Here is a 72089-nt window from a genome sequence, read left to right on the forward strand (position 1 = left end):
CTGACTCCTCAGAGGATTTAGCATTTATTAGCACTACCAGGTACCAGGCAAGGAATTCCTACAGCAGTTCTCCTGGTGCCCATTGTATAATTATCTTCATCTTACAGATGGTCTATTGAGTCTGGGAATGGCTAAGTAGTGTGCCCACTTTCCCAAAGCCAGGAAGTGGCAGGAGGTTTTGAAAATAAACTGCAAATGTAAATGGGAAATATAAAATGTAACATATCATTAGTACATTGCATGGAAATAATCTAGGTTGTATCTATCTGTCTATATGTTGGTGTTCAGTCATTAAGTCATGTCTGACACTCTGTGACCCCAAGGACTGCAGCACGCCAGGGTTCCATGGCCTTCAGTAACTCTTGGATTTTGCTCAAACTCATGTCCACTGAGTTGGTGATGCCATTCATCCATCTCATCCTCTGTTGCCCCTCTTCACGTCTTGCCCTCGGTCTTTCCTGGCTTCAGGTCATTTTTATGAGTCGGCTCTTCTCATCACATAGCCAAAGTATTGGAGCTTCAGCATGAGTCCTTCCAATGAATATTCAGGGTTGATTTCCTTTAGGATTGAATGGTTTGATCTCCTTGCCATCCAAGGGACTCTCAAGAGTCTTCTCCAACACCACAACTCAAATGCGTCGATTCTTCTGCACTCAGCCAAGAAATAACATGAATCCTCACAAACCTATTAACCTGAGAATGCCATCATTGCCATTAAATTTCCCAGTGTATCCTTATAGTCCTGCCTCGCTGCCCTTAGATAATGACATTTTCTTTCTTTCGTTTGGACACACTGCCTGACCATGGATTGAACCTGCACCCTCCGCAGTGAAAGTACAAAATCCTAACCACTGGACTGCCAAGGAATTCCTGATCCTGACTTTTAGAACATTACTTTGGTTTTCAATGATGCTTTATCCCAGAAGTATGTGTCATTAGTTTTGCTTAATTTTAAAGTTTATAAAAATGGGAAAATATTTTACATTTCTTGTAGTTTGCTTTACTCAACTCATAATTGCTTGTGACTTCCATCCATGTTCCTGTGTGCCAAGTTGCAGTTCTTTTCCCCACTAATGTGTAGGACTCTATTATATGACTATACCAGAATGGTCTCATTCCCTTCTCCTGGTAACGGACACTTTACTTGTTTCTAGCTTTCCACTATTATATCCAGTGCTGCTGTAAATCCAAGTACCTGCCTCTTGATGAATAGGTTTGAGAGTTTGTCTTGAGAACATACCTTGAAGTGAGTGGCTGCATTATAGGGGATGTAGATGTTCAACTTTTGCATGATAATCTAATATTCTTCCCCAATATATTTGGATCAACTTATAGTCCCACCAGAGTGTGTGAGAGTTGCCATTGGCACAAATTCTTGCTATCATTTGAATTTTCCAGAACTTTACATTTTGGCCAAATTAGTGAGTGTAAAAAAAAAAGTGGTATGTAGCTGTGATTACTAGGAGTTTGTCAAATTTGTTTTCAGATTCAATGTCCTTAAGCCGAGTTACTGAATGGGGCAAAGGGATAGTATTCCATTTGGATGAACCACTTAAAAAAGTTTCTTTGTCCATTTGGGCAACTATAACAAAATACCACAGACCGAGTAATTTACAAACAACAACAAAAAAATCTCTTCTTCACAATTCTGGATGCTGAAGTCCAAAATTGGAGTGCCAGCCTGATTATGTGAGTGCCCTCTTCCAGGTCACAGACTTCTCCTTTTATCCTCACAGGATGAAATGGACTAGGGCTCCCGGGGGCTTTCTTCTTATAAGGGCACTGATCCCGTTCATGAGAGCTCCACCCATATGACCTGGTCATCTCCTAAAGGTCCCATCTTCCATCATATTGGATATTAGGATTTCAACATATGGATTTTGAGGGGACACAAACAGTCAGATCATAGCAGAAAGAGTTCTGAGTCAGGTCAGAAGTTAGTACATTTAAAGAAGGGAAAAAAGTCACCACAGGTGTAATGCAATGAGTTCACTGCTGCCCAGTTAGCTAACCTCTCAGTACCTCATATCTTACCTGACTTGACCTGTGAAACCTGCCAGATTCCACCTGCCAGTGCTGGTCTCTGACCGGCTCTCAATGTTTGCATCATATAATATGGTGAAGTTGTGTTTCAAGTTTAACCAAGTTGATTCACATTGGGTCTTCTGCTTCTTATCTTTTATCAGTTTAACATTTGGATGAACTTCTAGAAGATTATTTCAAAATATCTTTCTTATCATCCCTTCACTGGTTTCTTGTCAATTCCTCTTTGATCATCAAACTTTAAAATTGATTTTTGAAGCACATGTGGACTCTCATATGGAGTTCTGAAAGAAGAGTGAGAATGATTTTGCAGGAATTTGTTTTAGAGGTTTCTTTGGCCAGAAAGGGTATAGACCCTGTTAACTCAGTATCTGAGAATTATGGTTATGTTTATTCTTTGGAAAATGTAACTGCTGGTTGACTGAGTATGATTCTACATGAGATTTTGCCCCTCCCACCATCTTCTTGGGCTTTTCCTTCACCCTTGGATGTGGGGTATCATTTTTTGTTGTGACCCAACATTCTCCTACTATGGTTGTTCAGCAGTGGGTTGCAGTTTTGGAGTTCTCACAGGAGAAGATGAGTGCTCATCCTTTTACTCAGCCATCTTATTTTCTTTTGTATAGTTCTTATGCATATTCTCACCACTTCTTCTTAATGTCCCCTGCTTAAGTTAGGTCCATACCGTTTCTGTCCTTCATTGTGCTCATTTGTGCATGAAACGTTCAATTGGTGTCACTAATTTTCTTGAAGAGATCTCTGCTCTTTCCCTTTCTATTGTTTTCCTCTATTTCTTTTCATTGATCACTTAGGAAGGCTTTCTTATCTCTCCTTGGTATTCTTTGGAACTCTGCACTCAGATGGGTATATCTTTCCTTTCTTCCTTTGCTTTTCTGATTCTGATGATTGCCCTCAATGAACCACATCAAGTGTTATTTGTGCCCTTGTACAATCCCTGCCATGTGAGCTTCTGGCTGGCATGAAACAATAGGATGCTATGTAAGGGATACTGTGTCAGTTACAGACCCAGTCTTTGTTTGTTTGTTTGTTTTTAATATTCAGCCTTTATTTTTCCCCGACTATATTGCTATGTTATTGATATATAACACTTTGTAAGTTTAAGGTGTACAATGTGATGGTTTAATATATGCATATATTGTGAAATGATTACCACGAAATAAGGCTAGTTAACACAGCTATCACCTCACATAGCTACCTTTTTGTGTGTGGTGAGGACTTTCCAGATTTAATCTTTAGCAAGTTTCAAGTATTGTATGCAGTATTGTTAACTATAGTCATCATGCTACAATTAGATAGGCAAGAAATCGTTCATCTTATAACTGGAAGTTTGTACCCTTTGACCACCTTTACTCATTTCGTCCTCCTGGTCTCTCCAAAAACCACGAATCTACCCTCTGTTTCTATGAGTTTGGGTTTTACTTTTCTTTCAGATTCCACATATAAATGAGATCATAGAATATTTGTCTTTTTCCGTGTGACTTCATTAAGCATAATGTCCTCCAAGTTCATTCATATTATCACTGCTACTGCTGCTAAGTCACTTCAGTCGTGTCTGACTCTGTGTGACCCCATAGATGGCAGCCCACCACGCTCTGCCGTCCCTGGGATTCTCCAGGCAAGAACACTGGAGTGGGTTGCCATTTCCTTCTCCAGTGCATGAAAGTGAAAAGTGAAAGTGAAGTCGCTCAGTCATGTCCGACTGTCAGCGCAGGATTGCCTTGATTTCATTGCTTAATAATATTCCATTTTGTGTGTATATGCACACATGTGTACACTCACAACCATACATGCACACTACAGTTTCTTTACCATCCGTCAATGGACACTAAAATTGTTTTCATGTCTTGGCTATTGTGAATATTGTTGCAGTGAATATGGAGGTACAGCCATCTCTTCAAGATAGTAATTTCGTTTCCTTCAGATATATACAGAGAAGTGGGATGGCTGGATTATATGGTAGTTCTAGTGTTAATTTTTTGAGAAACCTCCACACTGTTTTCCAAAGGGTTGTACTAATTTACATTTCCATCAGCAGTGTGCAAAGATTCCCTTTTCTCCACATCTTTGCCAGCATTTGTTATGACTTGTCTTTTTATAATAGACAGTCTTTCCAACAGATTTGAGAGGATATCTTATTGTGGATTTGACTTGCATTTCCCTGATTATTAGTGATGTTGAGCACCTTTTCATGTATTGGTTGGCCATTTGTATATATTCTTTGGAAAAATGGCTATTCAGATTCTTTGCCCACTTTAAATCTGATAATTTGTTTTTTCTGTTAAGTTTTATGAGTTCCTTATATATTTTGGATATTAACCCCTTATCAGATAGTTGGTTTGCAAATATTTTTTCCCATTCTGTAGGTTGTCTTTTCATTTTGTTCATTATTTCTTTTGTTGGGCAATGGCTTTTATTTTTGATGTAGTCCTACATGGTGCGTTTTGCTTTTGTTGCAAGCAAAAGGTAAAATGGCCTAGTATTCATGAAGGCTGAGGAAACATTCATTTTTGGGATTTCTTAGCCATGTAGTAAAAAGGCTAATGAGGGAGTGGCCAAGATGGTGGAGTAGGAAGACCCTTAGCTCACCTCCTTCCATGAAATTTATACTACTTACAGAGCAACCATTGAAGAGGAAGACCTGCAGACTAACAGAAAGTTCTACAATGAAATTTACAAAGAACGAACCACAAAGAATTGGGTAGGAGGGCCAGATATGTGATATAGTTAAGACCAATAACTCCCTGAGCAGGAAACCCACAAAGGGGAGAATAATTACAACTGCAGAGGTTCTCCCAAAGGAGGAAGGTGTCTAAGCTCTACATCAGGTTTCCCAGCCTGGGGGTTCTGTGCCAAGAAGACAAGCCTCTAAAACATTTGGCTTTGAAGGCCAGAGGGCTTAGTTTCAGGAGAGCCAGAGGCCTGGGGGAAATAGAGACTCCTCCCTTAAAAGGTGCACAGAAAATCTCACATGTTTCAGGACCCAGGGAAGAAGGAATAATTTGGGATGAGCTTGGGTCAAATCTACCTGTTGACCTTGGGAAAGCCTCCCAGGGAGGCAGGAGGCAACTGGAGCTCACCCAGGGGATTCAGACATTCTGGCAGCCATTTTTGGGAGCTTGTTCTACCACAAAGACACTGGTACTGGCAAATATAATTTTGAAATCCTTCTAGCTTATTTGCACTGGGACCTACCAGCCTGTTGGCACCAGTACTCAGACAACTCAGGACAGGCAGCAGGCCAGGTGGTGACACAGCCTTACCCACCAACAGGTGGGCTGCCTTAAGACCCTTGAACCTCCAGCCACACCAGGACTAGGCCCCCTACACCAGGGAGCCTTGGAACCTCCACCACACCTTCAGGGCCCTGCAGCCAGCCTTTGATATCCTGCCCTGCCTAGTAGCATTGTTACCTGGAGCATTCTATGGAGTGAGGAGCCATGGTGTTGCAACAATGACTGAACACACACACACACCTCTGCCTATGAGCAGTTCAGTTCAGTTGCTCAGTCGTGTCCAACTCTTTGCAACCCCATGAATCGCAGCACGCCAGGCCTCCCTGTTCATCACCAACTCCCGTCCATTGAGTTGGTGATGCCATCCAGCCATCTCATCCTCAGTCGTCCCCTTCTCCTCCTGCCCCCAATCCCTCCTAGTATCAGAGCCTTTTCTAATGTGTCAACTCTACACATGAGGTAGCCAAAGCATTGGAGTTTCAGCCTCAGCATCAGTCCTTCCAATGAACACCCAGGACTGATCTCCTTTAGGATGGACTGATTGTATCTCCTTGCAGTCCAAGGGACTCTCAAGAGTCTTCTACAGCACTACAGTTCAAAAACATCAATTCTTCAGTGCTCAGTTTTCTTCACAGTCCAACTCTCACATTCATACATGACCACTGGAAAAACCATAGCCTTGACTAGATGGAACTTTGTTGGCAAAGTAATATCTCTGCTTTTTAATATGCTATCTAGGTTGACCATAACTTTTCTTCCAAGGAGTAAGTGTCTTTTAATCTCATGGCTGCAATCACCATTTGCAGTGATTTTAGAGCCCCCCAAAATAAAGTCTGACACTGTTTCCACTGTTTCCCCATCTATGGCCTATGAGCAGGCCAGCACCAACTCCAAAACTCTACAGTTCTAGAGCCAGAGACGACAGAATTCTATACATAGAAGAGCTTAAAGACACCACCCAAAAGTCTACCTGACCTCATCAATAAATTAGGATACAAAATCAGTAGGCAGCAATCTGGTGTGTTTCTACATACTAACAGTGAACTATGAGAAAGGGAAATTTACCAGTACAGGAAAACGAGTAAAATATCTAAGAGTAAATGTAACCAAGGAGGTAAAAGACCAGTGTTGACTAAAAAAAGATGTACAACTTGAGAGTTGTGCTGCTGCTGCTGCTGCTAAGTTGCTTCAGTCGTGTCCGACTCTGTGCGACCCCATAGACAGCAGCCCACCAGGCTCCCCCGTCCCTGGGATTCTCCAGGCAAGAACACTGGAGTGGGTTGCCATTTCCTTCTCCAATGGATGAAAGTGAGAAGTGAAAGTGAACTCGCTCAGTAGTGTCCTACCCTTAGCGCCCCCATGGACTGCAGTGTACCAGGCTCCTCTGTCCATGGGATTTTCCAGGCAAGAGTACTGGAGTGGGTTGCCATTGCCTTCTCCTGAGAGTTGTGAGTTAAGTTTTATGAGTTAAGTTTTATTTGGGGTGAAATTAGGACTGCAGCCCAGGAGGCAGCATATCAGATAGCTCTGAGAGCCTGCTCCAAAGCAGCAGTGGGCGAAAGACAATATATAATGTTTTGGTGAAGGGGGAGTTCAATACCATGAAGCACTCATTTTACAAAAGGTTTTTCGTTAGTCACGAGGATCTGATGTCACCATGAAGGGATTTAGTGCTTCTGTAGATATGAGGAGATGCAAGGATTGAGAGCATAAAATCTCTTCCTAAAACATCTAACTATCTAAAGACCTGTCCCACCAGATTCCTTGGAGCACAGAGTGCCTCACTCCACCCTGAACTCCCTCAGGGATTGTTGAAGGTCAACAGCTATAGAGGCATATGGCAAAGGCCTTTGTTGTTCAGTCCTTGGCAATGCTCTTGGTAAGTGCCAAATTGTAGTTCACATGGCCCACTTGTGGTCATAAATCTGACCATACTTTGGGGGGCATTTCATGACCATTTTGTCCTGCATTGCTGGGAAGGCTCATTCCCAGTTCTGAAGAAGGTTGTTTTTTTTTTTTTTTTTAATAAGAAACTCAATGTGCTATTACTGGACTAGGTCTTAATAGTCAAAGATTTCTAGACACCTGTGTTCTAGTTATGGTCCAGAAGAGTACTCCGTCTTGTTGCATCTTTTCATACCTCAGTTCAGTTCAGTTCAGTTGCTCAGTCGTGTCCAACTCTTTGCCACCCCATGAATTGCAGCACTCTAGGCTTCCCTGTCCATCACCAACTCCCAGATTTCAGCCAAATTCATCGAATTTGGGTGCATCGAGTCAATGATGCCATCCAGCTATCTCATCCTCCATTGTCCCCTTCTCCTACTGCCTCGAATCCCTCTCAGCATCAGGGTCTTTTCCAATGAGTCAACTCTTCACATCAGGTGGCAAAAGTATTGGCGTTTCAGCCTCAGCATCAGCCCTTCCAATGAACACCCAGGACTGGTCTCCTTTAGGATGGAGTGGTTGGATCTCCTTGCAGTCCAAGGGACTCTCAAGAGTCTTCTCCAACACCACAGTTCAAAAGCATCAATTCTTCAGCACTCAGGTTTCTTCACAGTCCAACTCTCACATCCATACATGACCACTGGAAAAACCATAGCCTGGACTAGACACATCTTTGTTGGCAAAGTAATATCTCTGCTTTTCAATATGCTGTCTAGGTTGGTCATAACTTTCCTTCCAAGGAGTAAGCGTCTTTTAATCTCATGGCTGCAATCACCATCTGCAGTGATTTTGGAGCCCCCCAAAATAAAGTCTGGCACTGTTTCCACTGTTTCCCCATCTATTTCCCACGGAGTGATGGAACCAGATGCCATGATCTTAATTTTCTGAAAGTTGAGCTTTAAGCCAACTTTTCCACTCTTGTCTTTCACTTTCATCAAGAGGCTTTTTAGCTCCTCTTCACTTTCTGCCATAAGGGTGGTGTTATCTGCATATCTGAGGTTGTTGATAGTTCTCCCGGCAATCTTGATTCCAGCTTGTGCTTCTTCCAGCCCAGCGTTTCTCATGATGTACGCATAGAAGTTAAATAAGCAGGGTGACAATATACAGCCTTGACATACTCCTTTTCCTATTTGGAACCAGTCTGTTGTTCCATGTGCAGTTTTAACTGTTGCTTCCTGACCTGCATATAGGTTTCTCAAGAGGCAGGTCAGGTGGTCTGGTATTCCCATCTCTTGAAGAATTTTCCACAGTTTATTGTGATCCACACAGTCAAAGGCTTTGGCATAGTTAATAAAGCAGAAATAGATGTTTTTTTTTATGGAACTCTCTTCCTTTTTTGATGATCCATCAGATGTTGGGAATTTGATCTCTGGTTCCTCTGCCTTATCTGTTAAGGCTTAAATATGGTCAATTACATTCTCCACCCCATTGAAAGCACACACACACACACACACACACACACACACACACACACACACACACAAGCTGCTAAATGGTCATACCAGTAGAATACAGATTTTTGACCCATTGAGATCATACCAGTGCTAGATTGGTTAGGGTTACCTCTAACTTGTTAACATGTATGACCTTAAGTGCATGGGAATCCCAGGCTACACCTTCGTATCCATCCCTGTAGATGTGAAGGCCATAAATTAGAGCCACAAATCCACTGAGTTCCATACCAACCACTCTCTCTAAGGGTAATAATAGACATAGCTCATAAAGCACCAAGCCTTAATTATCAGGTTGATCTTAATTACCAGATTGATCATTTTTAGTATGATTTAACCCTTCCCAACATAGAAGAGCTTTTAAACTTAAATGACCATAGCCTGCTGTTAGCCATGTAGATCCACCCCATAACTGTGGGACTTTTCCTTTTCATAGATGAGAGGTTAATTTTTTTTTTATTGAGACTTAGCTCATCACTACAATTGAGTTTAAGTAGTCATGTATGGATGTGAGAGTTGGACTGTGAAGAAAGCTGAGTGCTGAAGAATTGATGCTTTTGAACTGTGGTGTTGGAGAAGACTCTTGAGAGTCCCTTGGACTGCAAGGAGATCCACCAGTCCATTCTAAAGGAGATCAGTCCTGGGTGTTCTTTGGAAGGACTGATGCTAAAGCTGAAACTCCAGTACTTTGGCCACCTCATGCGAAGAGTTGACTCATTGGAAAAGACTCTGACACTGGGAGGGATTGCGGGCAGGAGGAGAAGGGGATGACAGAGGATGAGATGGCTGGCTGGCATCACCGACTTGATGGACGTGAGTTTGAGTGAACTCCAGAAGTTGGTGATGGACAGGGAGGCCTGGCGTGCTGCAATTCATGGGGTCACAAAGAGTTGGACACGACTGAGCGACTGAACTGAACTGAAGAGAAAACTTAAATCTATGGCCAGAATCAGGGCGTGTATTATTAATTGGCCAGGTGAGAGAATCCCAACTAGTAATATCATGAAGATAGAACAGGACGGCACACTCATCTAAAATAAATTTCGTAGTGGGTATCCCTAGAGAACTGAAATCCACCAAGGTAGCCCAGAAGTACTAGACACAGGTAATTGGCCTCAACCTAACAATTGGATTGCGTTTTAAGCTAGCATAGAATCATGTCCATGATAGAAAACTTTTGATTGATAGGCATAGGTCTAAGGAATCAAGAAAACATTATAAATGATCATAAAAGTCAGATCAGCATCTTGGGCAAGCTGTCTGCTTCTGATGTCTTCTTCTTCTCGTCCTAGTGTAGTGTAGTTTCCTCTGTTTGAGCATTGTTTTAAGGTGAGTTTGAGGTCAGCAGGCCTCTCTATAAACCAGTCCAGCTTAGGGGCCTTTTGGAAGTGGGAGTTAACCCATGAGTCAATTTCCCTTCAATTTCACTGGGCATGAGCTAGTTAAGAGTTCCTGATAGAAAGGTCCTTCCATCTAGGTTGGAAACAGTTCCTTGAATTATGTCGTCTTCCAGTCTTGACTGCAGGTCATGCGTGACGCATCTGATCTTCATCCAAAGATAGATTACTGAGATAAGCTTCAGAAACAACCCTAGAGTGTCCTTTAATAATGCAATTAAATTTTACACTAATATACCCTAACAACAAAGAACTATTCAGGAAATGAGTCTTAGTAGATACAGACCTCCATCAACAAACTGGGATTTCACATTCATTAAAACATTTTTTTCTACCTAAAATCACTGTCATTTTTACCAAATATAACCAAATTAAGACCTGTTTGTAATATAGATCTGGTCACAATAAACTTGGCCTGATGATTTATATAACCATAATTGATCATAGATATTTTTGCTTTGTTGAGAGTATAAAAGTCTCAGACTGAACTTTTAAAATAAAAAATTTCAGGGCTAGGAAAGTCCTGCCAAAGGTTTATCACAGATTTTGCCTAACAGATCTAAGTGAATTCCTCCCTTCTCAAGGTCTCAGATTTCTTCAAGTTCCTTCAGACTTCTGTACCTGTTAGTGAGATATCCTTCCTAACTTGTATGATTATGTTACTGGAAACTAAGAGTTTCCAATCTCTGGAGGGTTCAGATAGAGAGAAAAGATCAATGGTTCAATTTGTTAATAAAATATAATTTTATGAAAGTACCATTAGTTAGTCTGAGGGGAAGGTTTTTCTTACACCTGGAAAACACAGATTTAACCCAGTAATTTTTCAGATAAAAACCATAAAAGTTATAAGCATACTCACCAGTTCATTAGGTCCTTTTGTTAACCTTTGTGAAGTCATCAGGTTTTTCAATAAAATTTTTTTGAATATAAATTTATTTATTTTAATAGGAGGTTAATTACTTTACAATATTGTATTGGTTTTGCCATACATCCATATGAATCCGCCACAGGTATACATCTTTATCCAGTTCAGAAACTGGTGTTTATCCCAAAGTCCTTTTTATAAATCTTGAAGAGGAAGTATTTTTGTGAAACTTGGTTAGTGCATGACAATATTTTGAGATAGTAACTAGAATTATGCCTGATAACATATTACCCAAACATATCAAAATTTTAGGAACTCCATACAGTTTTTCTAGGATATCTTTATTAGTAACGTTTACCATACAATATAACCAGAGACTTATTACTTACTTAACAATATTCCCCATGTAATTCTGTATACAAAATGAACCTAATCAGTGTAGTATCTCTTTGGAATGTTTCAGGGGCCCTCTGAAGCATCCCAAAGTTAGCTAGAAATCTTCATTAGAATGATTTAGGAAGCTTTGTCAACAAATATCAAAAAGGTTTAGAACACTCAGTCAGATAGGGCTATAGGTCATTGTGAAACAATAGCTGTTCACCAGGCCAAAGTCACAATAAAGAATTTCATAACAGATCATTTAACAGATAAATAAATTTAAATCTATTATCAAACACAGTTCAATATCTGAAGACAAGGTGTCCTCTTAACAGAGAGAAAAGCTAAATTCAAGTTTTTGCACTAGGTTACTTTACTTAAAAGGTAAACTTAATTGACATTATTTTAAACGTAGTCCTAACAATATACAAAACTCTCTCCTCGTGGTTCACTTTTAATAAACCTTATCCCTTTCTGTACCCATTACTGTGTTCTTCTATCCTAAAAAGCCACCTGTAAGTCACGCTTGCTTCCTTTTCCCTTCACAAAATTTAATTCCATTCCTCATACCTTCTTTACTGAAAACACACTTCCTGCTTCCTTTAACCAACCAAGAACTGACTTTTATTTTAGCATTTTATATATTGGTGAGCATAAATACCAGTGATAATTTCTAAAACATTTGTTTTCTTAGAACATTTTAGGATGGCACCAAACATCATTTCTTTTTAATCCCAAACTTCTTTAGTTTCTCTGTAAGAGTTAATTAGTGTTTAGTAGTAAATGTTTCAAAATCTTTTTATTTATTTTATTTGGAAATGACTTAGCTATTCAACAGACTTCCAACACTTAGTTGAGCACAACCCTTAAAAGTTTAAGTTACCCCAATCTGGATAGACTATTTTAGACGGACATTCCTAAAGCATAATTATTCTTAATAGAGTTTGTCTAAGGCTCATATCTCATTTACATTTTTTAGAAGCTTCTTCACTCAGCAAGGTAATTTCTTTGTTGACAAACTTGTAACAGATATAATAATATTTAACTTATGTTAAACCTAGGTACAATGAAAATATTCTGCTTAATGATAAGTATTCTTAGAGATGTCTACATTATTTAGATCAACAAATAAACAGTAATGTCAGGTATTTCACACTGAATATGTCCCATTTCACATGAACCTGAAATTCATTTAGGTTAATTTCTCTTGTATTTAGAATTATTTTATTTGTAAGCACTTACTCTTTTTTTTTTTAAGGCCAATTAGATTAGATTAGATTAGAGCTCATTTACAAACTGATCTCAGCAATCAGCAATATTATCAAAAAAGAAAAAAAAAAAAGAAACACACTGAGACATACATAAATCCAAAAAGATACAAGAGATCGTATACCTTTGTTTTCAAAACTTCAGTTCAGTTCAGTTCAGTCGTTCAGTCGTGTCCGACTCTTTGCGACCCCATGAATCACAGCACGCCAGGCCTCCCTGTCCATCACCATCTCCCAGAATTCACTCAAACTCATGTCCATCGAGTCGGTGATGCCATCCAGCCATCTCATTCTCTGTCGTCCCCTTCTCCTCCTGTCCCCAATCCCTCTCAGCATCAGAGTCTTTTCCAATGAGTCAACTCTTTGCATGAGTTGGCCAAAGTACTGGAGTTTCAGCTTTAGCATCAGTCCTTCCAAAGAACACCCAGGACTGATCTCCTTTAGAATGGACTGGTTGGATCTCCTTGCAGTCCAAGGGAATCTCAAGAGTCTTCTCCAACACCACAGTTCAAAAGCATCAATTCTTCAGCACTCAGCTTTCTTCACAGTCCAACTCTCACATCCATACATGACCACAGGAAAAACAACAGCCTTGACGAGACAGATCTTAGTCAGCAAAGTAATGTCTCTGCTTTTGAACATGCTATCTAAGTTGGCCATAACTTTCCTTCCAAAGAGTAAGCATCTTTTAATTTCATGGCTGCAATCACCATCTGCAGTGATTTTGGAGCCCCCAAAATAAAGTCTGACACTGTTTCAACTGTTTCCCCATCTATTTCCCATGAAGTCATGGGACCAGATGCCATGATCTTCGTTTTCTGAATGTTGAGTTTTAAGCCAACTTTCCCACTCTCCTCTTTCACTTTCATCAAGAGGATTTTTAGTTCCTCTTCACTTTCTGGCATGAGGGTGTTGTCATCTGCATATCTGAGGTTATTGATATTTCTCGTGGCAATCTTGATTCCAGCTTGTGCTTCTTCCAGCCCAGCATTTCTCATGATGTACTCTGCATAGAAGTTAAATAATCAGGGTGACAATATACAGCCTTGACACACTCCTTTTCCTATTTGGAACCAGTCTGTTGTTCCATGTGCAGTTCTAACTGTTGCTTCCTGACCTGCATATAGGTTTCTCAAGAGGCAGGTCAGGTGGTCTGATATTCCCATCTCTTGAAGAATTTTCTACAGTTTATTGTGATCCACAGTCAAAGGCTTCGGCATAGTCAATAAAGCAGAAATAGATGTTTTTCTGGAACTCTCTTGCTTTTTCCATGATCCATTGGATGTTGGCAATTTGATCTCTGGTTGCTCTGCCTTTTTTAAACCAGCTTGAAAATGTGGAAGTTCACGGTTCATGTACTGCTGAAGCCTGGGTTGGAGAGTTTTGAGCATTACTTTACTAGCGTATGAGATGAGTTTAATTATGTGGTAGTTTGAGCATTCTTTGGCATTGCCTTTCTTTGGATTGGAATGAAAATGACCTTTTCCAGTCCTATGGCCACTGCTGAGTTTTCCAAATTTGCTGGCATATTGAGTGCAGCACTTTCACAGCATCATCGTTCAGGATTTGAAATGGCTCCACTGGAATTCCATCACCTCCACTAGCTTTGTTCATAGTGATGCTTTCTAAGGCCCACTTGACTTCACATTCCAGGATGTCTGGCTCTAGGTGAGTGATCACACCATCGTGATTATCTGGGTCGTGAAGCTCTTTTTTGTACAGTTCTTCTGTGTATTCTTGCCACCTCTTCTTAATATCTTCTGCTTCTGTTAGGTTCATACTATTTCTGAACTTTATCGAGCCCATCTTTGTGCGAACTGTTCCCTTGGTATCTCTAATATTCTTAAATAGATCTCTAGTCTTTCCCATTCTGATGTTTTCCTCTGTTTCTTTGCATTGATCACTGAGGAAGGCTTTCTTACCTCTCCTTGCTATTCTTTGGAACTCCGAATTCAGATGCTTATATCTTTCCTTTTCTCCTTTGATTTTCTCTTCACTTCTTTTTACAGCTATTTGTAAGGCCTACTCAGACTGCCATTTTGCTTTTTTGCATTTCTTTTCCATGGGGATGGTCTTGATCCCCGTCTCCTGTACAATGTCACGAACCTGCATCCATAGTTCAACAGGCACTCTATCTATCAAATTTAGTCCCTTAAATCTATTTCTCACTTTCAGTGTATAATCATAAGGGATTTGATTTAGGTCATACTTGAATGGTCTAGTGGTTTTCCCACTTTCTTCAATTTAAGTCTGAATTTGGCCATAAGGAGTTCATGATCTGAGCCACAGTCAGCTCCTGGTCTTGTTTTTGCTGACTGTATAGAGCTTCTCCATCCTTGGCTGAAAAGAATATAATCAATCTGATTCTGGCGTTGACCATCTGGTGATGTCCATGTGTAGAGTCTTCTCTTGTGTTGTTGGAAGAGAGTGTTTGCTATGACTAGTGCCTTCTCTTGGCAAAACTCTATTAGCCTTTGACCTGCTTCATTCTGTACTCCGAGGCCAAATTTGCCTGTTACCCCAGGTGTTTCTTGACTTCCTACTTTTTCATTCCAGTCCCCTATAATGAAAAGGACATCTTTTTGGGGTGTTAGTTCTTAAAGGTCTTGTAGGTCTTCATAGAACCGTTCAATTTCAGCTTTTTCAGCGTTACTGCTTGGGGCATAAACTTGGATTACTGTGATATTGAATAAAAAATGGTTGGAGTAAGATTTTAAAAGGCTTTGTTCCCCTTTTTGTTCCTTCAGCACCCAGGAATTAGATATGGTCTAGATAGGTGATTCAAAGAGCTTTGGTCGAAAGGTGTCAGTTCAGTTCAGTCGCTCAGTCATGTCCGACTATTTGTGACCCCATGAACCTCAGCATGCCAGGCCTCCCTGTCCATCACCATCTCCTGGAGTTACCCAAACTCATGTCCATTGAGTCAGTGATACAATCCGACCATCTCATCCTCTGTCATCCCCTTCTCCTCCTGCCCTCAATCTTTCCCAGCATCAGCATCTTTTCCAATGAGTCAGCTCTTCACATCAGGTGGCCAAAATATTGGAGCTTCAGCTTCAGCATTAGTCCTTCCAGTTGACACCCAGGACTGATCTCCTTTAAAATGGACTGTTTGGATCTCCTAGCAGTCCAAGGGACTCTAAAGAGTCTTCTCCAACACCACAGTTCAAAAGCATCAGGTCTTCACCACTCAGCTTTCTTTGAAGTCCAACTTTCACATCCATACATGACTACTGGAAAAACAAGAGCTTTGACTAGACAGACATTTGTTGACAAAGTAATGTCTCTACTTTTTAATATGCTGTCTAGGTTGGTCATAACTTTCCTTCCAAGGAGTAAGCGTCTTTTAATTTTATGGCTGCAGTCACCATCTGCAGTGATTTTGGACCCCCCCAAAATAAATTCAGCCACTGTTTCCACTGTTTTCCCATCTATTTGCCATGAAGTGATGGGACTGGATGCCATGATCTTAGTTTTCTGACTGTTGAGCTTTAAACCAACTTTTTCACTCTCCTCTTTCACTTTCATTAAGATGCTCTTTAGTTCCTCTTCACTTTCTCCCATAAGGGTGGTGTCATCTGCATATCTGAGGTTATTGATATTTCTCCCGTCAATCTTGATTCCAGCTTGTGCTTCTTCCAGCCCAGCGTTTCTCATGATGTATTCTGCATATAAATTAAATAAGCAGGATGAGAATATACAGTGAAAATATACAATATACCTCCCAAACTTATAGGAGGAGTTATTTCCTCAGGGCAAGAATTCTTAAAGAGATAATTTTTTCTTCAAGTTTCCTCTGGAGTCTAAAGAATATTGTGACCACATTGTCAAAAATCGTACCTTTTATTTTGTGACCATAGTTTTATAGCCAAGATTTAAATGAACTAGACCAAAATTTAGTACTCAACTTGGCACTGAAAACAAGGGCAGATTGGTTCCGGCATGGATTGTCCCTCTGGGAAGTAGGGGCCTTAGTTTGATCAGCCCCAGGCTGTTGATTACAGGAGGAAGTCCTGGACATTAGAGAACTTCAGTTCATTTTCCTATCCTATGTCAATAAAGTTATAATATTTTTAGACCACTTTTCTCATCATTGGATGATAGCTATAGATTGACCAGTTATTTAAAAAAATTTTCCAAGGGATTCCCAGGTGGAGTATGGAATCTTAGAGTAAGCAATTCACATATTAGCTTGAACAGTTTGTACCAGATGTCTGTGCACTGTAACCAAACCAACAAATTAAACCAAACCAGAACTTCACCAGCCAGGAGTCACATTCCAAATGAAACAAAAGAAAAAGAGATGCCTAGAAATCAAAAGCCAAGTGGCAAGAGTGCCCCCAAAAGGTGGTAAAGTGATGCTCAGAAATAAAAAACCAAATGGCATAAATGTCAAACGTGACGTCCCAGTTCGACTAGACCTGTGACCTGGCAAAGTCAGTCCTAGCAGCCTTTTTAGTTCTGATAGAGTCAAGCAATTTTTTGTTGATTTTCTGCGAAGTTACTCTATCATTTCCTGTTTTAGAAGCTTCTAGATACCAGTCAAAGTAAGCACACTGATCTTTTCAAATTGTGCACACAAAAAAATATATCAATTTTGGATTATCAAAAGAACCCCAATTTGGCCATTTTAGGTTGAGATCTCCTTCAGTATAATTTCTCCAATTAACTAGGCACTTGCAAGTATGAGCTCCATATGTATTGTACATGAATCTGGCTAGAGTGTTAGTCAGAAGCTGGTCTTTCTGGCATCCCTTTGTTTCTGTTTTGAGAGATTCTGTTTCCCATTTTAAGCTGAATTTTTCAGGGATAAAACTCAATAGTGAACTTGTGTAGTGGGCCCATGTGCTGCTTGTGAGCTTAACTTCTCCAGGAGTCGCCCCAGACTCGTTTCAGCTTGTTTTACATGTCTTGGATTCTGCCTCCAGCAATCTAAGACCACCATGGCTGCTCAGGTCGCTGAATGGCCAGTTCTCATGTGCAACCCCTGGATGAGCAAGTGCTTTAATTAATGTGTGGGTTTCCCTATGGGTCCACTACATGGTATGAGGAGTAGGCCTGAACCACTCCCATAAATTTCTCAGTCACCCAAGAAAACCAAAACGGCCAGGAGGAGTCTTGTCCCTTTTCTTTAGAGCAAAGCTCTCATGTATTTTCCTCACTTTTATCCTGACAAATTCTATAAAGGCAATCAGATTGAGGGAAAATGTCAAATCAGCCTTTTACTTAACCACTTAGCCAAGACCATTCAGTCCCCTACAATGGAGCGACCTCAGCATCTTTCAGCCGAGACCCGGGTATTCCTCGATTTTTTTCCAGTTGAGCCCCCCTACCCAGTACCTTTCCACTGGGTGAGCAATTCTCCTGGCATCTTTCAGCTGCACCGCCCCCCCCCCCCAATCCAGTATCTTTTGACTGTGTGGGAATTCCTCAGTATCTTTTATCCTAGTCCCACTCAGCGTCTAGACCATGAGTGGCTATGCCCAAGATTTTTCACCCGGGCCCACCCCACCCCAGTATCTTTCCTACTAGGAGGGGGCAGGTAACCTGCTCCACCACCAAATAAAACTCAGAATCTCAACCAACAGGGGAGATTCAAGAACAAGGAGAGACTTACCCAAATTCATCTGCACTCCCTGAGGATCCAGATGGGTGCAAGGGGACACTGCTGGTACCAAAGCTCTGGTTCCTCGTGGAGTCCAGTCAAAGAAAGGAAGTCCACTCAGGGTTGCTTCACTGGTCATCATAACTATTGACTGAAAAAAGATGAACAACTTGAGAGTTGCGAGTTAAGTTTTATTTGGGGCAAAATGAGGACTGCAGCCTGGTGGGGCTGTACATCTTTTTTTTAGTCGACACTTGTACTTGGGAAATTAGAGTAACAGGCAAGTTTGCTTTAGAGTACAAAATGAAGCAGGGTAAAACCTAACAGAGTTATGCCAAGAGAATGCACTGGTCATAGCAAACACTCTCTTCCAACAACATAAGACTCTACACATGGACATCAGCAGATGGTCAATACTGTTATGCACCGAGCCCGTATCTCCGAACCGACTGAGAGAGTGAACAAGTCCACCACAGTAATGCAAAGGCAAGAAGGGAATTTTATTTCTTGCGCTAGGGCTCAAGTCTCATCCGACACGGCAGAATCTGACGAGAGCCCCGAACAAAGGAGTATGGCGGCTTATATACAGGCAGTTCTTTGTCTCAGTTACAGGAGTAGCTGGCGTTACATGATTGGCTAGGCAGGATGAGCGCATGTCCTGTCTCTTTCTGGTTGGTGTGTATGGGAAGTCTTCCTAATTTGGTCAAGGAATGCTGTTTTTTTTTTTTTTCCCAGCTAACAGGAAACATGACTCAGGTCCCTGGTGCTATGCGCCTCACTGAGCCGTCCAGCCTGCCTGACATTCCCCGCTGTTCTTAGATCATACAGAGGAATCTTCCTCTGGTTCCTGAGACACAGTCTGATATTGTTGCTGAAGCACGAACAGCTGTACTGTATTTATGTGTTCCTTTACAAAGGCTACAAGTTTATTGATAATGCATGGGCCAAAGGTAAGCATTAATAGAAGTACTAATAGGGGTCCCAGCAATGTGGAGATTACGGTGGTCAACCAAGGGGACTGTTGAAACCAAGACTCAAACCACCCTTGTTGAGCCTCACGTTCTCTTTTACGTTGGGCTAATCCTTCTCTCACTTTGGCCATAGATTCCCTGACTATTCCGGTGTGATCAGCATAAAAACAGCACTCTTCTCCTAGGGCTGCACAAAGTCCTCCTTGTTGCAGAAAAAGCAGATCTAAACCTCTCCTGTTTTGCATGACCGCTTCAGATAGTGAAGTTAAAGATGATTCTAAATGACTAATAGATTGTTCTATATGGGTAATGTCTTCATCTATGGCTGCTCTTAAAGAGTTAAATCCTTGACTTTGCATGGACAGAGCTGCTATTCCAGTTCTGGCCCCGGCTATTCCCAGACCAAACATAGTTGCAATGGTTATGGCAGTAATGGGCTCTCTCTTAACTTTATAAGCTCTTTCTTGTTGATTAAGAGTCAATTTGTGGGCCCAATAATCATATACAGCTTCTTCTGGTTAATACAGTATCTTTGGTATCACAGCCACCATAACACAGAATTCTTTTTTAGGGTCAAAGATTGAGCTGTGTAAGCATGGAGTCAACCCCGTGTGTGAACAGACCCACCATCCTCCCATCCGTGGTATTAGCCACCTGGCTATGGGCAAGTCCATAGGCTCAACGACATGCGCACACAGTGGAGACCTCTCTGATAATATCTTGCCCATACATAACCCTTTTCCCCATACCTCTCTCATTGTAAGGCCTACTTTTCATTCTCCCCATCGACATTGGGGAGGATCGGTGCCATTGGCCAGGTCGTAAGAGGCGTTGAGGCCTACTGCCTCGTAATAAGGGGGAATTAAGTTGTAACATAACCAACAGGATTTAGTTGCCTCAGGATGGGTTTGATTTAAGGTAGCATAAGCTGCCTTTACTAATTTCCATAGTGGATCTGTTTGTCCAAGTTTAGCAAGGGGGCCCACCTCTGGGTCTTTTGTTTGTCCCTGGGATGTAGGTAGGGAGGTTGTCGGGTAGAGAGTTGCATGGACCTGTTCAATGGGGTTTGGACCAATACTATACATTTGTACTGGTTCTAAAACTTGACTCACAACAATGATCCCATTATAAGTAGTCAGGTTATTTCTGGTCTGAAGTCCCCATGATATCCCGTTGACCCAGGCCTTCTCTTTTTTTGCTTTGTCAATGTTAAACCTTATTTTTACCTGGGCAAAGTTATGATCCTTTTCCCAATCGGAGTACGGAGGTACGGGTCCTACAAATGAGAAGTTAAGCAAGTCCCGATTTCCTACATCCCACTGTCTATACCCTGGAGTCTCCGACCCATCATTAGAAGTTACACAGTCCCAAGATTTACAATAAGAGTCCTGTATCCCCCCACAGATCTTCCAGTTGTGCCTGGGTGCACCTGGACATGCCCAGAATGCATGATTCTGGAGGTAGCCCCTCTTCCAAGGTACATTTACCACCGGCTTAAGGTCAAAGTATAAGTCTGGCCACCAAGTATTTGGTGGATGTATTGTGGTGGTGGAGTTAAGCATCTCACATGTTAGTCCATTTTGCAGTTTCCAGGTGATTTTGATGGGTCGGTGCAGGTTCACGCTGGCAGCTTTGGAGCAGAGTAACATGGTCATCCATAAGATGGTCCAGACGAGTTGCCTTGGTCCTGTTGACGACACCGGAGCTTCAGCCTCAGGGGGTTGGACGGGTGCAGAGACGCTTCCCATTTTTTTTTTAGCGTCTTCCTGCTCTGCTGAAGTAGCTGGGCGTACGTGGTTACAATGCACCCAAGGCCTGATACCGTCGACCTTTAGGGCAGTTGGGGTGGTAAGAAGAACAACATAAGGACCCTTCCATTTAGGTTCTAGTGCCTTGGTGTGGTGCCTTTTGACCCACACCCAATCTCTGGGGCTGATGTTATGTGAGGGGATAGTCCCCTTGTTTTGACCCTCATGTATTTTCCAGAGCAGTTTCCAGACACGAGAATGCACTTTGCCCAAAGCCATCAAAGCCTCCTGGAATTGTCCCAAAGTAGGAGGTGGAAGTTTCTTTCCTTCAAATATTGGACATACAGGGGGAGGTCGCCCATACAGAATTTCAAATGGGGTCAGATTAAGCTGATAAGGAGTATTACATGCGCGAAAGAGGGCGAAGGGAAGGAGAGTCACCCAGTCCCCGCCAGTCTCTATAGCCAATTTAGTTAAAGTTTCCTTTAGGGTCCGATTCATTCTTTCAACTTGCCCCGAGCTCTGTGGGCTGTATTCACAATGTAATTTCCATTTGGTCCCCAGAGCTAGGGCAAGGCTCTGAACTATTTGGCTCACAAAAGCAGGTCCATTATCAGAGCCAACAGTCACCGGCAGGCCAAACCTGGGAACTATTTCTTCTAAAATCTTTTTAGCCACTACCATTGCAGTTTCTCCCTTAGTAGGAAAAGCTTCTACCCACCCTGAGAAGGTATCTACCAACACTAACAAGTACCGGTAACCATACTTGCCTGGCCTTACCTCGGTGAAATCTATTTCCCAGTGCTGCCCTGGCCCTTCTCCCCGATACCTCAGTCCTGCGTGTTGCCTCTTTCCTGGCCTCATCTGTTGACATGCCTTACAAGCATGTACTATGTTCTTCACAGTTGTTTGGTGCTGGGGGAATCACAGGCATGCAGTTTGAAAAAGCATCAGAGTCTTTTTCTCTCCCAGATGAGTAGACGAGTGTAGATGCTCACACAGTTGCCGTCCCAACTGAGCAGGGAGTATCAAGTAACCATCGGAGTCTCGGTACCATCCATCCTCTCCTTTTTGGAGGTTGGGACATTCCTGGATCCAGGCAAGGTCTGTGGATGAATACTCAGGGGTTGGGGGCAAAGTTCCCATACCTGGGAGTGGAAGTCCGATCACCAACACTGGAGCGATAAAATCTTCATCAGCCGCTTTTCGAGCTGCCAGATCTGTGGCAAGATTTCCTCGTGCCGTGGGGCTGTCCCCTTTTTGATGTCCAGGTACAAGTACTTTTGACACAGCCCGAGGCAACTGCACAGCCTCCAGAAGTCGATGGATCTCTGGCAAGTTTTTAATCTCTTTTCCTTCAGCTGTCAAAAACCCCCGTTCCCAATATATCGGGCCCTGGATGTGTACTGTGCCAAAAGCATAGCGACTGTCAGTAAAAATAGTTATTCTTTTTTCTTTAGCTCTCTCTAATGCTTGAATCAGGGCAATTAACTCTGCTCTTTGTGCTGAGGTGTCTGGAGAAAGAGTCTCCGCCCATATCGTCCGTCCAGAATCATCTACCACTGTGGCCCCCGCCCGTCTCTGTCTATCTTTTACATAACTGCTTCCATCTGTAAACCATATTAGCTCACTGTTATCCAGTGGCGTATCTGTTAAGTCCTTCCGTATTGCCGTTACTCCGGCCAGTATCTCATCGCAATCATGGAGGGGGCTATCCCCCTCTGGATTGGGCAAAAGAGTAGCCGGGTTTAGAGTGCCAGGCATTTGAAAATGAATCCGTGAGGTGTCAAGTAGCAGGGCCTGGTAGTGTGTCAAGCGGGCATTGGAAATCCATTTACCCGGGGGTTGTTTCAGAACTCTCTCTATAGCATGAGGAGTGTAGACCAAGAGTCTCTGTCCATAAGTCAGTTTATCAGCATCATGGACTAGGAGCACGGTGGCTGCGATGATTCGGAGGCAAAGTGGCCATCTGGCTGCCACTGGGTCCAATTTCTTGGAAAGGTAAGCTATGGGACGCTTCCAAGGTCCCCACTTCTGTGTTAGTACCCCTTTTCCTATCCCTCACCTTTCATCTATAAATAATTGGAAAGGCTTAGATGGGTCAGGAAGGGCAAGGGCAGGAGCTTCCAGCAAGGCACGCCTGAGCTCCTGAAAGGCCGTTTTCATTGACTCAGTCCATTTCCAGTCTTTGTTTTCTTTGGTCCCTTCATACAGGGGCCTGGCCTTTTCTGCAAACCCCAAGATCCATAATTGGCAATATCCCACAGTTCCCAGAAATTCTCTCACTTGTCTAGGGTTGGCCGGCTCAGGGATCTGGAGGATGGTTTCTTTCATAGCCTGTGTTAGCCACCTCTGGCCCTGTTTTATCTTATAACCGAGGTATGTAACCTCTTGCTTGGCAATCTGGGCCTTTTTGGCACTGGCCCTGTAACCTAAAGTCCCCAAGGTTTGGAGAAGGTCACCTGTTGCCTCTTGGCACTCTTTTTCCGTAGTCGCTGCCAGCATAAGGTCATCAACATATTGTAATAAAACAATGGTAGGGTGTTCAACCCGATACTCATGGAGGTCTTCATCCAAGGCCTCGTTAAACAATGTGGGTGAGTTTTTGAAACCCTGTGGTAAGCGAGTCCACGTCAGCTGCACAGGAGTCTGACCACCGTCTTCCTGCCATTCGAAGGCAAAGATCTCTTGGCTTGCAAGGGCAAGAGGCAGACTGAAAAAGGCATCTTTTAAATCTAAAACAGTATACCAAATGTAGCTTGGTGGCAAGCTGCTTAGCAATGTATAAGGGTTAGGAACCGTAGGATGAATATCACTCACCCGTTTGTTGACTTCTCGCAGGTCTTGAACTGGTCTAAAATCAGTTCCCCCAGGCTTCTTTACAGGAAGCAAGGGAGTGTTCCATGGGGACCGGCAGTTTCTCAAGACCCCAGCGTCTATGAGGCATTGTATGTGAGGAGTAATTCCTTGCCGAGCCTCTTGACTCATGTGATACTGCCGCACTCTCACCGGTGTGGCACTGGCTTTCAGTTCCACAATAATAGGGGGCCTCTGTTTGGCCAGTCCCATTCCTGCTGTTTCAGCCCAGGCCTGAGGGTATCTCTGAACCTATGGCTGTACTTCGGGACTTATTGTCGCTGGGGCCTCTGGCAAGTACAGTCTGTATTCATCCTTTAATGCCAGAGACAAGACCTGAAGAGGATGCCCGGTTCCATCTAAAACTGACACTTGCCCGTGGTCGAAATGAATTTGGGCATTTACTTTAGACAGTAAATCTCTTCCCAGCAAGGGGGCTGGACACTCAGGTATCACCAGAAAGGAATGGGTCACTTGGTGGGCCCCCAAGTTCACATGCCGTTTTGTAGTCCATCCATATCTCTTAGTCCCGGTTGCTCCCTGCACCCAGCTACTTTTCTTAGACATGGGTCCATCTCTTTGGTTTAAGACTGAGTATTGAGCTCCCGTATCCACCATGAAGCCAACTGGTTTCCCCTCCACATTTATAGTTACCCAGGACTCGGGGAGGGGCGTCGAGCCCTGACCCCCCTACTCACTATCCTCACCCGCGTAGAGGATATGACTGTCTGGAGAGGGAGTCTCATTTTGGGGCCCCTCTTTTAGGTTTTTCTTGGGACATTTATCTTTCCAATGTCCAATCTCCTTACAAAATGCACATTGGTTTTTTTCAAGCTTATGCCTTGCAGGTTTTTCCTCAGTCTTTGAGTCTAGCTTTTTCCCTTTTTGGAACCTATTTTTGTTTTCAACTCCGGCGAAAAATATCTGAGCCAGCTCTTTTTGGTTCTTACGGTTTTCTTCAGCTCGAAATTCTCTTTCTTCCCTTCTAATGCAGTCCTCTCTCTCCTCTGGGGTCTCCCTATGATTGAAAACTCTCTCTGCTGCCCTCACTAGATCTTGCAGGGACTGTTCACCCAGCCTCTCTATCTTTTGTAACTTTCTCCTAATATTGGGGGCTGCCTGATTCACAAATGCTAGCATTACTGCTGCTTGAGACTCATCTGCCTGTGGGTCCATAGGAGTATACTGTCTAAAAGCTTCCATTATCCTTTCAAGGAAGGCTGCCAGGCTCTCATTTGGCTCTTGCCTCACTGAATTTACCTTGGCCAAATTAGTTGGCTTTCTGGCGGCCGCTCTAAGGCCTGCCATAAGGTTCTGGCGGTACACTCGGAGACGCTCCCTACCTTCAGCGCGTTCGAAGTCCCAGTTGGGTCGCACCAAGGGGAACCCCTCCTCAATGAGGTTAGGCTGTATTGTGGGCCTCCCATCTACCCCCGGCACGTTCTTCCAAGCTTCTAACAGGATTCACTCGTGCTCCTCTGTAGTGAAAAGCACCTATAACAGTTGCTGACAATCATCCCAAGTGGGGTTGTGAGTAAAGAGGATAGATTCTAAAAGATCAATAAGACCCTGCAGTTTTTCAGAGAAAGAGGGAGTCTGAGTTTTCCAATTGTACAAATCACTAGTGGAAAAGGGCCAATACTGATATGTCCGTTCCCCGCCCTCTCTGGCTGGCCCCGCCCAGACCAGAAATGCGTGAACAGTGGAGGAGGGAATTTCTGGGCCTTCTTCTTCTGCTGCTGCACTGGCCATTTCCCTTGCTCTTCCCCGAGTTCCCTGGGCGGGGCCCCCTTCCCTAGGAGGAGCCGAGGTCTCCGCCCTCCTCCGGGCTTCTCCCGATGAAACTTGTGGAACCTGTGGAAGCAAGGGCGGATGTGGATCCGCATACGGGGGTGGGAACAACTCAGTTTCCAGGTCAATCAGATTAGGATACAGAGAAGAAGATTCCTGGAACACTGGCTTAGGTCGTTTTTCATCCTGTTTTTCTTCTTTTTCTTCAGAAGCTTTCATGACTAGCAGCTGTGGGTTTAGCGAGGTTGGAGTCGGGGAAGAGGGACGGGGAGGTTTAGGAGGTTTAGAAGGAGCGAGAACAAAGGGTTTAAGCCATTCCAGTGGGTTTCTCACTAGATCCTGCCAGACCAGAATGTAGGGAGTCTGATCTGGGTGCCTGGCAGGACTAGGGGTAAGCACCCTCTCTTTAACTGCCTGGATAATTTGGGGATTGAAGGTTCCCTCTTGTGGCCATCTGACGTCAAAGGTGGGCCACTCGGTGGAACAGAAAGTCACCAGTAATGAAAGATTCTGAGCTCTAGACTTAAAATCAGAAAAATGGTCAGTCATCAGAGACAGTGGAGTAGAAGTAGATTGCCCCATGGGTACAGAGAACATGAACAATGACAACAAGACTCACACGGACAGTGCCGGCACACAGAGTCACAAAAACGACACAACAAACAGATTCCAACTCTCAATATTACTTTCAGTCTCCTTTATAGCACTAGAGACCCCTTCTTTACTTGCAAGTGTCTTACCATCAGGACGTCCTCAGTGCCAGCTGCCCTCCCAGTTCACTACCAGGGACCCAGCCTTACGCTGGACTTGCCTCTTCACTTTACACCTAGATGCCTCCCCAGTACGATACTGGGCCCCGGACTTAATCTAGGCCTCTGCACTGCTAGCACTGGTGCTCAGAGCTCTCAACTCCTAACGAGATTATTCCCTTCTACCAGGAGAGTTGTCCTCCCCGGTAGGCCAGAGATCCCGGACAAGCGCCCAAATGTTATCCACCGAGCCCGTATCTCTGAACCGACCAAGAGAGCGAACAAGTCCACCACAGTAATGCAAAGGCAAGAAGGGAATTTTATTTCTAGCGCGCTAGGGCTCAAGTCTCATCCGACACGGCAGAATCTGACGAGAGCCCCGAACAAAGGAGTATGGCGGCTTATATACAGGCAGTTCTTTGTCTCAGTTACAGGAGTAGCTGGCGTTACATGATTGACTAGGCAGGATGAGCGCATGTCCTGTCTCTTTCTGGTTGGTGTGTACGGGAAGTCTTCCTAATTTGGTCAAGGAATGCTGCTTTTTTTTTTTTTTTTTTTTCCCAGCTAACAGGAAACATGACTCAGGTCCCTGGTGCTATGCACCTCACTGAGCCATCCAGCCTGCCGGACAAATACCAAAATCAGATTGATTATATTCTTTGCAGCCAAATATCGAGAAGCTCTCTACAGTGAGCAGAATCAAGACCAGGAGCTGACTGTGTCTCAGATGATGAAGTTCTTATTCCAAAATTCAGACTTAAATTGAAGAAAGTGGGGAAAACCACTAGACCATTCAGGTATGACCTAAAGAAAATCCCTTTCAATTGTACAGTGGAAGTGACAAATAGATTCAAGGGATCAGATCTGATAGACAGAGTGCCTGAAGAACTATGGATGGAGGTACATAACATTGCACAGGAGGCTGTGATCAAAACCATCTGCAAGGATAAGAAATGCAAAAAGGCAAAATGGTTGTCTGAGGAGGCCTTAGAAATAGCTGATAAAAGAAGAGAAGTATCAGGCTAAGGAGAAAGGAAAGATATATCCCTCTGAATGCAGAGTCACAAAGAAGAGCAAGGAGAGATAAGAAAGCCTTTCTGAGTGATCAAGGTAAAGAAAGAGAGGAAAACAATAGAATGGGAAAGATTAGAAATCTCTTCAAGAAAATCAGAGATACCAATAGAACATTTCATGCAAAGATGGGCACAATAAAGGACAGAAATTATATGGACTTACAGAAGCAGAAGATATTAAAGAGAGGTGGCAAGAATACACAAAAGAACTATACAACAGAGTATTGACTATGCCAAAGGCTTTGACTGTGTGGATCACAATAAAGTGTGGAAAATTCTGAAAGAGATGGGAATACCAGACCACCATACTTGCCTCCTGAGAAATCTGTATGCAGGTCAAGATGCAACAGTTAGAACCAGACCTGGAACAATGGACTGGTTCCAAATTGGGAAAGGAGTATGTCAAGGCTGTATATTGTCACCCTGCTTATTTAACTTCTATGCAGAGTACATCATGTGAAATGCCGGGCTGGATGAAGCACAAGCCCGAATCAAGATTGCCAGCAGAAATATCAGTTACCTCAGATATGCAGATGACACCACCCTTAAGGCAGAAAGCGAAGAGGAACTAAGAGCCTCTTGATGAAAGTGAAAGAGGAGAGTGAAAAAGCTGGCTTAAAACTAAACATTAAAAAAATGAAGATCATAGCATCTGCTCCCATAAGTTCAGTTCAGTTTATTTCAGTCACTCAGTTGTGTCCAACTCTATACAACCCCATGGACTGCAGTGCACCATCTTCCCTGTCCATCACCAACTCCCAGAGCTTTCTCAAACTCATGTCAATTGAGTCAGTGATGCCATTCAACCATCTCATCCTCAGTCATTCCCTTCCCCTGCCTTCAATCTTTGCCAGCATCAGGGTCTTTTCCAGTCCCCATCACTTCATGGCAAATAGAGGGGGAAACAATGAAAACAGTGACAGATTTTATTTTCTTGCACTCCAAAATCACTGCAAAAGCTGACTGCAGTCATGAAATTCAAAACTCTCGCTCCTTGGAAGAAAAGCTATGACCAACCTAGACAGCATATTAAAAAGCAGAGACGTTGCTGAGAAAGGTCTGTCTGGTTAAAGCTAAGGTTTTTCATGGCCACGCCACACAGTTTGTGGGATCTTAATTCCCCAATCACGGAGCAAATCCTGTCCCACAGTAGTGAAAGAAACGAGGGTTAACCAGTGGATTCTGGACCACCAGGGAATTCCCTATTTTTTTATTTTATAGCTTTGGATCCTGGATGTATATAGGTCAGCATGAGGTCATTTTGTTTACAAAGATAGATGAACAAATATTTGTTCTAGATTTGTGAAAAATGCCATTGGTACTTTGATGGCAATTGCATTGAATCTGTAGATTGCCCCAGGAAGTGTGGTCGTTTTAATGATAGTAATTCTTTAACTCCATGAGCACAATATATCATTCCATCTGTTTGTGTCATCGTCAGTTTCTTCAATCAATGTCCTATAGTTTTCCAAGTTCACTTTAGTTCAGTTCAATAGCCCAGTCTTGTCCCATTCTATATGACCCCATGGACTGCGGCATATCAGGCTTCCCTGTCTGTCACCAACTTCTGGAGCTTGCTCAAACTCATGTCCATCAGTCGGTGATGCCATGCAGCATCTCATGCTCTGTCATCCCATTCTCTTCCTGTCTTCAATCTTTCCCAGCATCAGGGTCTTTTTCCAACGAGTCAGTTCTTTGCATCAGGTGGCCAAACTACTGGAGCTTCAGCTTCAGTATCAGCCCTTCTAATGAATATTCAGGGTTGATTTCCTTTAGGATTGACTGGTTTGATCTCCTTGCAGTCCAAGGGACTCTCAAGAGTCTTCTCCAACACCACAGATCAAAAGCATCAATTCTTCAGCACTCAGCTTTCTTTATGATCCAACTCTCACATTAATACATGACTACTGGAGTCAGATGGCCCTCGTAACTGTAAACGTAGGTAGGTCATTTCAGCATTTTGTGACCTTAGTTTGTTAATCTGTCAAATGACAAAAACAGTACAATTTAATAATTAATGCAGTATCCTTTATTTGAGAGAAAACAACCCATGAGTTAGGGGTGCACAGTGCCTCACAAGCAGTGGAACACTCTTCCAGAGGGATTTTAGTAAGAATGGGTATTACAGAGCATTAGGAGAGGTGATGTAGAAATAGGGCATGATTGGCTAAGAGGTCAAGGATTTCCTGATAAGGCTAGTGGGTCTATTTTCTAGGGTAAGATAAGCTAGCAAAAGTTGAGTTGGATGATTGTGATTAATGTATGTTAGGTTTCCTAGACAGTGAGGTGTTTCCTGTGAGTGTGGGCTGACATGGGTTTCAATTTGCTTGTGGGACACTCTGGCTGCCTCCATTTTGTGAGTCCCAATATGCAAATTTCCTTTATCAGTGGGAGATGATGCCTGTCTCTTCTTTCAGATTTGTTATGAGGACAAAATAGCCATACACATCCTGATTACTTAAAGCTATAGAAATAAATGATATTAACAAAAAGAAACCATGAGAATTTTTTATTAGATCACCAGCACTTAGCCAAACTATGGTCCTGAAGGCTGCAAGTTAGTCAACCTGCCATCTCTCTGAATCCCGGTTTACATCTGCAAGAATGTTGACTAACCATGGCCCATCCATGACAATCAGGTTATGGTTTGAGGAGTCATCATTCACTTGCATTAACTGTTATTGACCTGTCTCTCTCCCACAATCTTTGATCTATATCCTTGCCAGTGTCTCTCAGACACTGCCTGTCATTTTGAGATCTGCTTCATGATCAGTTCTAGGCCATTGCCTTCAAGTGTTTTCATATATCTGGTTACTCATCTGTCTCTAGCTGAGACAATATTTTTAGATATCTGTCAATCTTCAAGTAACTTCTTGATTGCACTCTTGTTCTGAGTCAAAGCAAGTTCCCCAACTAGATTCACAAAGCTCCTTCTGGACTTTAGCATGCTGTAAATAAGAACCCTGCTTATTTAAATTATATGCAGAGTACATCATGAGAAATGCTGGACTGGAAGAAACACAAGCTGGAATCAAGATTGCCGGGAGAAATATCAATAACCTCAGATATGCAGATGACACCACCCTTATGGAAGAAAGTGAAGAGGAACTAAAAAGCCTCTTGATGAAAGTGAAAGAGGAGAGTGAAAAAGTTGGCTTAAAGCTCAACCTTCAGAAAACGAAGACCATGGCATCTGGTCCCATCACTTCATGGGAAATAGATGGGGAAACAGTGGAAACAGTGTCAGACTTTATTTTTTTGGGCTCCAAAATCACTGCAGATGGTGATTGCAGCCATGAAATTAAAAGACGCTTACTCCTTGGAAGGAAAGTTATGACCAACCTAGATAGCATATTCAAAAGCAGAGACATTACTTTGCCAACTAAGGTCCGTCTAGTCAAGGCTATGGTTTTTCCAGTAGTCATGTATGGATGTGAGAGTTGGACTGTGAAGAAGGCTAAGTGTCAAAGAATTGATGTTTTTGAACTGTGTTGTTGGAGAAGACTCTTGAGAGTCCCTTGGCCTGCAAGGAGATCCAACCAGTCCATTCTGAAGGAGATCAGCCCTGGGATTTCTTTGGAAGGAATGATGCTAAAGCTGAAGCTCCAGTACTTTGGCCACCTCATGCGAAGAGTTGACTCATTGGAAAACACTTTGATGCTGGGAAGGATTGGGGGCATGAGGAGAAGGGGACGACAGAGGATGAGATGGCTGGATGGCATCATTGATTCGATGGACATGAATCTGAGTGAACTCCGGGAGATGGTGATGGACAGGGAGGCCTGGCGTGCTGCGACTCATGGGGTTGCAAAGAGTCGGACACGATGAGCGACTGAACTGAAATGAACTGAACTGAACTGAAATAAGAACTGGCATGGTCAAGTAAATACTTTTTAAAAAAGGAAATGACTATCAGGAATTTCCACAATGCAGCCAGAACCAAGCACACAGAGCCATTTCCACCACGCACTGGGCTCCACAGAAAGACAGTCTTAAATTCTGAGGACACTATGTCAAAATTAAAAAAAAAGTTGGATTGAGACTTCAATTGAGGGCTAATCCAGGGGAAAGAGGAGCCCAGGGTACCCATCTTACAATACCTTTTTATATTTGTGTGTGTTTGATTACGGTTCCCATCCAGGTGTGTGCCTGTGTCCAACTCTTTGTGACCCCATGGACTATAGCACTTTATGCTCCTCTATCCATGGAATTTCCCAGGCAAGAATACTGGAGTGAGTTGCTATTTCCTCCTCCAAAGGATCTTCATGACCCAAGGATTGAACCCACATATCCTGCATTGGCAGGCAGATTCTTTACCACTGCACCAGCTGGGAAGCCCATGCAAGTGACCAGATCTACACTGTTGTTGTTGTTGTTCAGTCACTAAATCTTGTCTGCAGCATGCCAGGCTTCCCTGTCCCTCATCATCTCCTGGAGTTTTCCCAAGCATATCTAAGATACCTCCAAAAGAGGTATATATCTCTAAAATGCAATAATAATTACAAAAAATCAGTTATTATGTCACACATTTATTTACTATTTTTCAAGTAAATTGCCTCAAGATGGATAGGTCTAATCTCAATAGTGAAAACTTCAAGTGGAGTTTTCCTCTACCAGGTTCTTAAATATGGTGAGAATATAATAGTTGTTAGAAGTTTGCTTCTTCTACATAGGTGGTACTTTTTTGTTTTTTTCCCGAGGCCTTAATTATTTTGGGAGGTTTTATAGATGGCTTCCTTGCATTTTATATTGCACATAATAGTCATCTCCTTGTCACTCTCATCATCACTGTTACATATTATGAAATGGCTGTCATTCATGTTGCCATACAGTGCATTATCTTTGGGCTCTGTCTTGTGAAATGACTTGTAAAAGTGCTTCAGTTCACGTGAAAAATCTGGAACTTGAACATGCTTCATATTCCTTTCTGAAATATGAGTGATGAATAGCTCAGAAGAAGCACTGCAAACAAGGCATTTTTCCGTGTAGCACTGACAAAAATTCACTGGTTGAGGCCTAGATAATATTTCTGCACTATCTTCACTAGCCGGGCTTTTTAGTTTACGTTGTCTCTGATGTTTGGTCACTTTTGCTACGCTTGATTGCTCAGGGACGCTTTGACTCTTTAGATAGGGTGGAGAAGTTTTGGTTGGCTTGGCCAGCCATTGTAGACTTGATGGCCAAGTTGGCGTGATGGCCCTGTTTGGATAGGATGGACTGACCTGACTTGACCTGATATGCTTATGGGCATGAGCCCACCTATGTGCCTTTTTTGGACTGCGTGTTCTATGCAATTTTTTCTGGGGGAGTGATCCTAACTCTCTTTTGGGAGTTGATGATTTGGATGGATTTTTTTGACTTGAGGGCCTGACTAACTTTTTTGCTCTTGAAGGTACAGAGGCTTTTTGTGGACTTGAGGGCCCAGATGATTTATCTATACTAGACAGTACGGATTGTTTTTCTGGATTGCTTGGATCAGCAGTCAGTAGCTTGGAGTCAGTGAATGATATTTTAGATGATGTGGATGATGCCTTGGTAATGCCTTCTTTCTTGACCCTGAAAATACAGAAGATTTGGAGTATGACAATTTAAATCAGGACAGTACTCCTGCTATCACCGGAAAACATGGACTATTGTGCCAGTTTAGACTTTTTTTTTTTTTTGGCTTTAGAAGGAAAATTGAACACAGAAAGAAGTGGAGTGTGGTGAAAACCATGACTCAGGTTACAGATTTGAACTCATGTTGAATGCTTTTTCTTTTTCTTAATTTTTCTGTTTCAACCACAATAGATAACCATGTAGTAATGTATGGAATGACACAAACTTGTTTCAAATCTACTGTTGAGAGGGAGAGAAAGAATTTTATCTATTCCAGAAATTAAACTTTTTATAAAAAAGCCACAAGTTGATATGCAACTGAGGCACAAATGTCACAACTTGTCACATAAAAAAGTCTTTAAACCAAATTGATTGTTTTCCTATCATATTTGCACCATGAAATTTTGTAACCATTCTTATTTATCCTCACAAGATTACTCTAAAACCAAAGGAATAGAACAGTGGTATATTTGGTCACCAGTCCTTGGATTGGGAAATTTTTAGGGACCCAGTATGTTAGAGCCAGCCTGATCCTCCTACATGAAAGGCAGGGACTAGGGTCACTGAACACCATTAATAATTTTTCATGTTATTACATCTTAAAATGATAGATTATTCAAAATGTGTTACTATCTTTGGAATGCAGAGACCCAACTCCTTCTCTCTCCCCTGAGAAGATTTTAATTCTGTCTTATTTAGATAGTCATTCCCTCTTTTTCTAGACTCAATTTAGAATGAATTTATCAGCCTGGGATTCAACTGAATCATGAATAGGAGATAGTTTTGGCTAAAGTTGATAATGTACTTGAGATCATTTAAGAGCTTCATTTAAGTGAACATATCCAACCCACAAGATGTTGGTAGCTCTTTTGAAGTCTAAAGTTGATGTTAAGTAACCATAACAACAGTGAACCAGTCTACGTGTATGTGCATGAGTGTGTGCAGGCACAGGCGTGCATGCACGCAATACCCCCCCCCCCGCCCCCTGACCCCCACCCCACCAACCCTGCCCCTTGTATTTTTAATTCATAGGTGTAAGACTTATGTTGCTGCTTTGGGAGTTATAGTGAAGAACCGAGTGTGCACCCCACACCCCACCCCTTTTATTTTTAATTCAGAGGTGTAAGACTTACATTGTTGCTCTATGGGATTCCTCACCCACACGGATATACTGAATAAAGAAATAACATCTGATAATAAAGCCGATGATGAGGATAACAGGACAATGAGTAGATATTTCCTTATTCCCTGTATTCTGCCTTGCTTGGATTCAGCATGTGTAGATACTGTGAAAGAAAATGTATCATCAGAACATGTCCTACATAATCAAGTTTGCTTCCATTTTGATGGGGTTTTGTTACTATAGGTCAAAGTCAAATCTCATCAATTATTTCTTTAAGCATGATAAGTGTCCACTGTCATTTTCCTCCCTCTGTCACGTTCCCAGTCAGCCACAGTCTAGAAGCCAAATCTTGAAGCTATCTCTGGCTCATCAGTATAATTACCTAGGTTACCTCACATTGTGGCTTGTTCAACTCATGACCTAGGTTTTTGAGCGTGTGAATTCACTTGAGTGTTGATGTGTGTGTGAATGTGTATGTTGGGAAAGAGCATGGTACAAGAAAAAAACGTTCTTGGAATGTAGTATGTGTTAGGTACCATGCTAGATTCATTCACATAGAATTTTCTAGATTGGCTTGTGGGAGTGGGGGCAGGGGTTGATGGATTAGGTAGGGAAGGGGAATGAAAGGGAACAATATGGCTGTAATCTTTATGTTTCGATGTTGTTTGGAATTTTTACACGAAAGTAAAACTCTCAGATGTTGTCCTAGAAATTCTCGAAGACCTACTCATAGTAACCTAGAAGAAACAGCAAATTTCTTAAACACAGTTAGATTGTCTAATTAAGTACTTGAATGTATTTAAAATAACAGATAATAATTTCTCACTTTTAATGTTAGGGACATACCTGCAGAAGCAGAGCCATTACTTTCATTTCTATCTAAACAACTATTTGTCCAAATTGATAAAAGGAGGACATAAATCAAGAGATTCATGTCCAGGACTTTGTTGATAGGTTACATTTGCCAAGGAAACTGCTGAATTTAACATGGCTCAGCTTGTTTTAGGGGGCTATGACTTCATAATCATTCTATGTCATATCCTGACAGCATAATCTCACCATGGAGAGGCATGAGCTCCTGTGTACAAATATTATGAAAAGACTGTTAATCCCTTACTTCTCCATTGCATCAAATATTCTATCAAATTTGAACTAAAAAGTTTGAGACATTATTAAGCACAGAAGGCAGAGAAAATGGGTTAGCTCTAGATACTGAGGAACTACTTTAATTTATTAAGGAGGTACCTAACAGCCCTATAGTAGTCATTGTGTGTTACAGAGGTTAAACATGCAAGGAGCTACCTCACATCCAAGGAGTGGCTGCTGCATGGGCACAGGAGGGCGAGGAGGAGCTACTCCACCTTCAAGCTCAAGAGGGGCGGACATGAGGAGATACCCCTCGTCCAAGGTAGGAGAAACCCAAGTAAATGGTAGGTGTTGGGAGAGGGCATCAGAGGGCAGACACACTGAAACAATAATCACAGAAAACTAGCCAATCTGATCACACGGACCACAGCCTTGTCTAACTCAATGAAAATAAGCCATGCTGTGTGGGGCAATCCAAGACAGGAGGGTCATGGCAGAGAGGTCTGACCGAATGTGGTCCACTAGAGAAGGGAATGGCAAACCACTTCAGTATTCTTGCCTTGAGAACCCCATGAACAGTATGAAAAGGCAAAATGATAGGATGCTGAATGAGGAACTCCCTCGGTTGGTAGGTGCCCAATATGCTACTGGAGATCAGTGGAGAAATAACTCCAGAAAGAATGAAAGGATGGAGCCAAAGCAAAAAGAATACCAAATTGTGGATGTGACTGGTGATAGAAGCAAGGTCTGATACTGTAAACAGCAATATTGCATAGGAACCTGAAATGTCAGGTCCATAAACCAAGGCAAATTGGAAGTGGTGAAACAAGAGATGGCAAGAGTGAATGTCGACATTCTAGGAATCAGTGAAATAAAATGGACTGGAATGGGTGAATTTAACTCAGATGACCACTATATCTACTACTGTGGGCAGGAATCCCTTAGAAGAAATGGAGTAGCCACCATGGTCAAAAAAAGAGTCCGACATACACTACTTGGATGCAATCTCAAAAAAGACAGAATGATCTCTGTTTGTTTCCAAGGCAAACCATTTGATATCACAGTTATCCAAGTCTATGCCCCAACCGGTAATGCTGAAGAAGCTGAGGTTGAATGGTTCTATGAAGACCTACAAGACCTTTTAGAACTAACACCCCCCAAAGATGTCTTTTTCATTATAGGGGACTGGAATGCAAAACTACGAAGTCAAGAAACACCTGGAGTAACAGGCAAATTTGGCCTTGCAGTATGGAATGAAGCAGGGCAAGGGCTAATAGAGTTTTGCCAAGAGAATGCACTGGTCATACCACACACCCTCTTCCAACAACATAAGAGAAGGCTCTACACATGGACATCACCAGAGGGTCAACACCGAAATCAGACTGATTATATTCTTTGCAGCCAAGGATGGAGAAGCTCTATACAGTCAGCAAAAACAAGACTGGGAGCTGACTGTGGCATTTAGACTAAAATTGAATAAAGTGGGAAAATCACCAGACCATTCAGGTATGACCTAAATCAAATCCCTTATGATTATACAGTGGAAGTGAGAAATAGATTTAAGGGACTAGATCTGATAGACAGAGTGCCTGATGAACTATGATGGAGGTTTGTGACATTGTACAGGAGACAGAGATCAAGACCATCCCCATGGAAAAGAAATGCAAAAAAGCAACATGGCTGTCTGAGGTGGCCTTACAAATAGCTGTGAAAAGAAGAGAAGCGAAAAGCAGAGGAGAAAAGGAAAGATATAAGCATCTGAATGCAGAGTTCCAAGAATAGCAAGAAGAGATAAGAAAGCCTTCCTCAGCTATCAATGCAAAGAAATAGAGGAAAACAACAGAATGGGAAATACTGGAGATCTCTTCAAGAAAATTAGAGATACCAAGGGAACATTTCATTCAAGGATGGGCTCAATAAAGGACAGAAATTGTATGGACCTAACAGAAACAGAAGATATTAAGAAGAGGTGGCAAGAATACAGAGAAGAACTGTACAAAAAAGATCAAGACCCAGATAATCACGATGGTGTGATCACTCATCTGGAGCCAGACATCCTGGAATGTGAAGTAAAGTGGCCCTTAGAAAGCATCACTATGAATAAAGCTAGTGGAGAGGATGGAATTCCAGTTGAACTATTTCAACTCCTGAAAGATGAAGCTGTGAAAGTGCTGCACTCAATTCAGTTCAGTCGCTCAGTCGTGTCCGACTATTTGCGACCCCAAGAATAGCAGCATGCCAGGCCTCGCTGTCCATCACCAACTCCCAGAGTTCACTCAGACTCACGTCCATCGACTCAGTGATGCCATCCAGCCATCTCATCCTCTGTCGTCCCCTTCTCCTCAATCCCCCAATCCCTCCCAGCATCAGAGTTTTTTCCAGTGAGTCAACTCTTTGCATCAGGTGGGCAAAGTATTGGAGCTTCAGCTTTAGCATCATTCCTTCCAAAGAAATCCCAGGGCTGATCTCCTTCAGAATGGACTGGTTGGATCTCCTTGCAGTCCAAGGGACTCTCAAGAGTCTTCTCCAACAACACAGTTCAAAAGCATCAATTCTTCGGTGCTCAACCTTCTTCACAGTCCAACTCTCACATCCATACATGACCACTGGAAAAACCATAGCCTTGACTAGACGGACCTTAGTTGGCAAAGTAATGTCTCTGCTTTTGAATATGCTACCTAGGTTGGTCATAATTTTTCTTCCAAGGAGTAAGCGTCTTTTAATTTCATGGCTGCAGTCACCATCTGCAGTGATTTTGGAGCCCCAAAACATAAAGTCTGACACTGTTTCCACTGTTTCCCCATCTATTTCCCATGAAGTGATGGGACCAGATGCCATGATCTTTGTTTTCTGAATGTTGAGCTTTAAGCCAACTTTTTCACTCTCCACTTTCACTTTCATCAAGAGGCTTTTTAGTTCCTCTTCACTTTCTTCCATAAGGGTGGTGTCATCTGCATATCTGAGGTTATTGATATTTCTCCTGGCAATCTTGATTCCAGCTTGTGTTTCTTCCAGTCCAACATTTCTCATGATGTACTCTGCATAGAAGTTAAATAAGCAGGGTGACAGTATACAGCCTTGACATACTCCTTTGCCTATTTGAAACCAGTCTGTTGTTCCATGTGCAGTTCTAACTGTTGCTCCAGACATGCATACAGATCTCTCAAGAGGCAGGTCAGGTGGTCTGGTATTCCCATCTCCTTCAGAATTTTCCACAGTTTATTGTGATCCACACAGTCAAAGGCTTTGGCATAGTAAATAAAGCAGAAATAGATGTTTTTTCTGGAACTCTCTTGCTTTTTCCATGATCCAGCGGATGTTGGCAATTTGATCTCTGGTTCCTCTGCCTTTTCTAAAACCAGCTTGAACATCAAATGCCAGGAAATTTGGAAAACTCAGCAGTGGCCACAGGACTGGAAAAGGTCAGTTTTCTTTTCAATCCCAAAGAAAGGCAATGCCAAAGAATGCTCAAAGTACCACACAATTACACTCATCTCATATGCTAGTAAAGTAATGCTAAAAATTCTCCAAGCCAGTCTTCAGCATTATGTGAACTGTGAATTTCCAGATATTCAGGCTGGTTTTAAAAAAGGCAGAGGAACCAGAGATCAACTTGCCAACATCTGCTGGATCATCAAAAAAGCAAGAGAGTTCCAGGAAAACATCTTTTTCTGCTTTATTGGCTATGCGAAAGCCTTTGTGTGGATCACAATAAACTGTGGAAAATTCTGAAAGAAATGGGAATACAAGACCACCTGACTTACCTGTTGAGAAATCTGTATGCAAGTCAGGAAGCAACAGTTAGAACTGCACATGGAACAACAGACTGGTTTCAAATAGGAAAAGGAGCACGTCAAGGCTGTATATTGTCACCCTGCTTATTTAACTTCTATGCAGATTACATCATGAGAAACGCTGGGCTGGAAGAAGCACAAGCTGGAATCAAGATTGCTGGGAGAAATATTAATAACCTCAGATATGCAGATGACATCACCCTTATGGCAGAAAGTGAAGAGGAAGTAAAAATCCTCTTGATGAAAGTGAAATTGGAGAGTGAAAAAGTTGGCTTAAAGCTCAATATTCAGAAAATGAAGATCATGGCATCTGGTCCCATCACTTCATGGGAAATAGATGGGGAAACAGTGGAAACAGTGTCAGACTATTTTTTGGGGCTCCAAAATCACTGCAGATGGTGACTGCAGCCATGACATTAAAAGACGCTCACTCCTTGGAAGAATAGTTATGATCAACCTAGATAGCATATTGAAAAGCAGAGACATTACTTTGCCAACTAAGGTCCGTCTAGTCAAGGCTATGGTTTTTCCAGTAGTCATGTATGGATGTGAGAGTTGGACTGTGAAGAAAGCTGAGTACCTAAGAATTGACACTTTAGAACTGTGGTGTTGGAGAAGACTCTTGAGAGTTCCTAAGACTGCAAGGAGATCCTACCAGTCTTACCTAAATGATATCAGACCTGGGTATTCATTGGAAAGATTGTTGCTGAGGCTGAAACTCCAATATTTGGCCACCTCATGGGAAGAATTGACTCATTGGAAAAGCCCCTGATGCTGGGAGGGATTGGGGGCAAGAGGAAAAGGGGAAGACAGAGGATGAGATAGCTGGATGGCATCACCCAAACAATGGACGTGAGTTTGAGTGAACTCCGGGAGTTGGTGATGGACAGGGAGGCCTGGTGTGTTGTGATACATGGGGTCGCAAAGAGTCGGACACGACTGAGCAACTGAGCTGAACTGAACTGAACTGATAGAGGTTAATCATCCTAGGGTACAAGTTTGTAGGAATTTTTCTTACTTAATTAAGATTTTGAATATCTCTCAAGCTTTTTATTGGGCTTCTATTGATCTAAAGACTCTAGCTCTTTAGATCTAAAGACTTTTAGTTCAGTTCAGTTCAGTTCAGTCGCTCATCATGTCCAACATTCTGCGACCCCATGAACTGCAGCACGCCAGGCCTCCCTGTCCATCACCATCTCCCGGCGTTCACTCAAACTCAAGCCCATCGAGTCGGTGATGCCATCCAGCCATCTCATTCTCTGTCGTCCCCTTTTCCTCCTGCCTCCAATCCTTCACATCATCAGAGTCTTTTCCAATGAGTCAACACTTCGCATGAGGTGGCCAAAGTACTGCAGTTTCAGCTTTAGCATCAGTCCTTCCAAAGAACACCCAGGGCTGATCTCCTTTAGAATGGACTGGTTGGATCTCCTTGCAGTCCAAGAGCCTCTCAAAACTCTTCTTCAACACCACAGTTCAAAAGCATCAATTCTCTGGTGCTCAACTTTCTTCACAGTCCAACTCGCATATCCATACATGACCACAGGAAAAACCATAGCCTTGACTAGACAGACCTTTTTTGGCAAAGAAATGTCCCTGCTTTTCAATATGCTGTCTAGGTTGGTCATAACTTTTCTTCCAAGAAGTAAGCGTCTTTTAATTTCATGGCTGCATTCACCATCTGCAATGATTTTGGAGCCCCCCAAAATAGTCTGACACTGTTTCCACTGTTTCCCCATCTATTTGCCATGAAGTGATGGGACCAGATGCCATGATCTTAGTTTTCTGAAAGTTGAGCTTTAAGCCAGCTTTTTCACTCTCCTCTTTCCCTTTCATCAAGAGGCTTTTTAGTTCCTCTTCACTTTCTGCCACAAGGGTTGTTTCATCTGCGTAATGTGGTTACTGATATTTCTCCCGGCAATTTTGATTACAGCTTGTGCTTCCTCCAGCCCAGCATTTCTCATGATGTACTCTGAATATAAGTTAAATAAGCAGGGTGACAATATACAGCCTTGACGTACTCCTCTTCCTATTTCGAACCAGTCTGTTGTTCGATGTGCAGTTCTAACTGTTGCTTCCTGACCTGCACATAGGTTTCTCAAGAGGCAGGTCAGCTAGTCTGTAATTCCCATCTCTTTCCGAATTTTCCACAGTTTATTGTGATCCACACAGTCAAAGGCTTTGGCATAGTCATTAAGCAGAAATAGAGGTTTTTCTGAACTCTCTTCCTTTTTTGATGATCCAGCAGTTGTTGGAAATTTGATTTCTGGTTCCTCTGCCTTTTCTAAAACCAGCTTGAACATCTGGAAGTTCATGGTTCATGTATTGCTGAAGCCTGCCTTGGAGAATTTTGAGCATTACTTTACTAGCATATGAGATGAGTGCAATTGTGCGGTAATTTGAGCATTCTTTGGCATTGCCTTTCTTTGGGATTGGAATGAAAACTGACCTTTTCCAGTCGTGTGGCCACTGCTGGGTTTTCCAAATCTGCTGGCATATTGAGTGCAGCATTTTTACAGCATCACCTTTCAGGATTTGAAATACCTCAACTGGAATGCCATCATCTCCACTAGCTTTGTTCGTAGTAATGCTTTCTAAGGCCCACTTGACTTCACATTCCAGGATGTCTGGCTCTAGGTGAGTGATCACACCATTGTGAGTATCTGGGTCTTGCAGATCTTTTTTGTACAGTTCCTCTGTGTATTCTTGCCATCTCTTCTTAATATCTTCTGCTTCTGTTAGGTCCATACCATTTCTGTCCTTTATCGAGCCCATCTTTGCATGAACTGTTCCCGTGGTATCTTTAATTTTCTTGAAGAGATCTCTAGTCTTTCCCATTCTGTTGTTTTCCTCTATTTCTTTGCATTGATCGCTTAGGAAGGCTTTCCTATCCCTTCTTGCTATTCTTTGGAACTCTGCATTCAGATGCTTATAATTTTCCTTTTTCCTTTACTTTTCACTTCTCTTTTTTTCACAGCTATTTGTAACCCTCCCCAGACAGCCATTTTGCTTTTTTGCATTTCTTTTCCATGGGGATGGTCTTTTCCGTGTCTCCTGTACAATGTCATGAACCTCTGTTCATCAGGCACTCTGTCTATCAGATCTAGTCCCTTAAATCTATTTCTCACTTCCACTGTATAATCATAAGGGATTTGATTTGGGTCATACCTGAATGGTCTAGTGGTTTTCCCTACTTTCTTTAAGTCTGTATTTGGCAATAAGGAGTTCATGATCTGAGCCACAGTCAGCTCCCAGTCTTGTTTTTGCTGACTGTATAGAGCTTCTCCATCTTTGGGTGCAAAGAATATAATCAATCTGATTTCGGTGTTGACCCTCTGGTGATGTCCATGTGTAGAGCCTTCTCTTATGTTGTTGGAAGAGGGTGTGTGGTATGACCAGTGCATTCTCTTGGCAAAACTCTATTAGTCTTTGCCCTGCTCATTCCGTACTCCAAGGCCAAATTTGCCGGTTACTCCAGGCGTTTCTTGACTTCCTACTTTTGCATTCCAATCCCCTATAATGAAAAGGACATCTTTTTTGGGTGTCAGTTCTAAAAGGTCTTGTAGATCTTCATAGAACCTTTCAACTTCAGCTCCTCAGTGTTACTGGTTGGGACATAGACTTGGATTACTTTGATATTGAATGGTTTGCCTTGGAAACGAACAGAGAGCATTCTGTCTTTTTTGAGATTGCATCCAATTACTGCATTTCAGACTTTTTTTGACCATGGTGGCTACTCCATTTCTTCGAAGGGATTCCTGCCCACAGTAGTAGATATAATGGTCATCTGAGTTAAATTCACACATTCCAGTCCATTTTAGTTTGCTGATTCCTAGAATGTTGATGTTCACTCTTGCCATCTCCTGTTTGACCACTTCCAATTTGCCTTGATTCATGGACATAACATTCCAGGTTCCTATGCAATATTGCTCTTTACAGCATCGGACCTTGCTTCTATCACCAGTCACATCCACAACTTGGTATTGTTTTTGCTTTGGCTCCATCCCTTCACTCTTTCTGAAGTTATTTCTCCACTAAAGGCTTTCTGGCTAGTGAGTGACATGATCAGATTTCCATTTTAGAAAAACCCGTCTGGCTGTTGTATGGGTACCAGAATCCTGGGTTTGAAGTAATTTAGGTAATTAGAAGGCTGTTTCGTCCAGCTGATAGAGGATGGTGGCTTGAAGCAGAGTAGTATAGATGGAGAGTAGTCAATGCATTTGAGGAGTTTTGATGTGGTTAGGACTTGAGGAAAGGCAGGCCATGGGGCATGAAGGAGAGAGAGGTAGCAAGGATGATTCATTGCTTCAACAAAATCATTTTGGATATCTATGAGACAGGAAGCCTTGTGTTATAAGGAAGGTTCAAACAATCATGGCCCCTGCATTTAAGATTTAGAAATCTAAGGGGAGAAACAGTCACAGAAATAATAAACCACCAAGGTATGTAATGGCTTCCCTGGTAGCTCAGCTGGTGAAGAATCTGCCTATAATGCAGGAGACCAAGGTTTGATTCCCAGGTCAGGAAGATCACCTGGAGAAGGAATAGGCTACCCACTCCAATATTCTTGGGCTTCCCTGGGGGCTCAGATGGTAAAGAATCTGCATGTAATGTGGGAGACCTGGGTTCAATTCCTGGGTTGGGAAGATCCCCTGGAGGAGGACATGGCAACCCACTCCAGTATTCTTGCCTGGAGAATCCTCATGGACAGAGGAGTCTGGCGGGCTGCATTCCATAGGATTGTAAAGAGTGAGACATGACTGAGCAGCTAAGAAGAAGCACAGCACAACACAACGAAAGTTATATAATGGGTTTCCCAGGTGTCGCTAGAGGTAAAGAACCTGTCTGCCAATGTAAGAGATGTGGATTCAATCCCTAGGTTGGGAAGACCCCTGGAGGAGGGCACAGAAACCCACCCCAGTACTCCTGTCTGGAGAATCCCATGGACAGATGAGCCTGGCAGGGTACAGTCTGTAAGGTCACACAGAGTCAGACATGACTGAAGTGACTTAGGATGCATGTACTCTGGGTGTGAAATGTCATATGCAGGCTGTGATGTTGCAGGATACAGTGCCACAAGAACATGCAAAAGGACTGTCTCTTCAAAGTGGCAGTCATGTATGGATGTGAGAGTTGGACTATAAAGAAAGCTGAGTGCCGAAGAATTGATGCTTTTGAACTGTGGTGTTGGAGAAGACTCTTGAGAGTCCTTTGGACAGCAAACAGATCCAACCAGTCCATCCTGAAGGAAATCAGTCCTGAATATTCATTGGAAGGACTGATGCTGAAGCTGAAACTCCCATACTTAGGCCACCTGATGTGAAGAACTGACTCTTTTGAAAAGACCCTGATGCTAGGAAAGATTGAAGGTGGCAGGAGAAGGGGATGACAGAGGATGAGATGGTTGGATGGCATCACCGACTGAATGGACATAAGTTTGAGTAAACTCTGGGAGTTGGTGATGGACAGGGAAGCCTGGTGTGCTGCAGTGCATAGGGTCACAAAGAGTTGGACACAACTGTGCGACTGAACTGAACTGAACTGAACTTCAAAGTGGGGACTCCTGGATGAGAATACCCTTGATCTGATGTGGGGTTTTGTGTGTGTGTGTGTGTGTGTGTGTGTGTGTATGTATGTGCGGTTATTATTTTCTGTTCATTATTTTCTCTGTGTAAGGTTGCACAGAGTCGGACACAACTGAAATACTTAGTATGCACATATGCAGGGTGTGTAATATCATATGCAGGCTGTGATGTTGCAAGATACAGTGCCACAAGAGCATGCAAAAGGACTGTCTCTTCAAAGCAGGGACTCCTGGAGATTACCCTTGATCTGAAGTTGGTTTGTGTGTGTGTGTGTCCAGTGTTTATTTTCATTTATTTTTTTAAAATTATTTTATTTGGAGGATATTTACTTTACAATATTGTGATGGTTTTTGCCACACATTGACATGAATCAGTTAATCATTGATTAGTTCTAGTAATGTTCTGTTGGTGTCTTTAGGGTTCTTTATGTAGAGGATCATGTCATCTGCAAACAGTGAGTGTTTTACTTCTTTTCCAACCTGGATTCCTTTTATTTATTTATTTATTTTATTCTCTGATTGCTGTGGCTAGGACTTCCAAAACTATGTTGAATAGTAGTGGTGGAAGTGGACAACTTGGCTTGTTCCTGATATTAGAGGAAGTGGTTTCAATTTTTCACCATTGAGGATAATGTTTGCTGTGGGTTTGCCATATATGGCTTTTATTATGTTGAGGTATGTTCCTTCTATACCTGCTTTCTGGAGAGTTTTTTTTTTTTTTTCATAAATGGGTGTTGAATTTTCTCAAAGGTTTTCTCTGCACCTATTGAGATAATCATATGGTTTTTAATCTTTCGATTTGTTGATATGGTGTATCACATTGATTGATTTGTGAATATTGAAGAATCCTTGCATCTCTTGGATAAAGCCCATTTGGTCATGATGTATGACCTTTTTAATATGTTGTTGGATTGTGTTTGATAGCATTTTGTTGAGGATTTTTGCATCTATGTTCATCAGTGATAGTGGCATGTAGTTTTCTTTTTTTGTGGCATCTTTGTCTGGTTTTGGTATTAGGGTGATGGTGGCCTCATAGAATGAGTTTGGGAGTTTACCTTTCTCTGCAATATTCAGGAAGAATTTGAGTAGTTTAGGTGTTAGCTCTTCTCTAAATTTTTGGTGGAATTCACCTGTGAAGCCATCTGGTCCTGGGCTTTTGTTTGTTAGAAGATTTTTGATTACAGCTTTGATTTCTGTGTTTGTGTTGGGTCTGTTAAGATCTTCTATTTCTTCCTGGTTCCATTTTGGAAGGTTATACTTCTCTAAGAATTTGTCCATTTCTTCCAAGCTGTCCATTTTATTGGCATATAATTGCTCATAGTAGTCTCTTATGATCTTTTGCATTTCTGTGTTGTCCGTTGTGATTTGTCCATTTTCATTTCTAAGTTTTATTGATTCAATTCTTCTCCCTTTTTTCTTGATGAGTCTGGCTAACGGTTTGTCTATTTTATCTATCTTCTCAGAAAACCAGCTTTTAGTTTTGTTTATCTTTGTTATAGTCTCCTTCGTTTCTTTTTCACTTCTGCTCTGATTTTTATGATTTCTTTCCTTCTACTAACTTTGGGGTTCTTCTGTTCTTCTTTTTCTAGTTTCTCTAGGTGTAAAGTTAGGTTGTTTATTTGATATTTCTCTTGTTTCTTGAGGTAGGCGTGTATGACTATGAACCTCCCTCTTAGCACTTCTTTTACCTAATACCAGGGGTATTAGGGTTGTTGTGTTTTCATTATCATTTGTTTCTATGCATTTTAAAATTTCTTCTGTGATCTGTTGTTTATTCAGTAGTGTGCTATTTAGCCTCCATGTTTGTGTTTTTTAATAGATTCTCCTCCCCACCCCATAGTTGACATCTAATCTTCCTGCATTGTGATCAGAAAAGATGCTTGAAATGGTTTCAACTTTTAAAAATTTACCAAGGCTAGATTTATGGTCGAGGATGTGATCTATCCTGGAGGATGTTCCATGTGCACTTGAGAAAAAGGTGAAATCCATTGTTTTGAGGTGAAATGCCCTGTAGTTATCAATTAAGTCTATCTGGTCCATTGTATCATTTAGAGCTTGTTGGTAATTTTCTGTTTGGTTGATGTATCCATAGGTGTGTGGGCTATTAAAGTCCCTCACTATTATTGTGTTACTGTTAATTTCCCCTTTCATAGTTGTTAGCATTAGCCTTATGTATTAAGATGCTCTTATGTTGAGTGCATATATATTTATAATTGTTATATCTTCTTGGATTGATCCTTTGATCATTATGTAGTGTCCTTCTTTGTCTGTTATCACAGTCTTTATTTCAAAGTCTATTTTATCTGATATGAGTATTTCTACTCCTGCATTCTTTTGGTCTCCGTTTGCATGAAATGTGTTTTCCAGCTCTTTATTTTCAGTCTGTATGTGTCCCTAGGTTTGAGGTGGGTCTCTTGTAGATAGCATATATAGGGGGTCTTGTTTTTGTATCCATTTGGCCAGGCTTTGTCTTTTGGTTGGGGCATTTAACCCATTTACACTTAAGGTAATTATTGATAAATATGACCCCATTACCATTTATGTTGTTGTCTGGGGTTTGATTTTATAAACCTTTTCTGTGTTTCCTGTCTAAAGAAGATCCTTTAGCACTTGTTGAAGAGCTGGTTTGGTGGTGCTGAATTCTCTCAGCTTTTGCTGTTCTGTCAAGCTTTTGATTTTTCCTTCATATCTGAATGAGATCCTTGCTGGGTAGAGTAATATTAGTTGTATGTTTTTCTCTTTCATCACTTTAAGTATGCCCTGCCATTCTCTTCTGGTCTGAAGAGTTTCTAATGAAAGATCAGATATTATCCTTATGGGGATCCCCTTGTGTGTTGTTTGTTGCTTTTCTCTTGCTGCTTTTAATATTTTCTCTGCGTTTCATTTTTTTTTTCTTTTTACTTTGACTGATAGGTGTCTTGTGGTGTTTTGCCTTGGGTATATGCAGAGTACATAATGAGAAACACTGGACTGCAAGAAGCACAAGTTGGAATCAAAATTGCTGAGAGAAATATCAATAACCTCAGATATGCAGATGACACCACCCTTATGGCAGAAAGTGAAAAAGAACTAAAGAGCTTCTTAATGAAAGTGAAAGAGGAGAGTGAAAAAGTTGGCTTAAAGTTCAACATTCAGAAAACTAAGATCATGGCATCTGGTCCCATCACTTCATGGGAAATCGATGGGGAAACAGTGGCTGACTTTATTATTCTGGGCTCCAAAATCACTGCAGATGGTGACTGCAACCATGAAATTAAAGACACTTACTCCTTGGAAGAAAAGTTATGACCAACCTAGACAGCATATTAAAAATCAGGACATTACTTTGTCAACAAAAGTCTGTCTAGTTAAGGCTATGGTTTTTCCAGTGGTCATGTATGGATGTGAAAGTTGGACTATAAAGAAAGCTGAGCGTTGAAGAATGATGCTTTTGAACTGTGGTGTTGGAGAAGACTCTTGAGATTCCCTTGGACTGCTAGGAGATCCAACCAGTCCATCCTAAAGAGGATCAGTCCTGAGTGTTCATTGGAAGGACTGATGTTGAAGCTGAAGCTCCAGTACTTTGGCCACCTGATGCGAAGAGCTGACTCATTTGAAAAGACCCTGATGCTGGGAAAGATTGAGGGCAGGAAGAGATGGGAGCAACAAAGGATGAGATGGTTGGATGGCATCACTTACTCAATGGACAAGGGTTTGGGTGGACTCCGGGAGTTGGTGATGGACAAGGAGGCCTGGCATGCTGCGGTTCATGGGGTCACAAAGAGTTGGACACGACTGAGCAACTGAACTGAACTATTCTGTTTGGGACTCTCTGAGTTTCTTGGACTTGGGTGGCTATTTCCTTCCCCATTTAAAGGAAGTTTTTGACTAATATCTCATGCCTTTTCTTTCTGTCTTCTTCTTTTTGGGCTCCTATGCTTTGAATGTTGGGGCGGTTACTGTTGTCCCAGAGGTCTCTAAGTTTGTCCTCATTTCTTTTAATTCTTTTTTCTTTTTTCCTCTGTGCTTCATTTATTGCTACCATTCTATCTTCCATCTCACTTATCCTCTCTTCTACCTTAGTTATTCTAGTGTTGCTTCCCTCCAGAGTGCTTTTAATCTCAGTTATTGCATTGTTCGTTACTGATTGACCCTTCATTTCTTCTAGGCCCTTGTTGAACATTTCTTGCATCTTCTCCATCCTGTCTCTAGTCTATTTATCTGTAAGTCAGTTTTGTTTTCAAGATTTTGGATCATCTTTACTGTCATCATTCTGAATTCTTTTATAAGTAGACTTCTTATCTCCGCCTGTTTTGTTTGGCTTGGTGGGTTTTTATCATGTTCCTTCCCCTGCTGAATGTTTGTCTGGCTTTTCATTTTGTTTAGTTTCCTGTGTTTGGGGTGCCCTTTCTGCAGGCCGGAAGTTCATGATTCCTTTTACTTGTGGAGTCTGCTTCCTGTGGGTGGGGTTAGACCAGTGGTTTGTCAAGGTTTCCTGGTTGGAGGAGCTTTGTGTCTGTGTTCTGGTGGGTGGAGCTGGATTTCTTTCCTCTGGAGTACATTGAAGTGTCCAGTAGTGAGTTTTGGGGTGTCTGTGAGTTTGGCATGGCTTTGGACATCCTGTCTTTTAATGTTCAGTGGTGTGTTCCTGTTTTGCTGGAGAATTAGCATGGTGTGTCTTTCGCTGGTATTTGTTGGCTCTTGGGTGGATCTTGTTTCAGAGTGGGTATGGAAGCTTTTGGGTGAGCTCTTCTCTACTAATGTTCCCTGGAGTCAGGAGTACTCTGATGTTCTAAAATTCCAGAGTTAAGCCTCCTGCCTCTGGGTTTTGGTCCTCCTCTTACAGTAGCTTCAAGACTTCTCCATCCATACTGCACAGAAGAGAAAGTCCCTAGGTTAATGAAGAAACAACTCTCTACATCCAGGAACACCCAAAGAGATTAAGAGTTATATAAAGAAGAGAACAGGGATGAAATAGATAGAGATGACCCAGTGAAGCAAAGGAAGAGTCAAAAAGGAAAGAGAACAATCAAGTTCAGTTCAGTTCAGTTCAGTGCAGTCACTCATTCGTGTCCGACTCTTTGTGATGCCATGGACTGTGGCACACCAGGCTTCCCTGTCCATCACCAACTTCTGGAGCTTGCTCAATCTCATGTCCATCAAGTCAGTGATGTGATACAAGCATCTCACCCTCTGTCGTCCCCTTCTCCTCCTGCCTTCAATCTTTCCCAGCACCAGGGTCTTTTCCAATGGGTTAGTGCTTTGCATCAGGTGTCCAAAGTATTGGAGTTTTCAGCTTCAGCATCAGTCCTTCCAATGAATATTCAAGGCTGATTTTCCATAGGATTGGTTGGTTGGGTCTCCTTGCAGTCCAAGGAACTCTCAAGAGTCTTCTCCAAATCCAAAGGTCAAAAGCATCGATTCTTCAGCACTCAGCTTTCTTTATAGTCCACCTCTCTCACCCATACATGACTACTGGAAAAAACATAGCTTTAAGTAGATGAACCTTTGTTGGCCAAGTAATGTCTCTGCTTTTTAATATGCTGTCTAGTTTGGTCAGAGCTTTTCTTCCAAGGAGCAAGTGTCCTTTAATTTCATAGCTGAAATCACCATCTGCAGTGATTTTGGAGCACAAAAAATAAAGTCTGTCACTGTCTCCATTGTTTCTTCGTCTATTTGCCATGAAGTGATGGGACCAGATGTCATGATCTTAGTTTTTTGAATATTGAGTTTGAAGCCAACTCAACATTATTCAGAGTAATCAAGCCACTATCCAATCCCTAAGTGTTCTCCACAGCCCAGAACACCCAAAGAGATTCATAGAGTTATATAGAATACAGAAGAGGGAGGAAGGAGATAGAGGTGACCCAGAGGAGAAAAAGGAGAGTCAAAAGGGGGTAGAACAATGAAGCCAGTAATCAAATCCTGAAATGAAAATGGATACTGAATGTTAGATTCTTAAAGGTACAAAATTGATAACAAATATCAAAAAGCAAAGATTAAAAACCTAGAACAGATGTTAGACTCTCAAAAATACAACATAAAAATTTCAAAACAGAATTCATGACAAAAATTTTAAAAATATTTATGGAATTTTTTTAATAGGTTTTTTTGGAAAAAATAATCAGTTCAGTTCAGCCATTCAGTCGAGTGTGAATCATTGTGACCTCATGGACTGCAGGAATTGTAGGCTATAAAAATGAAAGTTAAAGGAGTAATAAAGAACTGCATGTTTCTTTAAAAATTAAAAAGTGATAATAGTAAAAATATATCTATGAATTTCTCTGGAGCTGTTGTGGGTAGTGTGGGGTCAGTTCAATGTCAGGTAGTCTGTTTTTCTGGCTTGTACTTGTTCTCAAGGTCTATGGCTCCCCATCAAATGCAAGGTTTCAGCATTAACTTCAGGGTTTTAATTGGTTGCACCTGTGACTTTCAGGGTGTTTCCCCCTCTCATTTGTTTATTTTGGCAAGTCTGTTTGCAAGACTCTTCAGTGTCTTATTTCCACCCTACAAAGAGGGGATGAAGGTGGCCACTTATGTAGGCTCACTTGTTCAGTTGTGCTGTGGGAAGGGAGGGACACTGCAAACAAATAGCACTGGCATGTGTGAGGGGTGCTTGCAGTGGATGGATCACACTGGGTTTGACACAGCCCAAGGGGCAAGTACTTCCTGGGTCCACACTGCTCAGGCTCCAAGGTGGTCTGAAAGGGTATGTCCCAAGTGGGCCCTGTTTTCATGCAATTCCCAGGTCTAAGCCACTCAGGCTTTCAGACACTCCACAAGGGCACAGATCCAGATGGGCTATGTGTTTTGTGCCCTTTCCAGGTGCAAGCCATTCAGCCAACTGGGTGCTTGTTGAGCACACTGTCCCAGGTAGCCCATGCATTTTATGCACCTATCTGTTCCTGGCTGCTCGGTATCCCGGGTGTGTCATGAGGGCACAGTCACAGGAGTCCAGTGTATCTCCTATGTGGAGCTATATAAGGCTTGACACTCCTGGTACTTGTGAACCTTCCAGGATCTCAGGAAGATGTGGTTAGCAACTGGCAGAAGCTCATACATCATAAAACAGAAGTAGTATGTATGTAATAAATTCAATAAAGACTTTAAAAATGGTCCGCATCAAAAAATCTTAAAGAACTATACAGAATAAAAAGTTACAGTCTTGGCTGCTGGGGGAAGGGCCTCTGCACCAAAGGGGCCCAGTCAGCCAGTGGCAGAATCCCAGTGAAAGCACCTGGAAGAGTAGGCTGTGAATCCGCAGGCTCAGGTGGAAGCCCGGCCCATCCCCAGACCTCCCTGGGACTGGACTCTGACCGAAAGGGCCTAGCGTGCGTGGTGAGGCCAGAGGCAGCCTAGGGCCTTGTACTGTATGCTCAGTTTTTTTTTTTTCCTCCTGGAGCTCAATCCTGGCCTGGGAGTGCTTCCAGCTTCACATTCTGCACCCTTGGCTCTTTGGTTTAGTAATGCTGGCAAGGTCTGAGTGGCCCCAATGTGGAGGTGACACCAGGTTTGTTTTTCCACCTGAAAATGAAAGCCTCTGGAGGGGTATACATTCTCTACCAGATTATGAGATTTGCACACTTTCGGACAGTGTTACTCCCTTGGTAACAGCAACTTCTTGCCATGAATAGATTACTTTCTACCCCTTGTGAAGACTTTGTTAAGAAGTAGGAATTGCTTGAAGATTCTCTAAACAGACAGTGGTCTAGAAAACCGAAATATCTAGAAAACAAATAGTATATATTTTCAGCCAGGTACCTTTTTACATTTCTGTTGAGGGCTGTGTCTGCTACTGCATCTGATGATATCTTAAGAGGGCTTCCACTCCAGAACCTAGATTCACTTCTTTCCCTATGTCCTCACAACACTATGGTTTTGAAAAGCTATCCTTAACCTGCATTTGCTGGTGTTGGCTCAAGTCTAGACCTACGAATATATGGCTCATTTCAGACTTAACAGTTGATAGAACTAGCAAATGAAATTCACATTTATGATCAGAATGATTCTAAGATATTTGTTCTTTTGACACATTACAACTTAGTTCTCCTATGGCTCTTTATAGTCTTTTGGTTTGAGACTTGGAAAACCTCAAAAAAAAAAAAAAAGGAAAATTCCTTATCATGATCCAATAACTACTTATTGAGCACTTGTCCTGTGCAAAGTAACATGCTAGCTCCTGAAGAAAAAGGTCACAGTCTTTTCCTTGATGACCCCATTCTTTTCCCATTCTAAAGGTGGTGACACAAATGGTTCATGGGCATCTCTCAAATCTTTTTCTACACATTACATAACTACCAGATACATGATAGACACAGCCACATAATGAACATAAGTGAGATCATTCCATGAGTATAGATTTTCAGAGTTTTAGAAAATTATACAACTACATGTACACTCTTATTCACAGGAGCATCATTCACAAGAACCAAAAGGTGGAAACAACTCACATACCCATCAACAGATGAACAGATAAACAAACTTTAGTATGTGCATACAGTGAAATATTATTAACCCTTATAAAGGAATTAAATTCTGAGACATGCTACAGCATGAATGAACCTTGAATATAATTATGCTAGGAAAGAAGCCAGTCACAAAAGACCAAATAATGTATGATTACACTTACATGAGCTACCCTAAAATAGTCAAATTGATAAAGATATATAGTAGAATGTTGGTTATCAGGGACTGGGCAGAAGGGAGAACGCAAAGTTATTGTTTAGTAGATACCAAGTTACAGTTTGGGATGCTAGAAAAAATCCAGGGATGGATGGTGGTGATGGTTTTGAGTGTATTTATAATGCCAGTGTGAAAGTATTTAACACTATTGAATTATACACTCAAAAAGGGTTAAAATGGCAAAATTTAGGTTATGTATTTTTTACCACAATTTAAAAACTGAGAAAAAAAAATCACACAACTAGTACCTGAAAGATTTCCTTGTAAGAAAGTCAAAAGTAAAAAGTTGCAGTGTAAAACATGATGAATCCCACTGACCACTTCCCCCCTCCATCCCATTCTGCTCTCCTGAGGTAAATGCTTGCAGATGGTCTGGTGTGTGCTCTGAGTCTTATCTGTGAACTGACATACATTACAGAGCAAAGTTCTGGGGTGCCGGGAGCCAGCGTGAGGAATTCCACCCATGACAAGGTCATGTGGCAGAGCTCTGATGGCAAGGCTAATCAGACCTCAGGTTTTCCCCCTGGAATTTCCTGAGCATCCAACCCCCAAAAATAAGAATCTGCCTGCTTTTCCACTCTTCTGACATTGTCTGGAAAAAGTCAATTCAGGGCTTCAGTCTTCTGCATTTGAAAGAGTGTTTCAATCCAAAAACCCCTCTGATGGCTTTCTAGCCTGCCTGCAGGACTCCTACAGCTGCACATGTGATTGTTTGAGGCCTCCTGATCGCAGGAGACACAGGAAGCTTAAAACATCCTAGGAATGTAGGGGCTTCTGAGGAGTCAAAATCATTAGAATAGGACTGATTAAAAGTTTCATTTGTTGAGCCAGTACTTGCTGCCAAATTTTCATATCTTTTATTTTTAGATAGTTGGTATATAGAAAAACAAGTAGTAGACCTGGTATTAGCAACATTAGATCTTTGAGTTAAGTACCTTCTTTGTTATAACCCACTGCACCTTTGTTCTATAGAGATATAACTAGCGCTTTAAGGAGATGCAGATTAAAGAAAAACACTCAGGGGAAACGAAATTAACATTCATTAAGGAAGAGAGCCAAAAAGTGTTAACAAGCCTCTTGGCCAGAAGATAATGTAAATCACCTGAGACCTTTTGTATACAAAAAGATATACAGAAAGAGTCTGGGCTGCTAACGCTACATAATTTTATATTACCCATTGATCTCTATGTATAATCAAAAGTATAAAAGGCCTTGAAGGACAATAGAAGGAGAGCCAGTCACTGGACTGGCCTCCCCCGTGTCTCCTCTTTACTCTAATTTCAGGCTGAATTCCCATCTGGGACGTGGAGGCTCACTATGTCTACTTACTTGTCCCAGCTTTTAAGATCCATAAGAGAGAGAGCCCAAGGTGGGGTACTCTCTGATATTCAAACGGGCGCCGGCGGCCTAACGTAGATGGTGCAAGCTCCTTGTCTGAAACTTTATTGGTTTTCCACGTAACCCAAGTTAATCAGCCACTTCTCTCCACTTAATCTCCCTACTACACTATTTCTTCCTAATCTAATCTTATATTAATAAATAAATAAGTTTTCCTCGCTGACTCTGTCCACCCTTCAAATTCCCTGGATCCACTGGGGCTGGACCCCGGCACTGGGGGCCAGACTGGGCTAAAATCCTGGCTTTACCATTGACCAACTTGGTGACCCTTGGGCACGTTAGTGTTTTTGTGCTTTAAGTTATTCACTTGTAAAGGAAGAATGGTAATTGAAGCTTCTGAATGAGGGCCCCAGTGATGATTATATTAGATAATATACCTAGCACTTAAGTGGTCAAGAAATGTTAGCCTGCTATTGAATGTAGTGTGTTCATCTTTAGAGAATGAGCAAAATAGGCCGGCAGATAATACCTGTGACATTAAAAGCAGAAAGGAAGGACTGGATGAAATTTGAGGAGGGGGGCCAGAAAGGGCAGCAGTAGACCCCAAGAAAGGAAATGAATGGCTGCCAATCAAATCTAGCATCTACCAATGGAACAAAATGTAGAGAAAATACAAGGAAACACAGAGAGAGGCACAGTAATAAAGGAGACTATCATATGCTACTCTCAGTAAATGACAAATCAAATGGACACAAAGTTATTAAGGAGATAGAAGATGTAAATGAAATAATAATAATAATTGATAGAGTCCATCTTATGGATATATATAGAACTTTGCACTCACTCTTATTTTCTCATGAGCATGATGAGTTGTTTTATCTGCTTGGAATGGGAAGTCTATTGTTTTGGAAAACCACTTCTCCCCACCCCAGCCTGGTTCTGGAAAGGGGTAGCAGTCATAGAACCCCTCCTAGCTGGCAACAAGAATGGGCATGTGGCTCAGGCTAGACCAGTAATCATTTCCTATCTTTGGCCATAGTGGTTGGTTTATAGTTGGCCATGTGACTTAGGTCAGGTGAACCAGAGGTCTTCAAGTTTTTTCAAACAATTTGGGCTAAGAAGTTCCTTTAGCACCACTGGTGGTAAACCTGATATGATAAACCTGAATTCACCATATGGTAAGTTCAAGGATATGAATTCAGAGTTGCCTGTGCCATGGAACTGTTGGTAGGACTAAGCTAACTGGAAAGAATAAAACTGACATAAAGAGAAACAGAGATGCAAAACAGAGAGAGTTCTCGAAGGAGAGTCACAATTCTGATTGTTCCTGAGGCTGTCTGCATCGCTGCCATTTTGGTGGGTTTATTATATGCATCTGTATATACTTGAGCCTTGAACAACACAGGCTTGAAGTGCATGTGCCTACTTATATGTGGAATTTTTTCCCAATAAATCCCAGGATGTGGAGCTGTGGATATGGAGGTCAACAGTGAAGTTTCCAACTGCAGGGAGAATCGAGAATTCCTGCCCCTAACTCCATGTTGTTCAAAGATGAACTGTATTCCTTCTCTTGCTGATTGGATTTGGGGCTTATGTCATTTCAGGCACAAGAGTTCTAGTTAATATGAACTGGTGTGGTCTGTGTAAACAATAGGATAATACCACAAGATGTTCCTGGGCCATTAATAAAGGAAAGTGGGCAAAGGGAAGCCCAACATGCTTGTTCCTAGGACAGCAGCCCCCAGCCACACCTCTGTGGCACAGGGCCTGCTGCTAAGGTGTGATAAGGCCAAGGCCAACATTGACCAAAATTTCAAATTGCCCCCTTCCCACATTTGGCAGTGCACCCTGTCATTGCAGGCTTGAGCATTTCCAGTGAGAAGGATGTTCTCAACTTCCCCTCCTAATTCCTCTGCTTACCCACAAGATTCCCCTGCCAGTGCAGTGCGTTTATCTTCTCCCCTGCACATGCTCACAGCATGTGTGCACATGTGCCCTCAAATGCCTTCACAAACACACATGTCAATATCCATGAGACCTCAGGTGAGATTTCCTAAAAGAAAGCATCTGTAGGACAAAAAATTTTGTCTTGTTGACCTTTACATCGTTGGTGTTTAAATCTCATATGCCTGTTGTGCTCTAGTTATTGCCACATAAACGGCAAGATGCCTTTTTGATCTCAGCTGCCTGTCCAGTCTCATTTTATTCAGTGTCTGACATTAATGAACTGGCAGTTAATTACTTTCTAGGTCTTGAGCAGCCACTAAAGGAGATCCTGACAGATGGGTATCCACTTCACCATTCCTTGCCTGTTCTGCCCTCGTGTGGGCAAGGGACAAATGCTTTGGAATTTAAGCCCCAAGTTCCATTTGAAAAGAGCTCTAATGATCAGAGATCTGTTTCCCTCCAGGGGTGAGGGAGAATTGGGAAGGACACATAGAGAAAACATGAGTTTTAAACCAAATAAGACTGACTCCTTTTGCTGAATCCTTACAACCGATTCAGACTAGAGGATTTGCTCCTCTGAATGCAGCGTCCCTCAGAGGATCTAGCATTTATTAGCACTGCCAGGTACCAGGCAAGGAATTCCTACAGCAGTTCTCCTGGTGCCCATTGTATAATTATCTTCATCTTACAGATGGTCTATTGAGTCTGGGAATGGCTAACTAGTGTGCCCACTTTCCCAAAGCCAGGAAGTGGCAGGAGTTTTTGAAAATAAACTGGGAATATACATGGGAAATATAAAATATAACATTTCATTTAGGACATTGCATGGAAATAATCTAGTTCGTGTCTATCGGTCTATATGTTGTGGTTCAGCCATTAAGTCATGCCTGACACTCTGTGACCCCAAAGACTGCAGCATGCCAGGCTTGCATGGTCTTCACTAACTCTTGGATTTTGCTCAAACTCATGTCCTTTGAGTAGGTGATGCCATCCGGTCATCTCATCCTTTGTTGTCCGCCTCACCTCCTGCCCTCAGTCTTTCCTAGTATCAGGTCTTTTCCAGTGAGTCAGCTCATCACATTATGTGGCCAAAGTATTGGAGCTTCAGCTGCAGCATGAGTCCTTCCAATGAATATTCAGGGTTGATTTCCTTTAAGATTGACTGGTTTGATCTCCTTGCCATCCAAGGGACTCTCAAGCATCTTCTCCAGCACCACAATTCAAAGGCGTCGATTTTTCTGTGCTCAGCCAAGAATTAACATGAATCCTCATGAACCCATTAACCTGAGAACACCATCAGTGCCATTAAATTTCCCACTGTATCCTTACAGGCCTGCCTCACTGCCCTTAGATACTAACGTTTTTTCTTTCTTTCATTTGGCTGCACTGCCTGACTAGGGATTTAACCTGCACTCTCCACAGTGAAAGCACAAAATCCTAACCAATGGACTGCCAAGGAATTCCTGATCCTGACTTTTAAAACATTCCTTTGGTTTTCATTAATGCTTTATCCCAGAAGTACGTGTCATTAGTTTTGCTTAATTTTTATGTTTATAAAAATGATATGATATTTTACATTTTTTCTGTAGTTTGCTTTATTCACTCAAAATTTCTTGTGACTTCCATCCATGTTCCTGTGCGCACTTGCAGTTATTTTCCCCCCTGATGTGTAGTACCCTATTATATGACTATACCAGAATGTTCTCATTCCCTCCTCCTGGTAATGGACACTTTACTTGTTTTGTTTTCCACTCTTATATCCAGTGCTGCTGTAAACCCAGGTACCTGCCTTTTGATGTGTATGTTTGAGTGTATCTTGGGAACATACCCGGAAGAGAATGGTTGGATTATAGGTGATGCAGATGTTCAACTTTTGCATGATAATCTAATATTTTTCTCCAAAGTGTTTGGATCACCTTATAGTCCCTCCAGAGTGTCTTAGAGTTGCCATTGTTGCAAATTCTTGCTATCATTTGAATTTTCCAGAACTTTACGTTTTGTCCAAATTACTGAGTGCAAAAAACAGTGGTATGTCACTGTGATTACTAGGGTTTGTCAAATTTGTTTTCAGATTCAATAGCCTTAAGCTGAGTCACTGAATGGGGCAGTGGAATAGTATTTCAGATGGATGGACCACTTAGAAGAGTTTCTTTGTCCACTTGCGCCACTGTAACAAAATATAACTGGACTATGTAGAAAGCTGAGTGCCTAAGAATTGATGCTTTTGAACTGTGGTTTTGGAGAAGACTCTTGAGAGTCCCTTGGACTGCAAGGAGATCCAATAAGTCCATCCTAAAGGAATCAGTCCTGAATATTCATTGGAAGGACTGATGCTGAAGCTGACACTCCAATACTTTGGCCATGTGATGTGAAGAATTGACTCGCTTGAAAAGACCCTGATCTTGGGAAAGATTGAAGGCAGTAGGAGAAACGGACAACAGAGGATGAAATGGATGGCATCACTGACTCAATGGACATGAGTTTGAGTAAATTCCCATAGTTGGTGATTGACAGGGAGGCCTGACGTGCTGCAGTTCATGGGGTCGCAAAGAGTCGAACACGTCTGAGCTACTGAACTGAACAAAATGCCACAGACCTGGTGGCTTATAAACAAGAACATCTGTTTCTTACCATTCTGGATGCTGAAGTCCAAAACTGAAGTGCCAGCATGATTATGTGAGTGCCTTTTCCAGATCACAGACTTTTGTATCCTCACATGATGGAAGGGTATAGACCTCCCTGGGGAACTCTTCTTATAAGGGTAGTAATCCTATTCATGAGATTAGCACAGCCTCAGGACCTAATCATCTCCTAAAGATCCCACTTCCTAATACCATCATATTGGACATTTGGATTTCAATGTATGGATTTTGAGGGGATGCAAAGATTCAGATCATAGCAGAAAGAGCTCTGAGTCAGGTCAGAGTTTAGTACATTTAAAGAAGAGAAAAAAGTCACCACAGGTGGAACTGAGTTCACTGCTGCTCAGTTAGCTAACCTCTCAGTACCCATGTATTACCTGACTTGACTTGTGAAATTTACCAGAGTCCATCTGCCACCCTTATCTCTTCTGACCAGCTCTCAATGATTGCATCATACAATATGGTGAAATTGTATTTTAAGTTTATCCAAGTTGATTCATACTGGATCTTATTTTTCTTATCTTTTATCAGATAGGTTTAACATTTGGATGAACTTCCAGAAGTTTATTTCAAAATATCTTTCTTATCATCCCATCACTGATTTCTTGTCAATTCCTCTTCAATAATGAAACAACTTTAAAACTGATTTTTGAAGCACATTTGGACTCTCATATGGAGTCCTGAAAGATGGGTGAGAATGAGTTTTCAGGACTTTATTTTAGAGGTTTCTTTGGCCAAGAAAATGTATAGACCCTGCCAACTCAGTAGCTTTGAATTATAGGTATATTTATTCTTTGGAAAATATAACTGCTGGTTAACTGAGTGTGATTCTACATGAGATTTTCCCCTCCTTACCATCTTGTTGGGGCTTCTTCTTCAGCCTTGGACATGGGGTATCATTTTTTGGTGGGACCCAACATTCTCCTGTCGATGGTTGTTTAGCAGTGAGTTTGAATTTTGGAGTTCTCACAGGACAAATTTAGCGCATGTCCTTCTACTCCGCCATCTTATTCTCCTTTCTATAGTTCTTCTGTGTATTTTTCCACCTCTTCTTAACACCTGCTTCTGTTAGATCCATACCGTTTCTGTCCCTCATTGTGCCCATCTGTGCATGAAATGTTCAATTGGTATCTCTAATTTTCTTGAAGAGATCTCTGGTCTTTCCCATTCTATTGTTTTCCTCTATTTCTTTGCATTGATCACTTAGGAAGGCTTTCTTATCAGTCCTTGCTGGTCTTTGGAACTCTGCACTCACATGGATATATCTTTCCTTTCCTCCTTTGCCTTTCTGATTCTGATGATGGCCCTCAATGAGCCACACCAACTGGTATTTGTGCCCTTGTACAGTCCCTCCCCCATGAGCTTCTGGCTGGCACCTACCAGTAGGATGTTATGAAAGGGATACTGTGCCAGTTTCAGACTCAGTCTTTTTTTAAAATTTTTATTCAGCCCTTATTTTTTCCCAACTCTATTGCTATGTTATTGACATCTAACACTTTGTAAGTTTAAGGTGTACAATGTGATGATTTAATATATGCATACATTGTGAAATGATTACCACAAAATAAGGCTAGTTAACACAGCCATCACCTCACATAGCTACCTTTTGTGTGTGTGTGGTGAGGACTTTTCAGATTTAATCTTTTAACAAGTTTCATGTATTCTGTATAGTATTGTTAACTATAGTCATCATGCTACACATTAGATAGGCAAGAAATCATTCATCTTATAACTGGAAATTTGTACTCTTTGACCACCTTTACTCATTTCTTCCTCCTGGCCTCTCCAAAAACCACAAATCTACCCTCTGTTTCTATGAGTTTGGGTTTTTCTTTTTTCTCAGATTTTACATATAAATGAGATCATAGAATATTTGTCTTTCTCCGTGTGACTTCATTAAACATAGTGTCCTCCAAGCCCATTCATATTATCACAAATGGCAGAATTTCCTTATTTTTATTGCTTAATAATATTCCACTTTGTGTGTATATGCACACATACGTACACACATACACACACACTACAGTTTCTTTACCATTCATCTGTCAATGGACAGTTAAATTGTTTCCATGTCTTGGCTATTGTGAATATTATTGCACTGAATATGGAGGTACAGCCATCTCTTCAAGACAGTAATTTCATTTCCTTCAGATATATACAGAGAAATGGGATGGCTGGATTATATGGTAGTTCTAGTGTTGATTTTTTGAGAAACCTTCACACTGTTTTCCAAAGGGGTTGTACTAATTTACATTTCCATCAGCAGTGTATAAAGATTCCCTTTTCTCTACATCTTTGCCAGCATTTGTTATGACTTGTCTTTTTATCATAGACTTTCTAACAGATTTGAGAGGATATCTTATTGTGGTTTTGACTTGCATTTCCCTGATTATTAGAGATGTTGAGCACCTTTTCTTGTATTGGTTGGCCATTTGTATATATTCTTTGGAAAAATGGCTATTCAGATTCTTTGCCCATTTAAAAATCTTATTATTTGTTTTATTGCTGTTAAGTTTGATCAGTTTTTTAATATATTTTGGATATTAACCCCTTATCAGATAGATGGTTTGCAAACATTTTTTCCCATTCTGTAGGCTGTCTTTTCATTTTGTTGATTATTTCCTTTGCTGGGCAGTAATTTTTATTTTGATGTAGTCCTACATGGTGAGTTTTGCTTTTGTAGAAAGCAAAAACTAAAATAGCATAGTAGAAACTATTCATGAAGGGTGAAGGAAAATTTAATTTTGGAGTTTGCTTAGTCACTATGTAAGAAGACTAATGAAGGAGTGTCCAAGATGCCAGAGTAGGAAGAACCTTAGCTCACATTCTTCCATGAAATGTATACTACTTAGAGAGCTTCCATTGAAAACAAAGACCTACAGAAGGCACAAAAGTTCTACAATGAAATTTACAAAGAAGGAACCACAAAGAATTGGATAGGAGGGCCAGATATGTGATATAGTTAAGACCAATAACTCCCTGAGCAGGAAACTCACAAAGAGGAGAATAATTACAACTGCAGAGGTTCTCCCAAAGGAGGAAGGTGTCTAAGCTCTACATCAGGCTCCCCAGCCTGGGGGTTCTGTGCCAGGAAGACAAGCCTCTAGAACATTTGGCTCTGAAGACTAGAGGGCTTAGTTTCAGGAGAGCCAGAGGCCTGGAGGAAATAGAGAATCCTCTCTTAAAGGGTGCACACAAAAGCTCACATGTTTCAGGACCCAAGGAAGAAGCAATAATTTAGGATGAGCTTGGGTCAGCCTTACCTGTTGACCTTGGGAAAGCCTTCCAGGGAGGCAGGAGGCAACTGGAGCTCACCTAGGGGACTCAGACACTGGCAGCAGCCATTTTGTGGAGCTTGTTCTACCACAAAGACACTGGTACTGGCAAATATCATTTTGGAATCCTTCTGGCTTATTCACACTGGGTCCTACCAGCCTGCTGGCACCAGTACTCAGACAACTCAGGACAAGCAGCTGTCCAGGTGGTGACACAGCTTTACCCACCAACAGGTGGGCTGCCTTAAGACCCTTGAACCTCCAGCCACCCCAGGACTAGGCCTCCTACACCAGGGAGCCTTGGAACCTCCCCCACACCTTCAGGGCCCTGCAGCTAGTCTTTCATACCCTGCCCTCCCTAGCAGCACTCTTGCCTAGAGCATTCCATGGATGGAGGAGCCTAGTGGGCTATAGTCCATGGGGTGGCAACAAGATGACTGAATGCACACACAAACCCCTGTCTACCAGCAGGCCAGCACCAACCCATGAAGAGCCACAGTTCTGGAGCCAGAGACCACAGCATACTATACATAGAAACTCCTAAAGACACCACCCTAAAAGCTACCTGACATCATCAATAAATTAGGATTCAAAATTAGTAGTCAGCAATCTGTTGTGTTTCTATATACTAACAATGAACTGTGAGAAAGAGAAATTTACCAGTGCAGGAAAATGGATAAAATATCTAAGAGTAAATGTAACCAGGGGGTAAAAGACTTGTACTTGGAAAACTGGAATAACAGGCAAGTTTGGCCCAAGAGTACAAAATGAAGCAAGGCAAAGGCTAACAGAGTTTTGCCAAGAAAATGCATGGTCAAAGCAAACACCTTCTTCCAACAATGCAAGAGATGACTCTACACATGGACATCTCCAGATGGTCAATACCGAAATCAGATTGATTATATTCTTTCTCCAAAGATGGAGAATATCTATACAGTGAGCAGAAACAAGACCGGGAGCTGACTGTGGATCAGATGATGACATCTTTATTGCAAAATTCAGACTTAAATGGAAGAAAGTGGGGAAAACCACTAGATCATTCAGATATGACTGAAATCAAATGCCTTTTGATTATATGGTGGAAGTGACAAATAAACTAGATCTGATAGAGTTCCTGAAGAACTATGGATGGAGGTTTGTAAAAATGTACAGGAGGCTTTGATCAAAATCATCCCCATGGATAAGAAATGTAGAAAGGCAAAATGTTTGTCTGAGGAGGCCTTAGAAATAGCTGAAAAAAGAAGAGAAGTATCAGGCTAAGGAGATAAGGAAAGATATATTGATCTGAATGTAGAGGTGCAAAGAATAACAAGGAGCGATAAGAAAGCCATTCTAAGTGATCAATGCAAAGAAAGAGAGGAAAACAATAGAATGGGAAAGACTAGAGATTTCTTCAAGAAAATCAGAGATACCAAGGGAATATTTCATGCAAAGATGGGCACACCAAAAGACAGAAATGGTATGGACTTACAGAGGTCCAGGAGGTATTAAGAAGAGGTGGTAAGAATATACAGTTCAGTTCAGTTCAGTCACTAAATCGTGTCTGACTCTTTGCGACCCCATGAATCGCAGCATGCCAGGCCTCTCTGTTCATCACCATCTCCCGGAGTTCACTCAGACTCACGTCCATCGAGTCCATGATGCCATCCAGCCATCTCATCCTCGGTCGTCCCCTTCTTCTCCTGCCCTCAATCCCTCCCAGCATCAGAGTCTTTTCCAATGAGTCAACTCTTCTCATGAGGTGGCCAAAGTACTGGAGTTTCAGCTTTAGCATCATTCCTTCCAAAGAAATCCCAGGGTTGATCTCCTTCAGAATGGACTGGTTGGATCTCCTTGCAGTCCAAGGGACTCCCAAGTCTTCTCCAACACCACAGTTCAAAAGCGTCAATTCTTTGGCGCTCAGGTTTCTTCACAGTCCAACTTTTACATCCATACATGACTACTGGAAAAACCATAGCCTTGACTAGATGGACCTTAGTTGGCAAAGTAATGTCTCTGCTTTTGAATATGCTATCTAGGTTGGTCATAACTTTTCTTCCAAGGAGTAAGCGTCTTTTAATTTCATGGCTGCAATCACCATCTGCAGTGATTTTGGAGCCCCCAAAAATAAAGTCTGCCACTGTTTCCACTGTTTCCCCATCTATTTCCCATGAAGTGATGGGACTGGATGCCATGATCTTCATTTTCTGAATGTTGAGCTTTAGGCCAACTTTTTCACTCTCCACTTTCACTTTCATCAAGAGGCTTTTTAGTTCCTCTTCACTTTCTGTCATAAGGGTGGTGTCATCTGCATATCTGAGGTTATTGATATTTCTCCCGGCAATCTTGATTCCAGCTTGTGTTTCTTCCAGTCCAGCGTTTCTCATGATGTACTCTGCATATAAGTTAAATAAGCAGGGTGACAATAAACAGCCTTGATGTACTCCTTTTCCTATTTGGAACCAGTCTGTTTTTCCTTGTTCAGTTCTAACTATTGCTTCCTGACCTGCATACAGATCGCTCAAGAGGCAGGTCAGGTGGTCTGGTATTCCCATCTCTCTCAGAATTTTCCACAGTTTATTGTGATCCACACAGTCAAAGACTTTGGCATAGACAATAAAGCAGAAATAGATGTTTTTCTGGAACTCTCTTGCTTTCTCCATGATCCAGCAGATGTTGGCAATTTGATCTCTGGTTCCTCTGCCTTTTCTAAAACCAGCTTGAACATCAGGGAGTTCATGGTTCACGCATTGCTGAAGCCTGGTTGGAGAATTTTGAGCATTACTTTACCAGCATGTGAGATGAGTGCAATTGTGCAGTAGTGTGAGCATTCTTTGGCATTGCCTTTCTTTGGGATTGGAATGAAAACTGACCTTTTCCAGTCCTGTGGCCACTGCTGAGTTTTCCAAATTTGCTGGCACATTGAGTGCAGCACTTTCACAGGATCATCTTTCAGGATTTGAAACAGCTGAACTGGAATTCCATCACCTCCACTATCTTTGTTCCTAGAGATGCTTTCCAAGGCCCACTTGACTTCATATTCCAGGATGTCTGTCTCTAGATGAGTGATTACACGATCATGATTATCTGGGTCGTGAAGAATTTTTTTGTACAGTTCTTCTGTGTATTCTTGCCACCTCTTCTTAATATCTTCTGCTTCTCTTAGGTCCATACCATTTCTGTCCTTTATCAAGCCCATCTTTGCATGAAATATTCCCTTGGTATCTCTAACTTTCTTGAAGAGATCTCTAGTCTTTCCCATTCTGTTGTTTTCCTCTATTTATTTGCATTGATCGCTGAAGAAGGCTTTCTTATCTCTTCTTGCTATTCTCTGGAACACTGCATTCAGATGTTTATATCTTTCCTTTTCTCCTTTACTTTTCGCCTCTCTTCTTTTTACAGCTATTTGTAAGGCCTCCCCAGACAGTCATTTTGCTTTTTTGCATTTCTTTTCCATGTGGATGGTCTTGATCCCTGTCTCCTGTACGATGTCATGAACCTCATTCCATAGTTCATCAGGCACTCTATCTATCAGATCTAGGCCCTTAAATCTATTTCTCACTTCCACTATATAATCATAAGGGATTTGATTTAGGTCATACCTGAACGGTCTAGCGGTTTTCCCTACTTTCTTCAATTTGAGTCTGAATTTGGTAATAAGGAGTTCATGATTTGAGCCACAGTCAGCTCCTGGTCTTGTTTTTGTTGGCTGTATAGAGCTTCTCCATCTTTGGCTGCAAAGGATATAATCACTCTGATTTTGGTGTTGACCATCTGGTGATGTCCATGTGTAGAGTCTTCTCTTGTGTTGTTGGAAGAGGATGTTTGCTATGACCAGTGCATTTTCTTGGCAAAACTGTATTAAACTTTGCCCTGCTTCATTCCGCATTCCAAGGCCAAATTTGCCTGTTACTCCAGGTGTTTCTTGACTTCCTACTTTTGCATTCCAGTCCCCTATAGTGAAAAGGACATCTTTTTTGGTGTTAGTTCTAAAAGGTCTTGTAGGTCTTCATAGAACCGTTCAAGTTAAGCTTCTTCAGCGTTACTGGTTGGGGCATAGGCTTGGATAACTGTGATATTGAATGGTTTGCCTTGGAAATGAACAGAGATCATTCTGTCATTTTTGAGATTGCATGCAAGTACTGCATTTCAGACTCTTTTTTTGACCATGGTGGCTACTCCATTTCTTCTAAGGGATTCCTGCTCACAGTAGTAGATATAATGGTCATCTGAGTTAAATTCACCCATTCCAGTCCATTTTAGTTTGCTGATTCCTAGAATATCGATGTTCACTCTTGCCACCTCTTGTTAGACCACTTCCAATTTGCCTTGATTCATGGACCTGACATTCCAGGTTCCTATGCAAAATCACTGCAGATGGTGACTGCAGCCATGAAATTAAAAGACACTTACTCCTTGGAAGAAAAGTTATGACCAACCTAGATAGTATATTCAAAAGCAGAGACATTACATTGCCAACTAAGGTCCATCTAGTCAAGGCTATGGTTTTTCCAGTGGTCATGTATGGATGTGAGAGTTGGACTGTGAAGAAGGCTGAGCGCCGAAGAATTGATGCTTTTGAACTGTGGTGTTGGAGAAGACTCTTGAGGATCCCTTAGAGTACAAGGAGATCCAACCAGTCCATTCTGAAGGAGATCAACCCTGGGATTTCTTTGGAAGGAATAATGCTAAAACTGAAACTCCAGTACTTTGGCCACCTCATGAGAAGAGTTGACTCATTGGAAAAGACTCTGATGCTGGGAGGGATTGAGGGCAGGAGAAGAAGGGGATGACCGAGGATGAGATGGCTGGATGGCATCATGGACTCGATGGACGTGAGTCTGAGTGAACTCCGGGAGATGGTGATGAACAGGGAGGCCTGGCGTGTTGAGATTCATGGGGTCGCAAAGAGTCAGACACGACTGAGCGACTGAAATGAACTGAACAGAACTGAACTGATGCAATATTGCTCTTTACAGCGTTGGACCTTGCTTCTATCACCTGTCTCATCCACAACTGGGTGTTGTTTTTGCTTTGGCTCCATCCCTTCATTCTTTCTGGAGTTATTTCTCCACTGATCTCCAGTAGCATATTGGGCACCTACTGACCTGGGGAGTTCCTCTTTCAGTATCCTATCATTTTGCCTTTTCATACTCTTCATGGGGTTCTCAAGGCAAGAATACTGAAGTCGTTTGCCATTCCCTTCTCCAGTGGACCACATTCTGTCAGACCTCTCCACCATGACCCACCCGTCTTGTGTTGTCCCATGGGCATGGCTTGTTTTCATTGAGTTAGACAAGGCTGTGGTCCTAGTGTGAGTAGGTTGACTAGTTTTCTGTGAGTATGGTTTCAGTGTGTCTGCCCTCTGACGCCCTCTTGCAACACCTACCATCTTACTTATGTTTCTCTTACCTTGGGCGTGGGGTATCTCTTCACGGCTGCTCCAGCAAAGCACAGCCGCTGCTCCTTACCTTGAACGAGGGGTGTCTCCTTACCCGCACGAATACACAGAACTATACAAAAGAGGTCTTAATGACCCAGATAACCACGATGGTGTGATCACTCACCTAGAGCCAGACATCCTGGAATGTGAAGTCAAGTCGGCCTTAGGAAGCAACACTATGAACAATGCTAGTAGAGGTGATTGAATTCTAGCTGAGCTATTTCAAATCCCAAAAGATGTTGATGTGAATGTGCTGCACTCAATATGCCAGCCAGTTTGGAAAACTCAGCAGTGGCCACAGGACTGGAAAAGGTCAGTTTTCATTCGAATCCCAAAGAAACGGAGTGTCAAAGAACTTCAAACTTCAGCACAGTTGCACTCATCTCAAATACTAGCCAAGTAATGCTGAAAGCGTTGCAGGAAGGGTGACCCCTTCCAGGGCCCGAAAGTGGGCTCTTGTCTAATACTAGGAAATGAATTGTCTGAGGAAGCAAATGTGCTGACAAAGCAAAGGATTTTATTGGGAAAGGGCACCTGGGCGGAGAGCAGTATGTAAGGGAACCCAGGAGAATTGCTCTGCCACAGTCTTCTGTTTTCTGGTGATGGGATTAGCTTCTGGGTTGTCTGTAGCCAATCATTCTGTCAACTACAAATTCCACTTACCAGTGCAATTGCATTGCATTGCCAGTGACTGAGCAACAAAGGCATTTGCCATCTGCCTCTATGGAGATTGAAGACCATGCTGCTGCAGCTATTGACCTTCAACAACTCCTGAGGGAGTTCAGGGTGAAGTGAGGCACTCTGTGCTCCAGAAATCTGGTGGGACAGGTCTTTAGATAGTTGGATGTTTTTAGGGACAAATTTTATCCTCTTAGTCTTTGCATCTCCTCATATCTGCTAAGTCGCTTCAGTCGTGTCCGACTCTGTGTGACCCCATAGACGGCAGCCCACCAGGCTCCCCCGTCCCTGGGATTCTCCAGTCAAGAACACTGGAGTAGGTTGCCATTTCCTTCTCCAATGCATGAAAGTGAAAAGTGAAAGTGAAGTTGCTCAGTCGTGTCTAGAGAAGCACTAACTTCCTTCATAGTGACATCAGACCCTCATGACTAACAAAAAACCTTTTGTAAATTGAGTGCTTTATGGCATTGAACTCCCCCTTCAACAAAATCTTATATATTGACTTTCTCCCACTGCCACTTTGGAGCAGAGCTATTTGAGATGCTGCCTCCTGGGCCGCAGTCTGCATTTTGGCCCCAAATAAAACTTAACTCGCAACTCTCAAGTTGTACATCTTTTTCTTTTAGTCAACAGTTATGGTGACAACGAAGGGACCCAGAGTGAACTCCCTTTCTTCGACTGGACTCCACGAGGAACTGGAGCTTTGATACTAGCAGTGGCCCCTTGTGGCCATCCGCATCCTCGGGGAGTGCAGACTAGTTTGGGTAAGTCTCTCCTGGTTCTTGAATCTCCCATATTGGTTGAGATTCTGAGATTTATTTGGCGGTAGAGCAGGTTACCTGCCGCCTCCTAGTAGGAACATACTCGGGCGGAGGGGGGCGCAACTTGGGTGAAACATCAAAGGACTACCCATTTATGGTCTAGACAGTGCATGGGGCTCGGTAGAAAGATACTGAGGAATTCTCACCCAGTCAAAAGAAACTGGGTGGGGGGCCGGTTGAAAGATGTCAGGGGAATTGCCCATCCAGTGGAAAGGTACTGAGTAGGGGGGTCTTGATTGAAAAAAATCAAGGAATACCCAGGTCTCAGCTGAAAGATGCTGAGGTCACTCCACTGTAGAGGACTGTATGGTCTTAGTTGATTGGTTAAGTAAGAGGGTGATCTGATACTTTCCCTCAATTTGACTGACTTTATAGAATTTGTCAGGATAAAAGTGAGGAAAACACATGAGAGCTTTGCTCTGAAGAAAAAGGACAAGACTCCTCCTGGTCAGTTTTGTTTTTCTCAGGTGACTGAGAAATTTAAGGGAGTGGTGGAGGCTTAGTCTTCAAACCATGCAGTGGTCCCATAGGAAAAACCACACATTAATTAAAACGCTTGCTCATCTGGGGTCGCAGATGAGAACTGGCCATTCAGTGACCTGAGCAGGCATGGTGGTCTTAGATTGCCGGAGGCAGAATCCGAGACAAATAAGACAAGCTGAAACGAGTCTAGGGTGACTCCTGGAGAAGTTAATCTCACAAGCAGCACATGGGCCCACTACACAAGTTCACTATTGAGTTTTATCCCTGACAAATTCAGCTTAAAATGGGAAACAGAATGAAAAACAGAAACAAAGGGATGCCAGAAAGACCAGCCTCTGACTAACACTCTAGCCAGATTCATGTACAATACATATGGAGCTCATACTTGCAAGTACCTAGTTAATTGGAGAAATTATACTGAAGGAGATCTCAACCTAAAATGGCCAAATTGGGGTTCTTCTGATATTCCAAAATTGATATTTTTTTTGTGTGCACAATGAAAAGGTCAGTGTGCTTACTTTGACTGGGATCTAGAAGCTTCTAAAACAGGAAATGATAGAGTAACTTCTTCACAGAAAATCAACAAGAAATTGCTTGAAATTATATCAAAACTAAAAAAGGCTGCTAGCACTGACTTTGCCAGGTCTCAGGTCTAGTCGAACTGGGACGTCACGTTTGACATTTATGCTATTTGGTTTTTGATTTCTGGGCATTACTTTACCACATTTTTGGGGCACTCTTGCCACTTGGCTTTTGATTTCTAGGCATCTCTTTGCCTTTTGTTTCATTTGGAGTATGACTCCTGGCTGGTGAAATTCTGCTTCAGTTTGGTTTTGTTCTTTTGGTTTGAGTGCACAGACATCTGGTATAAACTGCTTGAGCCAATGTGGGAATTGCTCACTGTAAGGCTCCACACTCCACCTGGGAACCCCTTGGGAAAAAATCTTTTTTTAACTGGTCAATCTATAGCTATGATCCAGTGACAAAAAAAGATGGCCTGCAATATTAGATCTCTATTGACATAGGATAGGAAAATGGACTGAAGTTCCCTAATGTCCAGGACTTCCTCCTGTAGTCAACAGCCCGGGGCTGATCAAACTAAGACCCCTACTTCCCCAGAGTGACAATCTCTGCTGAGACCAATCTGTCCTTGTTATCAGGGCCAAGTTGAGCACTATCTGGTCTAAATTTTGGCTATAAAACTATGGTCGCACACACAAAAAAACTATTTTTGACAATGTAGTCACAATATTCTTTAGACTCCAGAAGAAGCTTGAAGGAAGAATTCTCTTTTTAAGAATTTTTGCCCTGAGGAAATAACTCCTCCTATACATTTAGACCAGAGTTCCTGGGATCACTTATCTAGAACATATCTAATTCCTGAAACCAAAAAGAAAAAAAAAAAAAAAAAGGGAACAAAACCATTTAAAATCTGATTCCAACCATTTTTATTCATAACTAAGTTTGGAAAACAAAGCTATAGGATATCTTGTGTCTATTTGGATATATGTATGTCTCAGTGTGTGTCATATATATATATATATATATATATATATATATATATATATATATATATATATATATATATATAGCTGATTGCTGAGATCAGTTTGTAAATGAGCTCTAACCTAATAGGTCTTGAAAAAAAAGTAAGTGCTTACAAATCAAATAATTCTAAATACAAGAGAAATTAACCTAACAGAATTTCAGGTTCATGTGAACTGGGAAATATTCACTATTAAACACCTGATATTAATGTTTATTTGTTGATCTAAGTAATGTAGACATCTCTAAGAGTACTTAACATTAAGCAGAATATTTTCTTTTTTTTTTAAGCAGAATATTTTCATTGTACCTAGGTTTAACATAAGTTAAATATTATTATATCTGTTACAAGTTTGTCAGCAAGGAAATTACCTTGCTGAGCAAAGAAGCTTATAAAAAGTGTAAATGAGATATGAGCCTTTAGACAACTCTATTAAGAATAATTATGCTTTAGGAATGTCTGTCTAAAATAGTCTATCCAGAATGGGGTAACTTGAACTTCTAAGGGTTCTGCTAAACTAAATGTTGGAAGCTTAAGTCATTTCCAAATAAAATAAGGTTTTGAAACATTTATTACTAAACACTTTTACAGAGAAACTAAAGAGATTTAGGATTAAAAAGAAATGATCTTTGGTGCCATCCTAAAATGAAGGTTTTAGAAATTATCACAGGTATTTATGCTCACCAATTTATAAAATGCTA

General features: G+C 41.9%; 2 protein-coding genes across 2 annotated transcripts; both read right to left on the reverse strand.

The window, feature by feature from the left end:
* Positions 1-19025: 19025 nt before the first annotated feature.
* Positions 19026-26153, reverse strand: LOC138071660 (uncharacterized). The gene is given in 2 exon segments (XM_068963131.1): positions 19026-22013; positions 22101-26153. Coding segments are annotated over 2 exon segments (7041 nt in total).
* A 5943-nt stretch (positions 26154-32096) lies between these two features.
* On the reverse strand, positions 32097-35087 carry LOC138070673 (uncharacterized protein CXorf66 homolog). Its single transcript, XM_068961904.1, is given in 4 exon segments — positions 32097-32949; positions 34125-34206; positions 34209-34277; positions 34961-35087. Coding segments are annotated over 4 exon segments (1092 nt in total). The 5' UTR covers positions 35049-35087.
* Between the last annotated feature and the right edge of the window lie 37002 nt (positions 35088-72089).

Source organism: Capricornis sumatraensis, chromosome X (genome assembly GCF_032405125.1).
Source record: "Capricornis sumatraensis isolate serow.1 chromosome X, serow.2, whole genome shotgun sequence".
In the NCBI taxonomy this organism is placed as follows: domain Eukaryota; kingdom Metazoa; phylum Chordata; class Mammalia; order Artiodactyla; family Bovidae; genus Capricornis; species Capricornis sumatraensis.